The following is a 71,772-nucleotide window of genomic DNA, read 5'->3' as shown; positions in this document are numbered from 1 at the left end:
GGGGGCATATTGGGGAGGGAATGCGGTCCCCTCCAGGTAGGTGTTTGTCCCCCTGTGTGCTGAGGGTGTCATTTCGCTCTGTTGATCATTTCCTTTTGAATTTCTAGCCAAATGTAAAATGTTCCTGTTTTGATTCATTTAATAGAGGTAGTTAGGTCTGCTCTATCCCAAATTAGTATACCCCCTGAGTCCCTTCCCTGTAGTTTGGTGGATGGGACTACCAGCTCTCTGTAACCTGGAGGGAAACCAGTGGGTGCATCTCCTCTATACCATTCTTGTAGGATGACAATGTCTGTATTTCTGATTTCTTTGGTGAAGTCCAGGTTCCTGCTCTTTAGGCCAAAGGCAAATAACCCCAGGCCTTGGATATTCAAGGATGAGATAGTGAAGGCTTTGTGTTTCATAAAGTGACCAATGTTGTTAGTCATGTGGTTTTGCCTCGGAACAGTGAGTGTGAGCAGAGCCTGCTGAGCATCTGATACATGTGTCCCAATCTCTCTCTCTCTCTCTTGCTCTCTCTCTCAGCTCTGGGGCCTTTTATCCAGCTCCATTCTGCTCTTCATCTCGGATCACATCAAAGGGCTGCTCTCCTTTAAGTCTCTCTGAGCCTGAGCCATCACCTGACATCATCTCATCCAGCCCAGCCTTCAACCCTCAGCCTTGAGCACACTGCTCCCCTCGCCTGCAGCTTCGACGCATTACTACCCTGGTTCTCTCTTCCAGAGACCAACCCCTCTCCCTCTGTCTTTCTCTCCCTCTCTCTCTATTGTCCCTCTCTCGATATCTTGTTCTCTCATTCTATCATTCATTAATTCTTTGTCTCTCTGATCTCTCCCTCTCTGTTCTCATTCAGCCAACATCTATCGCTCTTATTCTCTCCCTCCATCCTCTCACCTTCTGTAGACTACAGTAGCCATGATCACGTGTCTCCTTTCATGTTCCCTTCTCTTAAGTCTCCTGTTATATAAACCCTCAACTTCCTTTCCCTCTCTCTTCTTCTTCTTCTTCTCTCTCCAACCTTTCAATGTATCCCTTCCTCCCCACTACACAACTCTCATCCTCTCTCCAATCCACTGCCTCTCTCTTCCACTGCCTGGCTTCGATCCCCCTCTCCTTAGCCCTCTACCACACATGCTCTCCTGCTGTTGCTCCAGATATTAAAACAAATCAGCCGTGAAATAAGCTCCTTCCTCCATCCTTAGTCTAGCTGTCGGAGCTCATTCCCGTCCACATCAGAAACATGTACCCACCCACCTCTCTGGATCAGCCTCCTCCCATCTCCCGCTCCCTCCCTTCCCTGGGCTAACTTTCCCTCACAGTCTCTCCTCCAACAGAGCACAGACTTGTGTGTGCTGCAGCGGCGGGTCAAAGCCTCACCTTTTTCATTATCGGGATTCATCGTTATACGTCAAGTACTGTATGTTATTTGTACACCTGCCTGTTCTGCACATACAGTATAGCTCGGCGTTCACTTCAGAATCGCACAGCTCTGATCTAAACATATTTGAACAGAACATCTTGTCCCACCTGGGCTTATATCCAATTAAGAACCTGTCCATCATTGGACTTGGTATTTAGTAGAAATGAGAGTGTTATGGTCGAGTGTGGAGGGATAAGAGAAGGAAAGAGAAGAGAGGGTGGTGTTGGAGGGGGACATATTTTACTGTGATGGTTGGCTGGATCCGTGTGCAATGGTTGGTACATCCTGGAGTGAATGATTTGTGATGCCAGCAGCGGGTAAATGTCATTCTTTGGAGCACGTCCTTGTGATTTGTTACAGCTCAGTGTACCTCAGGGGATGTACTCTTACACAAAATTTCCATTAAACAAATCCTCCGTAGGGACATCATGGCCTAGCCTGAAGTGTCTGCTCCAATTCTTTTGGATGGGGGAACAACAGCGGCCAGGGGGCTCTGCCTCAGATTTAAATTTTCCTCTAAGGGAATGGAAAAAATACATTGTGAACCATCAGGGTGTATGTAAGTCTTTATTTACTGTGGATTTATTCTGGTCAGTCAGATGTCACAAGCTATGGTAGGTATTGTTGTTTTTACAATACCGTTCAAAAATTTGGGGTCACTTAGAAAGGTCCTTGTTTTTGAAAGAAAATCACTTTATTTTTGTCCATTAAAATAACATCAAATTTCTCAGAAATACAGTGTAGACATTGTTAATGACTATAAATGACTAGCTGGAAACGGCTGATTTTTAATGGAATATCTACATAGGCGTACAGAGGCCCATTATCAGCAACCATCACTCCTGTGTTCCAATGGCACGTTGTGCTAGCTAATCCAAGTTGATAATTTTAAAAGGCTAATTGATCATTAGAAAACCATTTTGCAATTATGTTAGCACAGCTGAAAACTGATGTACTAATTAAAGAAGCAATTAAACTGTCCCTCTTTAGACTAGTTGAGTATCTGGAGCATCAGCATTTGTGGATTCGATTACAGGCTCAAAATGGCGAGAAACAAAGAACTTTCTTCTGAAACTCGTCAGTGTACTACTCCCTTCACTGAACAGCGCAAGGTGGCTCTAACCAGAATAGAAAGAGGAGTGGGAGGCCCCGGTGCACAACTGAGCAAGAGGACAAGTACATTAGAGTGTCTAGTTTGAGAAACAGGACACAAGTCCTCAACTGACAGCTTCATTAAAGAGTACCCGCAAAACTCCGGAACTTTCATTACACACACCTGTCCCCTATTCCCACTGATTAGTACCTGTATAATGTGCCCTTTGGTTTCCATTGGGCTCTCCACATATGTTACAATGTCCGTTGGTGCGTGTGAGTACCTGTGCTGTGTATTTTGGGCTTTCGTGCCCTTGTGGATTGCGCAGATGATTGCAGGTCTCGTGTTAATCATTGTGTGCATGTGTTATATATTCGAGGTACTCCTCGCTCTTTTGTTTGGGTTTCAACCCTGTGTTTTTGTTATGTGTTTGTTTGGTCTTCGTCCCCGTGCCTTTACACGGCAAGCCATCATTTGGGTACAATTTAAAGCCCTATTACGCATTCCTGCGTCTGTCTCCCGAATCATTCATGCCAGCATGAGGACTGCCAGTTGAGGACTTGAGGCGTCTGTTTCTCAAACTAGACACTAATGTACTTGTCCTCTTGCTCAGTTGTGCACCGGGTCCTCCCACTCCTCTTTCTGTTCTGGTTAGAGCCACCATGCAACTTTTCTAAGTGACCCCAAACTTTTGAACGCTAGTGTGTTTTTAAAAAATTGCTGTCTATTTTTCATGATAAGACTATATACAGTACTATTTCAGCTCAAAGCCCCCCCAAAATGTCTCCATTTACCATTTACCTTTCTTTCTTTCTTTCTTTCTTTTAAACATAAGTATTGAAATGATTTTTCTTTCCATCCATGGCTGCCTCCACTCTCCAATCTAGATGCATTGACCCTTTATGTAATAGTCTAATCCTGGGTGCCAAACTGCATGTCTTTCAAATGGCTCCTTAGATGCGTAACAACCACCTCAAGCACCTCTGTCCAAAGCCATTGTCTGAGACTGCCCTATTTAACGAGGGCTTGAGCCACATCCCTGCCCTGCTCTCAATAGGTATGCCTTGGGGGCGGGATTTGGAAACCATGGTGTAGGAGAATGGAGCTGAGTCCCTCCCCATGAACTTTGCCTTCCAGGGGACCCATGGCTGCTCTGGGAATGTGAGGCCTGACAGGGGAACAAAGGCCTCCACTGTCTCCCAGGAGGAGGCTGGCCACTAGGTCCGAGCTACCAGCCAGCCCCTAGCCCTAGACAACAGTCCCGCTGGGCATACTTATGAGAGAGGACTACAACAAGAGAGCTATGCTACTAGGAGTGTGGAGCTGTGAAGGAGCGAGCGCATGGCCCATGGCCGTGGATGGGAAATGCCCGGCTGTCAGAGGAGAAGGAGGAGTCAAAGGACTCCAGGCAAGACGTCAGCTTGATAATAATGGGGAGAGCCTGGGCCTGGTCGTACTGACAAAGCTTGGCTAGCTGTGGTGGGATGGCCATGGGAGGGGATCTAATGATGAAAAATATGAACATTGTAAGATGACAAAAATGAAAGGGATCATGCTAGAGACAAGAATGCTCTCTCTTCTCTTTTCTGGGGGGAAAGTCCAGCCAGGACCGACTCAGTGGCACCGCCAGTCTAGCCTTGAAGAGACAGGGAGCACAGACAGAATGAGACCACTGTGCACAGCAGTAGGGCGAGAAGAAAGCGTGGTGGTAATTGTTGTCTGGTTGAGGTGGAAAGAATATAGTACAGTAAGAAAGAGATAGAAGTGAACATGACCCTTCCTGCAGCAGCCTGTGGCCAATTAAGCAACAAGGCCAGAGGGAGTGTGGTATATGGCCAATATACCACGGCTGTTCTTAAGCACGACGCAAGACGGAGTGCCTGGACACAGCCCTTAGTCGTGGTATATTGGCCATATATCACAAACCCCCAACGTGCCTTATTGCTATTATACACTGGTTACCAATGTAATTAGAGCAGTAAAAATTTATGTTTTGTCATACCCATGGTATACGGTCTAATATACAACGTCTTTCATCTAATCAGCATTCAGGGCTCGAACCAGAACACACAGCAGTTTATAATACCTGACATATGTTGGTTCCAAGAAAACATTTCTAAAATGTATGGCACCTTGCTGACTAGTCATTTCACCATCTACCTCCAGCTACTGTCATTCCTGTGGCTCCCAATCCGAACAGCATGCTTCGCGTTCCCCCCCGTCTCAGGGCTGCAAGGCAGGCAGGGAATGTGCATTTGCATAATATCTTTATTAATCAGAAAATTCCTCCTGCCTCCCCGCATTAAACGTTGTGGCACTGAGACGGAGCAGGGGGAAGGAACATGCCTGGGAGATGAGTGCTCAGACCCGATCGATATGACATCTCATGGCACAACTGTGTCACTCAACCTGGCAAATGTAAGAGGCAGAGGGAACTGGTATGGCGGGTCGTTTCAAAGAAAGAGAAAAGCTATATTAGCTGGATGAGTAATAGTACTTCAATTGAACTACCTCATAATCCGTACAACTGCCAGTATACCAGTCAATCACACAGATAGGGAAAACCTTTTTCTAGGCCTACCACTATTACTACTATTACTACTACTACTAGTACTACTACTACTACTACTAGTAGTAGTAGTTGTAGTAGGACTAGTACTAGTAGTAGTAGTAGTAGTACTAGTAGTAGTTGTAGTAGTACTAGTAGTACTAGTAGTAGTTGTAGTAGTAGTAGTAGTTGTAGTAGTAGTAGTAGTAGTACTAGTAGCAGTTGTAGTAGTAGTACTAGTAGTAGTAGTAGTAGTACTAGTAGTAGTTGTAGTAGTACTAGTAGTAGTTGTAGTAGTAGTAGTACTAGTAGTAGTAGTAGTAGTAGTAGTAGTAGCACTATCACCTCTGCTACTTCTCCTTGAAATAGTGTTGTTTTTAGGGAAGCCATTTTGGAAAATGTTCTGCCTTGTGGGAGAAAGCCTTTCATGTAGGCATATTGAATGAATGCTGGTACTATGCATGATTTCCATAGCCTATTCAACTCTTATCTGTGGATTAAGTTGGGATCTGATTCCTTTTAAAAAGGCAAAAACATTTCATAATTGTCAATACTAATTGCCTTCTTTATGGCCAGGAGAAGGAGCCTGTAGAGACAGCACCACTGCAGTCCTTTGTGACACAAATAAATGGCCACAATGCATACAATTAATGTAAGTTAAACTGAGCAAGGACTAATTTCTGCCCCCCCCCCCCCCCCCCCCAAAACGCTATTTCTGCGAAAAGAGAACTTTCTGGCAATTACCACTCGGTTACCATGGTTATTACAGATAATTCCAGGTTATTTATGCTCAAAGTGCCAATCACGTCAGAGCTTCACCCGTTCATTATCTTAGCCAGGTTATTTTCTCCAACAGCAGAGTGATTTAGCCTTGCATGACTGTAATCACAATTTAGAGCCTGCAGTTCATGGTAACATGGAACTGTCTCTTTTGGGAGGGTAGATAGAAACACTGTCTTATCAGAGCGAGTGACTGGGGCACAACAGCCTCTGTCTGTCTGACATTGTCATCATGGCCATCTAGCCTTATGTGAGCCTATAGCAAAATGATCTGTCTGTCTGTCTGTCATCACCAGTGGATCTGTTGGCTGAGGCAGAGGATACAGGGCAGACATGGAACCCCATTTAGGACAGACAAACACATTTTGGACAGACAAGAGTGGGTGTAGGCCATTTGGACGTCAATCTTCCTCTACTAATATCAAGCTGGCAAGATGGAGGAGCAGAGAACCAATCATGACAGCATAATGAAGCAGTCAATCAGGTTTGCTTGTCTGCAAAGACAATGTGAGATTGCAGGCTTATTGCAGCGCTGCACTGTACAGCTACAGTCTGCCTGCCCAAATGGCACCGCTGCTTGATATTTCAGTCTAATTTCCCAAGCATACAAGTATTTGATTGCGTTGATGTAACTTTCGGCAAGTGAATCTTTCCATTAACTTCAGCACAATATCTACCTTGGAGAGGGCTGCAGTCAAAGCCAACCTGGATTTGACTGCAGCCATCAGTCTTCGGGAGCATTTTGATCAGTCGTAAGAGCTTTTTTCAAGGCCTCCCCCAATGCAGCTTTAGTCTGGCAAATTGATTTTTACAATGTTTACCTTTCCCCATCTTATTAATTAACCCATACATTAGGGATTGCTTGCTTTTAAGTTCCTCTGAGGTGCTGTGGAAATTAGCTGGTTAATTAACTTATTGTGCCTTTGGCTGGGAGCCATGGATTAGGAAAATATTGCTGCAGAGGCTGAGAGAAGACAAACAACTGGTCTGTCTGATTTGTAGGGAACCCCTGGTGACATCTCCAGTGGTCTCTCAGGTATTTATTCCCACAGCGATGAGAGAGATTTATTTCTGATCAACAAGGGTATTGGTGAGCCAGTGATTCATGGAGGTGCTTGGAAGGTTATGATGCAGTGGGAGAACCATAGGGCTGGGTAGACATAAACGTGATGGAAAGGAAGAGAAAGAAAGAGTGGCAAGGCAGGGAAGGTGAGACTGAATTATATACAGTGCCTTGCGAAAGTATTCGGCCCCCTTGAACTTTGCGACCTTTTGCCACATTTCAGGCTTCAAACATAAAGATATAAAACTGTATTTTTTTGTGAAGAATCAACAACAAGTGGGACACAATCATGAAGTGGACATTTATTGGATATTTCAAACTTTTTTAACAAATCAAAAACTGAAAAATTGGGCGTGCAAAAATTATTCAGCCCCTTTACTTTCAGTGCAGAAAACTCTCTCCAGAAGTTCAGTGAGGATCTCTGAATGATCCAATGTTGACCTAAATGACTAATGATGATAAATACAATCCACCTGTGTGTAATCAAGTCTCCGTATAAATGCACCTGCACTGTGATAGTCTCAGAGGTCCGTTAAAAGCGCAGAGAGCATAATGAAGAACAAGGAACACACCAGACAGGTCTGAGATACTGTTGTGAAGAAGTTTAAAGCCGGATTTGGATACAAAAAGATTTCCCAAGCTTTAAACATCCCAAGGAGCACTGTGCAAGCGATAATATTGAAATGAAAGGAGTATCAGACCACTGCAAATCTACCAAGACCTGGCCGTCCCTCTAAACTTTCAGCTCATACAAGGAGAAGACTGATCAGAGATGCAGCCAAGAGGCCCATGATCACTCTGGATGAACTGCAGAGATCTACAGCTGAGGTGGGAGACTCTGTCCATAGGACAACAATCAGTCGTATATTGCACAAATCTGGCCTTTATGGAAGAGTGGCAAGAAGAAAGCCATTTCTTAAAGATATCCATAGAAAGTGTCGTTTAAAGTTTGCCACAAGCCACCTGGGAGACACACCAAACATGTGGAAGAAGGTGCTCTGGTCAGATGAAACCAAAATTTAACTTTTTGGCAACAATGCAAAACGTTATGTTTGGCGTAAAAGCAACACAGATGAACACACCATCCCCACTGTCAAACATGGTGGTGGCAGCATCATGGTTTGGGCCTGCTTTTCTTCAGCAGGGACAGGGAAGATGGTTAAAATTGATGGGAAGATGGATGGAGCCAAATACAGGACCATTCTGGAAGAAAACCTGATGGAGTCTGCAAAAGACCTGAGACTGGGACGGAGATTTGTCTTCCAACAAGACAATGATCCAAAACATAAAGCAAAATCTACAATGGAATGGTTCAAAAATAAACATATCCAGGTGTTAGAATGGCCAAGTCAAAGTCCAGACCTGAATCCTGACCTGACCTGAAAGCTGTTTTGCAAGGAGGAATGGGAAAAAATGTCAGTCTCTCGATGTGCAAAACTGATAGAGACATACCCCAAGCGACTTACAGCTGTAATCGCAGCAAAAGGTGGCGCTACAAAGTATTAACTTAAGGGGGCTGAATAATTTTGCACGCCCAATTTCTCAGTTTTTGATTTCTTAAAAAAGTTTGAAATATCCAATAAATGTTGTTCCACTTCATGATTGTGTCCCACTTGTTGTTGATTCTTCACAAAAAAATACAGTTTTATATCTTTATGTTTGAAGCCTGAAATGTGGCAAAAGGTCGCAAAGTTCAAGGGGGCCGAATACTTTCGCAAGGCACTGTACTGCATCTCTCTCTCTTTCTCTTTGTTGGCCAACAGCATAACAAATTCAAAAGGTTTTAAAGGAGTATTCCTCGATGGGTGCATGGCCGATAGAATGACCATGATTCATTGAGCAGAGCTGCAGAATATGATGATAATTACAGCCCAACAGAGAAACAGAGGGTTGGTATGGTCACACTGACTAGCTCCTGTGTTCGCCTTCCTTCCCAGAGTTCAGCTCACCCCGAGGGGGAACCGGCACCCCCATCCTACCCCCATTCTGCATGCTTGGAAATCTCTAAAATGTTTGAGTCTCCCCCTCTCTCCGAGGCTACATTCTTCAGAGGCCTCCAGATTACAGATCCACCATAGAAGTTGTGACACTGTAGCAACATGATAACATCACTGTGCCGTTCCCGAAACCATTCCTGACATTTCTTCCAAGCCCACAGTAATGCATGACACAGAGACAGACGTGTATAGGTAGCTTTGAGAAAAACAGCAATTTGAGAAGCATGGAGTGCGTCCTAAATGGCACCACATACAGTACCAGTCAAAAGTTTGGACACACCTACTCATTACAGGGTTTTTCTTTATGTTTTACTATTTTCTACATTGTAGAATATCAAAACTATGAAATAACACATATGGAATCATGTAGTATTTGAGATTCTTCAAAGTAGCCACCCGTTGCCTTGATGACAGCTTGGCATTCTCTCAACCAGCTTCATGAGGTAGTCACCTGGAATGCATTTCAATTAACCGGTGTGTCTTGATAAAAGTGAATTTGTGGAATTGATTTCCTTCTTAATGCTTATGAGACAACAGTTTTGTTGTGACAAGGTAGAAGATAGCCCTATTTGGTAAAAGACCAAGCCTTAGAAAATGCAGCCCAAATAAATGTTTCACAGAGTTCAAGTAACAGACACATCTCAACATCAAATGATCAGAGGAGACTCAGGCCTTCAGGGTCAAATTGCTGCAAAGAAACCACTACTAAAGGACACCAATAATAAGAAGGGACTTGCTTGGGCCAAGAAACACGAGCAATGGACATTAGACCGGTGGAAATCTGTCCTTTGATCTGATGAGTCCAAATTTGAGATTTTTGGTTCCAACCGCTGTGTCTTTGTGAGACGCAGATTAGGTGAACGGATGACCCCCGCATGTGTGGTTCCCACTGTGAAGCATGGGAGAGAAGGTGTGGTGCTTTGCTGGTGACACGGTCTGTGATTTATTTAGAATTCATGGCACACTTAAGCAGCATGGCTACCACAGTATTCAGCAGCGATATGACATCCCATCTGGTTTACACTTAGTGGGACTATCATTTGTTTTTCAACAGGACAATGACCCAACATACCTCCAGGCTGTGTAAGAGCTATTTGACCAAGAAGGAGAGGGATGGAGTGCTGCATTAGATGACCTGGCCTCCACAATCACCTGACCTCAACCCAATTGAGGTGGTTTGGGATGAGTTGGATCGCAGAGTGAAGGAAAAGCAGCCAACAAGTGCTCAGCATATGTGGGAACTCCTTCAAGACTGTTGGAAAAGCATTCCAGGTGAAGCTGGTCGAGAGAATACCAAGAGTGTGCCAAGCTGTCATCAGGGCAAAGGGAGGCTATTTTGAATAATCTAAAATATATTTTGATTTGTTCAAACACTTTTTTGATTACTATACGATTCCATATGTGTTATTTCATAGTTTTGATTTATTCACTATTATTCTACAATGTAGAAAATAGTAAAATAAAAAGAACTTGAATGAGGAGGTATGTCCAAACTATAACTGGTACCGTGGTCAAAAGTAGTACACCATATAGGGAACAGGGTGCCATTTGGGACATAGGCATGGTTGTATGGGCAGCAATGAGACACAGAGGGAGGCTTGTGCTGCGGCAATGCATTACAGTCTTTTTCCTCTGACTGGAGACTGTTATTAATGGCTCAGGCCAGATCGTTTTCCATCGCTCCTCCTCCCCATGAAGAAACCCTGTGCTTCCTGTATCCTGCATCTCTCTGCTGGTGTCTAGTGGGGAAAGGTCAGGCTGTGATGCAGTATTTACGTCCCAAATGGCACCTTATTCTCTATATACTGCACTGCTGTTGACCAATGCCCATAGGGCTACGGTCAAAAGTATGCACTATATAGGGAATAGGGAGCCATTTGGGAAGTAGACAGTAATGGTCAGTTGATAGTGTGTCTGTGATGGTCATGCAGCAGAGCAGTACGTACCCCACAGTGTATGTGAGGACAAATGAGGAGACTGGTCTTGGTTGACCAAAACACCCAGCAGGTTCTGTCTTTCTTCTCCTGTCTTGTCTTGAGTGGGTGGAGGGGATGGAGGTTGGAGCCCTCATCCAATCAGCCTGCTACCCGGCCCGCTTCCCTTTCCCCCTTAAGCCGCTACCTGTCCTAAGAAGGATATTTTCTTGTGAAAAAGTAGCTGGAGATGGAAGAAAGATTCTCAAGACAGATTTTATTTTCTTGCGAGCGCATCATAAAAAAGGATTTGCTGGAGAAATTAAAAAGAGCCCTTGATATGCAGATCAGCACCCATTAATCAAAGAAACGAGATTAGTATTCCAAATTGAGATGAAAAAAGGCTCATTATCTTGGTTGAGTGTCATGTTTAATAACGTGGAACGGCTGTGTAATTCACTGGCATGGCAGGCTGAGGAGCGGGCTGAGGAGAACACATTGCGCATAACGGGTCCTTGGCGGAGTTATTTTAAGTGTTAGGTGACCCAGGGAGCAGTGGAACAGGGGGCTAGAGCAAGCAGGGGGCTGGGGGAGAACCACTCAGCAGAGAGTAGAGGGAGAGGGGGAAGAGAATCAAAAGAACGCGGTCCTACGGGAGCCAGGCGACCACGTGTGCTGGCTTTGATGATAAAGTGTCTTGCCGTGTTGTGGGGAGTGGGGTCTCCACAACGCATGAATAATGGTCTGTATAAATGTTGCCACTGCAGTACACTCTGACTGCACTCACGCACCAGCAGACTCTGCTGCCATCTTTCTGTTCTGTTTTGGCCTGGGGATGGAACTGGTAATACAACAGAAACACACACGTAAACAAAGACAAACTTCAACAAAAACACAACAGACTGGAGCATCATATTTTAATAATCCCCCACATATGAGCAAAAGTGCATTTGTGAAATGTAATTCAAAAAATTCTGCTGTTTCTGGGGCGTCTCAGAATTGATTTTGACAATCTCCTTGCCTTTGGGAAAAATACTGAAGTCACTGATGACTACACGGTTGTACTCTCGTGCTCCTTGGGACTCGAGAGCCTACGAAATTATGCTGGCATTAATATTTAATATTACGAGGGGCTGGGGAGAAACACGTGCCAGATCCTTTGTCTTTGTGTCAATGAAATGTGCTTGGATGCAGGCCGAAAATCATTTGAAATGGAAGACATGGGAAATGAGCTGCACCTTGGTGTTGTGTCTCTGAATAATGCAGAGAGAAGGCCAGCCGGAGCTGGGCGGTGGGGTGAGGAGGTAGACAAAGAGGGCCAGTTTAACAATCTGCCCTACAACCACAAAGGCCAACTGAACACTCACTGTTTATGTATGATGAAATATGCAATAACCTTTGGCATGGATTGACGTGACTACATCAAGGGGTGAATTTGCAAAAGCAAAGTAGGCTATGTTCATGTGTAAGCACAAATAGGAAGTTACAACCCGTTTCTCTGTCCATGAATGAAATCCTTATATCTATTCTTAGTATCACTTGAAACATATTAGCAGGTAATCAACAGATCATTTGATGGTTAAATGGTTACTGGATAGTGGAAATATAACTGCCTATTTCAGACGTCCAATCACAACGAATGTCAAGTGGTCAGTGTCAGTTAAGCCTTCTCAGATCTATCACACATAAGAGGGTCAGGGACCTCCACTAACTGACTGTGTGATCCCACTGAAAAGGAAGGTCACAGGGACCAGGCACAGCACTTAGTCCTCTGGGTATGTCATGTTAGGATATCAAGCCTTCAGACTGACCTTAGAATTACCTTGTGATGAAGGACACAGAGATAGTATTCCCCTCAGAGTATGTTGTAAAATAATGATTTGATGTACAATCACAATGTTATGGGTGAGTTCATAGGACTAGTTTATAAGCAGGTATAGACCACTAGTGCCATTCAAATGAGCTTGGTATGGGCTGATCTCACTAGAGGGCAGTGACGAGATGCATTTGACGAACATATCTGAACCACGTCAAGTGTTTATATCAGATAGGGTCCACTGTGTCTGTGGCGTGAGGCTCTGCATCACGGTGGGTGTGACAATAACACCACAAAGGAGCTGTGCCTATTTGGTGGTGATTTGGTAAGGCTACAGGGTACATAAAGGACCACTTTAAGAACTACGTACGTGTGTGTGTGTGTGTATGTATGTGGCGTGTGTTATACAGTACATGTGTGCCTGTGTATGTGTGTTCCTGTTTGCTATGTTTGTGTGTGGGTGTGTATGTGAGTGTGTGTGTATGTGGCAGGCAAGCTGTCTGCACATTGGAATTGAACCTGACAGCACAGCTGCTGATGAAAATTTGAACACAGAGGGATGCCAGGCTGTGGACAGCATTAGAGCACAACTGATAAAGGTCAACTCATCTCTAATTGTCCATCAGACCCCCCCCCATAAAACGTACAACCTGACACCTAAATAGTGTACTAACACAAATGTTGATAAGGAAAAAACAAAACCCATAAATCAAGCTTGTTGGTACTTCCTAGGTTTATAATGGGGTGGGGTGGGGTGGGGTGGGCGGGGGGTGCTTGAAACAGATGATGCTTCTCTTTTTACAAACAAAGGGTCAACCCCAAACACAATTCAAGTGCATGTCCAGTGAGATATAATGCAAGCAATGAATGAGTGATAAGCTTCCAAATGTCACACCATATCAGCTTGAGCCTGACTTAGCAGAACATTCAATTACCAACCCTTCAATAGCAGGGGGAAAGTTTGTGAGTAACATGTTCTATCACAGTCACATCAACCCAAGCCAGAGTAGTGAGAATGATCCACACCTGTTTTAAATTCAGTGTTGTGATTACAAACAGGAAAGAGTTAAGATGGAGCAAATTTGCCTCTCCGGTCTGCCAAGTCTGTCTGTGTGTGTGGGATGTTGTATTCAGACTGGTGCTCTCCTCTCCCAGACACATGAAACATGCCTTAAACGATGACTGCAGCAGCCCCAGTGTGTGCCTTTCAGCTTTCACATACAGAGAGAATGACTCATCCGCACACACATTAATGAGATGTTAACCAGGCCTAGTGTGTGCGCGCGTGTGTGCACGGCCGTATTTGTGTGTGTAGGGATATCCATCTTAAGCCACTTCCATTAGGAACCAAAAGCTCTTGTTTCAACAAAACAATTTCCATCCTTTTCTTCCATGTATATATGGATCTCTTCAGCACGCTCATACATACCTTATGCCCTGTACTGACCCCTTTTATGAGTGCTAGCTGGTTGGCTGGCTGAAACAAGAAGCTGAAATGAATGCACTAGCTAAGATTTCTCACCCTCTTGTTAACCCTCTTTGTCTGAAACCAGTCGCTCACCTCAAGCACCATCATCAGCCGCTCGTTCTCCAGCCCCTCTCACTGACTTTGTGATTACTGGCTGGCCCGGCTAAGGAGGGCTCACCCCCACTTTAAGTGATTACTAATTACAGTGTACAGACAAGATGCTACTTGGTGTTACTGGGGAGACTACCAAACTAACTTACAAGTGCCTCTACATCATCACTTTTCCTTGCTGTCAGTGGTTGTTTTTTCCCCCTCTCATCGCCGTAAGTGGTGTACGTTTGTTGATCTGTGAGTAATTTTATTCAAAAGATAATGTCGCCATGTCTAGATGCGAGAGACTTGTGAATATGAGTTCTTATCTTGTTTGAGATTTAGGCTTTTAGCTTGTACAACAAATACGACTTTTTCGGTGCATGGTGGAATGCATTTTTAGTAAACAAACTTATTTGAGCAAATATAATCAATGTGGTTTTTGAAATGTGAAGCGTAGTTATGTGTGTTTTACAGTATACCTACAGTGCCTTCAGAAAGTATTCATACCCCTAGACTTATTTCACATTTTATTGTGTTACAGTCGGAATTCAAAATGTATTAAATCAATATTTTGGAGTATCATAGCAAAGGGGTGTGAATACTTATGTAAATGAGATATTTCTGTATTTAATTTCATTTTCAATAAATATGCAAAACAAAATTCTAGAAACATGTTCACTTTGTCATTATGGGGGCATTGTGTGTAGATGGATGAGAATTTTTTTTATTTTATGCATTTTGAACTCAGACTGTAACACAACAAAATGTGGAATATGTCAAGGGGTATGAATACTTTCTGAAGGCACTGTACACGTAGACCAGCATAGTGTAGCTGAGGACAGCACACACATTTTTCAAATGACCCCCTTCTCAATCACAAATCATTTGGCACCAGCCACTGAAGGGAAGATGTCTCCCTTAATATGTCACAACCGTCACATGCTAAACTAAAGAAAGGGACAAACAAAGAGAGGGAGAAACAGAGGAGGGAGTTAGGGGAGAGATTCTCATTCCGTCCAACCTCTCTCCATCACAAAGTAATGTGCTTTCATCCGCTTTCAATTCCCCTTATCAATCGGCGGCAGGAGAGGAAGCCGTCGATACTTACAGTGACAGTGGCATTAAAGGATGGCCTTCATCTCCCGTCTCACGGGGAAAGTGACATTTAACTGCACACCCAGGAACCTGTCACTTGTTTATTGCACAAGACAGTCAGTGGATGAACGTTAAGGAGGGGTGGCCTCTGCTGTAAATCACTGCGGCTGTAGACCACTGCATTCTCCCAGACGAGTCACATTAAAAGACAAGTTCCAAAAGGACATCTTGTCAGATAATATGTAAAGGGCTTAGGGAGCCAAGGAGGAGTATCGGCTGTGTCAAACTGATTAAAATGAGAGTGGTGGAAAGCACTAGCTATCATGTATCTACCATTTGCGTCAACACAATGCACAGACAGACAATGTGTTGTAAGGAGACTCAAGGGTTTGTTTTCAGACTGTAAACTCAGTGGCACCAGCACAGCCATGGGCATGTGGTGTTGGATGGCTGGGATTGAAGACCGACAGCAGTATATTGCTCCTCTCAAATATCTCTGGGAGAGGACACATGCCCCCAGAGCAATACTACAGAGCTGCTTCCAGTGACAAAACATGTCCTAATGTGCTTCTGGCAATCAGCTGTGGGGTACGAGATGTGACACTCATACTTGCGGGGAAAACAACGGTCATCTCACCAGCAGCATATGGTCTGTAAATCTACACAGCTGTATCTATGAGAGACATTTACAACTGGCTGCTTTACATGGGGCCACAAAGCCCCTCTGTCCTTGGTCGTGACACGTGTCACAAAGACGTCACAGTGCCTGTGCGATTGTCCTCGCAGTGAATGCTGTTCGAGCTGCTTTTTAAGACATCTGGCATGCAATTCAACACAACAGACTGAGCACTGAGCTACGTCGTTTTCCAGCACCCATGAATGGTGATAGAATGAGAGTTACACACCCAGGTTCAGGGACGGCCTGGGAGTTTTTTGGTGGGTGAGGGTTCAGTCTCAGTTTACTGTTGAGAGTTAGAATAGTAGAACACAAGGTGCAGTTTCGATATGTGGTTGTGCATTAGCAGTTTTCCTATTGTTGTGTCAGTCACTGACAGTCAATTAGCCCACTTCAGCTAACATTTTTTAGATTATAGTCTAGTGTTTCCCAACTCCGGTCCTCCAGTACCCCCAACAGCACTCATTTTTGTTGTAGCCCTGGACAAAAACACCTGATTTGACTTGTCTAGGGCTTGATTTTAATTATATATTTTTTATTTATTTAATTAGGCAAGTCAGTTAAGAACAAATTCTAACAAAAGGCAAAAGGCCACCTGCGAGGACGGGGGATGGGATTAAAAATATAGGACAAAACACACATCACGACAAGAGAGACACCACAACACTACATAAAGAGAGAACTAAGACAACAAGATGGTGAAGCCAATTGATGAGCATGTCACGCCCTGATGTGTTTCACCTGTCCTTGTGATTGTCTCCACCCCCTCCAAGTGTCGCTTATTTCCCCCAGTGTATTTATTCCTGTGTTTCCTGTCTCACTGTGACAGTTCGTCTTGTATGTTTGTCAAGTCAACCAGCGTGTTTTTCTCATTCTCCTTTGCTATTCTCGTTTTGATAGTCTTCCTGGTTTTGACCCCTGCCTGACTAAGGACTACTTTCCCGCCTGCCTGATCACCCTGCCTGCCTTGACCTTGATTCTGCCTGCCCTTTGGTACCTTTTGAACTTTAGCTTGTCCAAGACCATTCTCTTGCCTTATCCTATTGGATTATTAAATATTGTAAGACTCCAACTATCTACCTCCTGTGTCTGCATCTGGGTCTCGCCTTGTGTCATGATAGAGCATCTAATATTGTGTCCCTGGTGTACTGTCGTGAATGTTGGGGGAACAGGAGGGCGGATGGGACAGGGGGTGACGGGTGAGAAGGGGGGGTTACTGGGAATCTTAACAGAACAGAGACCGGGAGGGAGTGGCTCAGGGTGGCAGTTTCAAGCTGCCTGCTGACTGGCGATTGGCTAACCTCCCAGCCAATGACTCCTAAAACAAATTAAGTGCCACAGGAGGCCTGCTCGGGTTTATTTCAATTTGGCAGAGTCACCAGTGAGATTTCATCCCTAATGACCAAAAGGGGGCTGGGAGGGAACGGGAGAGGGCTTGCTCTGGGTGTCTGTGTGTGTTTGTTATCCCACAGGTGGGAGGGAAGGTTGGAACAGAAACATAGGCCAGCAGATAGAGACCTGCTTTACTTGAACATGATTGGTCAATAAATAGATAAATATTTTTACAAAATACAATATTAATGACATAAAATGTGTAACATTTGCCTCTGCATTCCTTCCATGTCTGTTTGCTGTTCTTGGTGAGCTAGCTCTGGTAGAGGTTTCGCAGTCAGTGAACAGGTTGGTGCTGGTGTAGATGGTCACTATGAGGAAGTGGAGCCATGGAGGGTCAACATAACTAGTGTCAATAAGAAGAAAGCTTAGTTGTGGGCTTCTAGTGTGACAACATTGAAACTGTACAGTTGTAGAGCCCATAGAAATAGTACAATAAACCACATCGGGACCAAATCAGGAAACTAACAAGCAAAGTATGAGTTGGCACTAACGCTCAATACATATTATCCTATTGACTTGGCACACCAATAATACACACTGGCCTCGAGATTTCAGCCTGTTTTGGTGGGAAGGAGTTTTGGCCTTCCATTGTGACATCAACATGCTGTAAAATTAGTTAATAGACCAATAAGAAAGAGTTTAAAACCTTATGTTCAGTGTTCCCCACCCAACTCAAACCACTGACAGTCCAAGCAAAACTCTTGCTTGAGAAATTGCTCTTTGCTAAGAAGCAATTTTTTTCTTTTTTACCATTTAATTGAAAACAATCACAGGTAGATACTTAATTGTTGCCCACAAATAATTTGATATTGAGATAAAAATTGAACCTTTAACAGGGCTTCTTCCAGTGACCAGATCATCCACAGGCTAATTAGCCGAGCATCCTGGCAACACTGAAGGTTAATGCACTTAAAGGCGCGGGGAGAGGGTTGGGAAACCCTACTTTTACATGACATACAATAAATGTGAATTAGTATTATCTAGACTGTAGGATGTACTGTATGGGTGCTTCCCAAATAGTACATTATTCCCCTAGGGCAAAATTTGTGCTCTAAAATAGGTTACAGGGTGCCATTTGGGAGGCCATTTTGGAAGCCTAAGATCACCATGCGCAATGCCAAACGTTGGCTGGAGTGGTGTAAAGCTCACTGTCATTGGACTCTTGAGCAGTGGATACGCGTTCTGGAGTGATGAATCATGCTTCACTATCTGGCAGTCCGACAGATAAATCTGGGTTTGGCGGATTCCAGGAGAACTCTACCTGCCAACAGTAAAGTTTGGTGGAGGAGGAATAATGGTCTGGGGCTGATTTTCATGGTTTGGGCGAGGCCCCTTAGTTCCATTGAAGGGAAATCTTAATGCTACAGCATACAATGACATTCTAGACGATTCTGTGCTTTCAACTTTGTGGCAACAGTTTGGGGCAGGGCCTTTCCCCAAACAGCATGACAAAGTGAGGTCCATACAGAAATGGTTTGTCGAGATCGGTGTGGAAGAACCTGACTGGCCTGAATAAAGCCTGACCTCAACCCAATCAAACCCCTTTGGGATGAATTGTAACGGCGACTGTGAGCCAGGCCCAACATCAGTGCCCAATCTCACTAATGCTCTTGTGGCTGAATGGAAGCAAGTCCCCGCAGCAGCCTTCCCAGAAGAGTGGAGGCTGTTATAGCAGCAAAGGGCGGACCAACTCCATATTAATGCCCATGATTTTGGAATGAGATGTTCGACGAACAGGTGTCCACATACTTTTGGCCATGTAGTCTATATCACCACATGCACCAATGAGTTGATAAGGCCTATAAGGAAGCCTGGAGGGAGGAAGACACAAAATACCCAGAGAATTTGCTATTCCTTCCGTGGTATGTTTATAGTTATTCACTGGTCAGTTGTGTTTAACTTGTTTCTAAAGCTGGGATTTAATATTGAATAGCAACGTCTTGATTTAATCTCAAAGTGTGACTAACCGCCCATCTGTCTGTCTTAGGACACGCGATGTGAAATAAAATAGCCAGGCTGTGTTTACTATCTTTAAACCAAAAGGAGGGCAAATGCTGCACCAAGATGCACTGCCAGCTGTTTTCTGCAAACTCACCGCCATTTTAAACAAATTATAGAGCATCTCAGTGCCAAAAGCTTGTCTTAATCTTTGCCATTCTGTTCCAATCCTTGCTAGTCTAGTTTGATCACCGCTGCTTTCACCGTGGCAAATGTCTTTTTCAAATAGCAGGGACAGGAAACAGTTCCAAGGACAATGTGGGTATGGTTGCATGTGTTCCAGACTCATTGAAATGTCAGGTGCATTTCAGTGCGTGGGTGTGTGCACTGGTATATCTCCAGAAGAACAAGTATGAAAAGCTTAATTATTCTTTCAACCAAGACCGAGCAAGAAGCAGATACAAGAAATAGATTGTGCAGTGTCATACTGTTACAGACAGGAGATTATTTTCTGTGTCTATCACCGGGTAAATTAAACACTGCCCCTGCTGTAGTGATGTGAATGGGACGTACTCCTGCCACGTACTTGACCCCAGCCCACCAGTTGAAGATCATGGTGCCGTGGCGATAGACATGTAAGGAAGGTCAAGTGACTGTTCTCCTTCCTCAGGATGAAGAACACCAGGAAGAGACATGTCATATTTGAGTAATTAACATGACAGTTACACAAGAGTATGACAAGAAATACCGAAAACAAATCCTCAGGAGTTAGCTACATTTACAGACATTAGTCACATAGACAGCACATAAAATGTCTTGATAGAAGAGATGTAAATATAGTCCAAGTGGTGCGGCTTACACCGTTTTTGCTTCAACCCGGGATAGTAGAATCCCCAACGTGTACTTACAATATCACTGAGCTCGATGACTTGAGGAGTAAAACCACCAGCAGACCTTGGCCATCTGTTCAGAACACAGAGAGAAGGCATTTCAGCAGTAGTTTTAGGTTCGAAATCATTTAGATATGTCTATCAAGGCAATTGCAATGCATTGCAGTGGATGATATGAGACAGACTTTGTTGCCCACATTACATTTTTTATTTTATTTCACCTTTATTTAACCAGGTAGGCTAGTCGAGAACACCTTTATTTAACCAGGTAGGCTAGTCGAGAACTGAGCTGGTGCTGTAGTCCACAGGCTGACATAATAAACTATAGTTTGCCAACCAGGATGACGCTGTGAACTGAGGAAGAAAGAAAATATGTTTTCCTTTTGAGTTAAAGCCTACGGGTACATGTTTTATAAACAAATCATTTTAATTGGATAATGTACCTGTACCCCCCCCCCCCCCCCCCCAAACCAAAGAATTACTGAACAAATACATATTTTCTCAACAACAACAACACAAATAAAGAAGACTTTTATGTCCTGAGCATCCAGATAAGACTGTTCCCTGGGAAGAGGGTGAGAAATGAACGATCCAAATCAAATCAAATCAAATCAAATTTTATTTGTCACATACACATGGTTAGCAGATGTTAATGCGAGTGTAGCGAAATGCTTGTGCTTCTAGTTCCGACAATGCAGTAATAACAAGTAATCTAACTAACAATTCCAAAACTACTGTCTTGTACACAGTGTAAGGGGATAAAGAATATGTACATAAGGATATATGAATGAGTGATGGTACAGAGCAGCATAGGCAAGATACAGTAGATGGTATCGGGTACAGTATGTACAAATGAGATGAGTATGTAAACAAAGTGGCATAGTATAGTATAAAGTGGCTAGTGATACATGTATTACATAAGGATACCGTCGATGATATAGAGTACAGTATATACGTATGCGTATGAGATGAATAATGTAGGGTAAGTAACATTTATATAAGGTAGCATTGTTTAAAGTGGCTAGTGATATATTTACATCATTTCCCATCAATTCCCATTATTAAAGTGGCTGGAGTTGAGTCAGTGTCAGTGTGTTGGCAGCAGCCACTCAGTGTTAGTGGTGGCTGTTTAACAGTCTGATGGCCTTGAGATAGAAGCTGTTTTTCAGTCTCTCGGTCCCAGCTTTGATGCACCTGTACTGACCTCGCCTTCTGGATGATAGCGGGGTGAACAGGCAGTGGCTCGGGTGGTTGATGTCCTTGATGATCTTTATGGCCTTCCTGTGGCATCGGGTGGTGTAGGTGTCCTGGAGGGCAGGTAGTTTGCCCCCGGTGATGCGTTGTGCAGACCTCACTACCCTCTGGAGAGCCTTACGGTTGAGGGCGGTGCAGTTGCCATACCAGGCGGTGATACAGCCCGCCAGGATGCTCTCGATTGTGCATCTGTAGAAGTTTGTGAGTGCTTTTGGTGACAAGCCGAATTTCTTCAGCCTCCTGAGGTTGAAGAGGCGCTGCTGCGCCTTCTTCACGATGCTGTCTGTGTGAGTGGACCAATTCAGTTTGTCTGTGATGTGTATGCCGAGGAACTTAAAACTTGCTACCCTCTCCACTACTGTTCCATCGATGTGGATAGGGGGGTGTTCCCTCTGCTGTTTCCTGAAGTCCACAATCATCTCCTTAGTTTTGTTGACGTTGAGTGTGAGGTTGTTTTCCTGACACCACACTCCGAGGGCCCTCACCTCCTCCCTGTAGGCCGTCTCATCGTTGTTGGTAATCAAGCCTACCACTGTTGTGTCGTCCGCAAACTTGATGATTGAGTTGGAGGCGTGCGTGGCCACGCAGTCGTGGGTGAACAGGGAGTACAGGAGAGGGCTCAGAACGCAACCTTGTGGGGCCCCAGTGTTGAGGATCAGCGGGGAGGAGATGTTGTTGCCTACCCTCACCACCTGGGGGCGGCCCGTCAGGAAGTCCAGTACCCAGTTGCACAGGGCGGGGTCGAGACCCAGGGTCTCGAGCTTGATGACGAGCTTGGAGGGTACTATGGTGTTGAATGCCGAGCTGTAGTCGATGAACAGCATTCTCACATAGGTATTCCTCTTGTCCAGATGGGTTAGGGCAGTGTGCAGTGTGGTTGAGATTGCATCGTCTGTGGACCTATTTGGGCGGTAAGCAAATTGGAGTGGGTCTAGGGTGTCAGGTAGGGTGGAGGTGATATGGTCCTTGACTAGTCTCTCAAAGCACTTCATGATGACGGATGTGAGTGCTACGGGGCGGTAGTCATTTAGCTCAGTTACCTTAGCTTTCTTGGGAACAGGAACAATGGTGGCCCTCTTGAAGCATGTGGGAACAGCAGACTGGTATAGGGATTGATTGAATATGTCCGTAAACACACCGGCCAGCTGGTCTGCGCATGCTCTGAGGGCGCGGCTGGGGATGCCATCTGGGCCTGCAGCCTTGCGAGGGTTAACACGTTTAAATGTCTTACTCACCTCGGCTGCAGTGAAGGAGAGACCGCATGTTTTCGTTGCAGGCCGTGTCAGTGGCACTGTATTGTCCTCAAAGCGGGCAAAAAAGTTATTTAGTCTGCCTGGGAGCAAGACATCCTGGTCCGTGACTGGGCTGGGTTTCTTCCTGTAGTCCGTGATTGACTGTAGACCCTGCCACATGCCTCTTGTGTCTGAGCCGTTGAATTGAGATTCTACTTTGTCTCTGTACTGGCGCTTAGCTTGTTTGATAGCCTTGCGGAGGGAATAGCTGCACTGTTTGTATTCGGTCATGTTACCAGACACCTTGCCCTGATTAAAAGCAGTGGTTCGCGCTTTCAGTTTCACACGAATGCTGCCATCAATCCACGGTTTCTGGTTAGGGAATGTTTTAATCGTTGCTATGGGAACGACATCTTCAACGCACGTTCTAATGAACTCGCACACCGAATCAGCGTATTCGTCAATGTTGTTATCTGACGCAATACGAAACATCTCCCAGTCCACGTGATGGAAGCAGTCTTGGAGTGTGGAGTCAGCTTGGTCGGACCAGCGTTGGACAGACCTCAGCGTGGGAGCCTCTTGTTTTAGTTTCTGTCTGTAGGCAGGGATCAACAAAATGGTTCTTTGCTTCACGGAAACGTGGCTTACTGGAGAGACGCAATCCGAAGCGGTGCAGCCAACAGGTTTCTCCACGCATCGCGCAGACAGGAAAAAACATCTTTCTGGTAAAAAGAGGGGCGGGGGCGTATGCCTTATGACTAACGTGACATGGTGCGATGAAAGAAACATACAGGAACTCAAATCCTTCTGTTCACCTGATTTAGAATTCCTCACAATCAAATGTAGACCGCATTATCTACCAAGAGAATTCTCTTCGATTATAATCACAGCCGTATATATCCCCCCCCAAGCAGACACATCGATGGCTCTGAACGAACTTTATTTAACTCTCTGCAAACTGGAAACAATTTATCCGGAGGCTGCATTCATTGTAGCTGGGGATTTTAACAAGGCTAATCTGAAAACAAGACTCCCCAAATTTTATATATAGATCCATAGCACAGGTATGATTTCAATTACGCGATTCATTGGCGAAGGGCACAGTACAAAGCTAATTATAGGCTACTTTTCTGAGCAGTTTTGTGGAAAACATTGCCAAAACATTTAAACACCATGCCGTAGGCAGCAATATTAAGTAACCTTGTTGCAACTGTTGAACAATGAGCTATAATATGACTGTTAAACAGCCATCACTAACACAGAGAGGCTGCTGCCTACATAGACTTGAAATCATTGGCCACTTTAATAAATGGATCACTAGTCACTTTAACAATGTTTACATATCTTGCATTACTCATCTCATATGTATATACTGTATTTTATACCATCTACTGCATCTTGCCTATGCCGCTCGGCCATCGCTCATCCATATGTTTATATGTCTATATTCTTATTCCATCCCTTTACTTAGATTTGTGTGTATTAGGTCGTTGTTATGGAATTGTTAGATTACTTGTTAGATATTACAGCACCGTCGGAACTAGAAGCCCCAAGCATTTCACTACACTCGCAAAAACATCTGCTAACCATGTGTATGTGACCATCAAAATGAGATTTGATTTATAATATTATTTGTGAACCTGTGAATAAATAAACAATCCAATTATAAAATAAAAAAAGGAAGAAAAATATGTTAAAATACTATACGTTTACAGGTAGAGAAATAGCTAATCATCACCATATATTTACACATAACAAGGATATAGATAGGTACTGTGTACAATAGATCTAAAGCATCCAAGATGGGTAAAATAGCTACAAGTTGTCCATGCGTTCCCCTGTTTCCATACCTCATAGAACATGCAGGCAGACATGCAGACCATGGCAAAGTTGTAAACGATGAGCACAGGCTGAGGTTGACTGGCTGTCTGAGCCATCAGCTTGGGGCCCACCCCTATGAGGAGCAGGTAGCACATGAAGATGCAGGTGATTGGCACAGGTGAAGGACATAGAGACAGCATTACTATGGTCTAAGAAATTGGTTTTAGAAGCACAGAAGAAGACTTAGTTACCTCTATTCTCTAGCACTCATTGGTAGAACAGTTGGATTTTCTGCCATGTTGTGGCCATACCTAAACGGTGCAAAAATGCATTGTGATTAGTTATATTCAGTTACAAGTTTACATTATATAAAGTCAACCCTGATTAATGAAACTACAATAAATAACTCCTAGAAGTTTACCCCATTTCACCACATATACCATTCCTCATATGGAAATGTCTATGCACAGGACAGTACTGCCATCTAACGTCAGATTGGTAAATTATGGAATGGGACACAATTGTAAAACATGCACATAAATACCCGACAGCTACTTATACCAGATCCACTGAAGCATGGCAGCCGTTTTGTTGATAGTCAACTCAAGTCAGTTGGCCGGCTGGATAAGCTAAAGTAGGTTTAGCTTCTTGCTTCAGGAGGATTTAGAAAATCCCTTACACAACCACACTTATTCAACCTCCAGCCATTTCTGTTTTAATTCCCTGTCTCCTACAAAATATTTAACATACACTTTCTGTGAAGATTTCTTTCACAGAAGAGTAACACAGCCCTATATCAAATAACAAGGTGTTGTTGGCATAAATAGTGGTGATGATGAAGGCATTTCCCTTGGCTATACCACTAGTCTAGACTAGAGGGGCATTCATGCTAAAATGAACACAACTTTAGAAATGACAAAGATTTTGTCATACGACAGTTATTTATAATAGGCTCTAATAGTCTATATTCCGGTGCAAACTGAATAGAACGTACTTCGTAGCCTGCACTCATCGACCGGTTTGCACAAATTGCTGATCTGAAGGTCGCAGACCACCGAACCATGGCATGGAGATTGTTGAATTTGTCTGCCGTCCAGCGCGCCATTCTCCCAGTGTTGACGATGATATCTGACCTGAGTTATCGCGTACCATCACCCCGCACCGCAATAAAGTAATCCATCTGCTGCGCATAGTGTTTTAGCCTATCTATTTAATGCCATGCCCACTTGTGAGCGGTTATTTAAAGTGAAAAAAAAATACGGGTTTTAAAGAATGGTGAATAGATTAGATATAGGCCCAGGCAGTAATATTGTCCTATTATTTGGGGAATTCATTAGTTGACATAAAGGTGAAACACCACTGACAGTGAGATGTAGCCCTGCTGCTAATTTATAATCTATGGCTCACAGATCAGTAGGAGCAAGGTAAGACTCATTCAACCGGGAATGCAGGTCACCAACCTCTCTTCTCTGGCACATCAGTAATAGAGCAGCTGAGTTGTTCCTCAGACTAAACCCATTTTCTCAAACAGCATTTGGAATTCCCTACTTCTGGCTGCCCCCTCCCCACTGTCTGTACTTGGTGCCTGTTTTATGTCACTTTATGCTGGTGATGTGGTCATATTCGGTTTCCTCACTGTATCCACTGACAGTAACTGAAGACAAGCAAAATAAGTTCACCCTTTATGAACATAGGAACATAACACATATTGAACTTATTTTGATTAAATTCATACATCATCATAATCATACTTTTAATTGTGCATTTAGATGAGTTATATAGAACATAGTAGGTTTAGGCTACGTGCTTGTGAATAACCTGTATCTGACCATGGAACAACCAGGAACCTACATTTTGGATGCCTAAGTCTAACCTGAAGTCCAGCACCCTGCCCTGCATTACAGGCCTCTCTCATATTTTTAAGTGGGAGAACTTGCACAATTGGTGGCTGACTAAATACTTTTTTTGCCCCACTGTAGATGCAGCTGTCAGAGCCACTTACCACAAGGGTATCTATGGCAACTGCACCATGAGTGAAAGCACACTTCTAAAGGGAATCACAGACATTTCATTTCTGTTTGGTTCGTCATTAGAAAACGCTACTGTCTGCTGTAGTGCCCCCATTGGAATAGCATGTCTAGAACAGGAACACCCCTTCCTATAATGGGAACCGATTCTGATTGTGAATAATAATTGTGCATTTAGATGAGTTATACAGAACATAGTAGGTTTAGGCTACGTGCTTGTGAATAACCAGTATCTGACCATGGAACAACCAGGAACCTGGAACCTACATTTTGGATGCCTAAGTCTACCCTGAAGTCCAGCACCCTGCCCTGCATGGGTTCAGTGACTGTCAGTCCCGTTTTCCTCAGCACAGCATCTGTCTACAGACACCTCAGTAAGGTTTGCCCTGCAGACTTCATAGCAGAGAGTAGAACATGTCACCCATGTAGGGAAGACATACTGTATTCCAAGGGCCAAATTACTCCAGTTTACTGTACAAGTTTACTTTATCAGATACAATTGACAGGCACAGACAAAATCGAACTGAATTCATACAAAACTATTTATCAGACAGTCAAGTCACTGACACAAGCCCCCACCACCATGCTAACTAACTGTTACTCGTCTCAGCAACGACACAGATTATGTTAATCGGAGTCCTGTTTATCTGTGTCTGACCCAGGGTTGTGGTGCTGATGATGCTGCTGGTGATGTATGTTTGGCATGTTACCGCCCCCCTCAGACAACATCTGGAACTGGGTTGCTGACAGTAGCGACTTCAATCTGACACTGTACTGTATGTCTTGTTAACAGCCATTTCTGCGCTGCTCAGAGACTCGTTTCACTGTCTGCTGTTCCACCCAGCTGAGTAACTCCATTTGGATTCCTGCATAACAATAGAACACACTAAAGTTAACAAAATAGGTACGAGCTAAAAAGACATCACCTGGGAGAGCCACAGAGCGATCTCATTATTATTCAGAATCAGTTCCCATTATAGGAAGGGGTGTTCCAGACATTCTATTCCAATGGGGGCACTACAGCAGACAGTAGCGTTTTCTAATGACGAACCAAACAGAAATTAAATGTCTGCGATTCCCTTTAGAAGTGTGCTTTCACTCATGGTGCAGTTGCCATAGATGCGCTTGTGGTAAGTGGCTCTGACAGCTGCATCTATATAGGGGTAGTGGAGGAAGCTGTAGGGCAGGACTATGTGGCACGTCAGTCTCCCACATCTGTCAGCGAGAGGAGAGAGATCCATGGCTACATGAATGAGGTGTCACACCAATTACAAAGATCTCTGTAGATAGAAAATATCTAATTTAAACCTGACAGATACTTCATGCCATTGAAGTCAAAGAGCAGTGGTAAGCTTTAGATTAGTGCTGACATGTTGCCTTCAATCAATACAAGCCCATTCCTTATTCATGGAACATTTATAATTCTGAGAAATAACATGACAGTACTTGGACTTGGGCTGTCCCACAGAAGGACCCCTCTGTGATGGCTCTTACCTGTCGTATTGAAGTGAAGAGGTTATTCAGCAACTCTTGGAGGACAGTGGAAGTTGATAAATGTGCTTCTTTATTGTTTGAAGTAAAAACCAAGGCATTTCGGCCCTAAGCCTTCATCAGGGTTTTTGCTCCTCAATCCCTGCACCTTGGTTGGAGAGCGATATAGTGGCCGTGTTTCATTCCCTTCTTACCTGTCATATACCAGGAAGTCGTCCTTGTTTCCATATAGTGTATATATATATATATGATGTCCTCCCAGACATCATCCTGTAGCTGGGCCTGTTGGTAGACAGGGATGTCCGGGGGGGCCCTCCTCTTCAGTTCCCAGTACATGGCTCAGGACTGGACCTCCCGTTCATTCACAATGAGGAAAGACGTGTCTGTCAGGTTGCTGCGGAGCAGCTTGTCATGCAGGACTTCTAGTCTACTCAGCGGGACAAAGATAGGGCAAACGTGATACAGATGCCAATATTTACTCCTCCCCATTCTATCATCATTAGGATATTGGATATTTGGGTAGGCAGCTCTTAACAACTTTCTGAAATGGATCACCAGCAGCATTTCATAAACATCAATTTGTTTGAAAATACATTACCGCATCTTTATGATTTCCCCCCAAATCTTTCCACAGTGGTATAATAACAGTATGTTAAATTAGGTCCACAGTAATTATGCCAGGCAGATTCTGAAGACTTCTCTCTTACTTGGAGGCCTGTGTGAGGCAGAAGTGTCAGCAGGCTTTCAGTAGAGCCAGAACAACTACATTTCCAAGCAGCCCCTTCATGGGGGCCCCATGGCCCTTGATCTCACAGCGCGGTGCCGGCTTACAGATCTTGGAGGCATCATTGTCCCCTTCTACTAAGAGGCGATGCCCATAGGAGCCCTGGCAGAGCAGCACACAGCCTCAGAGTAAAGAGACCCTGCATCATCTTCTCCCAACCTCACCTAAAAAGAGTTCCAGGAGAGAGAGGGCAATGTCAGAAGCTCATTTTCAGATTTGATTCTCATTGCAAATCTTCAAATGCATCTCTAGCAAGGAAAATAGCTATAGTCTCTGCTAAGTACAGTATGCAATTAAAATAAACGACTGAATGACATAACTGGACTGACCTAGTTGAGGCTCTCTTCTGCTCGACACAACTAACCGATAGTGTTACACTGCTGTTTTTAAGCTTTCAAGTCTCATAGCAAAGGGTCTGAATACTTGTAAATAAGGTATTTTGATTATTTTTTTATAGATTAGCAAACATTTCTAAAAACCTGTTTTTACTTTGTCATTATGGGGTATTGATGAGGAAAATGTTATATTTTATCCATTTTAGAACAAGGCTGTAACATAACAAAATGTGTAAAAAGTTAAGGAGTCTGAATACTTTCCAAATGCACTGTAGTTCCTGTAACATGAATCAGTTTCATAGAATCTAGTCATCACAGTACTATGAGTAAGGTATTGTCTCCTGTGCAAAATAATGTTTCACCCTTTATTGGAGTGATAAATGTGAATACACCCCAAAAAATTAAAGCCACAAGCAGCCTACTTAAAATATTTATTTATTCTTCTTCTACAGTACCGTTGTTTTGATCAATCAGAGTGTGCTCGTGTGCCCCTTTAGTATGTTGTCTACAAACATCCTCCCACCAAGAGGTTCTGCTTTCTAGCAAATATCCCATTAGTGATTGTAACAAAATAAGCCTCAGGTTATTCAGCCTGAGTTGACGCAGCCAGTATACAATGCAGGCACCACAGTTCTCCAAACTGCAGTTTCCAAATGCAGCTAAACTGATTCCCATGACAAAATACAACCTTCTCCTCCAATTTGTCCACTTAACATAAGTGACAAGGGGGGGGGCAAATAAAAACTCTGCAAACAGTGGTTAGAATTCTGCTCTTCCTTAGTATTTGTCAAAACAGCAAATGATTAGCTTCTTAATTATGGCCCCATATTGAGCACAGAAAGGTGGCTTGATATTACAGCTTAAAAGCATTAGGCAGATGACTGCTGCTCTTTATTGTTTTGATGGAGGTTATGTTTCCTATCCAAAATAAACACCTAATTCTTTAGCAGAAGTAAACCATTCTGAAAACCACTTGTGAAACCAAGTCCAAAACCAAGAATGTCAAAATCCTGAAGTACCCCTTTAAAGCAATGAGGCCCTTTATCTACTTCCCCAGAGTCAGATATACAAATGGTATCCATAAGTTCGTCTGTGTCCTGAAGTATCCCTTCAAAATGTGTTCTTGGTTTTGGACTTGGTTTCTCATTTTGTCCTGGGAGCCACATCCGGTCTTCATCATGGCCTGGTGGGCCGCACTGAAAATTTGATATAGCGTCAAAATTTGCTAACATTGTCCTCAATCCATCATTTTTGGAATTTTCAATGCTCCCTAACTATCTAGCATTCATTTGTTTGTTTTTTATTAGCGAGCTAGACAGTCATAAAACTGTATGAATGTAAAGGTCCTTTATAATAATACAAAATTGGTTTTAGTCATTTTAAAGTATATGGAGTTTGTTCCCCCCAACTATTTTAAAAATATATACTTATTTTTCCTCAAACCCCCGGAGCCGTATGTTTGACACCCCTGCATTAACACACACATCTCCCATTGTGCATACACTTCCACATTTTCTCCACCACATAGGCCTACTAGCTGTCATAGAGTCAGTCTTTGCTCTATTGTCCTGTAATTTTGCATTGCATTCTTCCAAAATGAAACACATTGAAATAAATAAATAAATAAATGTAAAATCTCTCTTTCATGAGATCACTCCAATGAAAGCCTCATCATCCCCATCTCCCTCTGGACTATCACATGTGGATATGATTCCTAGACCTAGCTCTGCCAGCTCATCACACCCCATGGCTGTCGTCACCATGATTTTGTTATCCAGGCGGTTGCATAAAGTTCTATAAGATGGCAGGGGGTAGCCTAACTCCCGGAGGAATTCATAACCCTTGCCACCAACCGCACATCGGATCTTACGGGCCTTCAGCACTGTCTCGTGGGACCACACAGCTCTCCGGGAACGCTTGGTCAGTGTCAGGGCGCGGATCTGGTCTTCATACAGAAATGTCTGGAGGCCCCTCTCTATTCTATCCAGTCTGAACATCCGCTTTTTCATTTCCTCTACCTACACAAAAGAAGAGAACATACATGTTGAAGTGTTGTCTTTTCAAAGATTTTCACAAAACGGTGTTGTTCTTACCTGTAAAATCATTTTTAATAACTAAAAGACTGAAGGGTCCATTACATAATTGCGCATAACAATAACTTCCAATGAAAAAGTTTGAATGGAGAAAGTTGTTTTATATATGAGGCAATAGTTTTAAATTGTTGAGAAAAAGGAGCTACCACCACACCTCTTTCTGTAATCTGGCTGTGTGTTGCATTTCTTGTTCCAGCAGTGTTCTGTAATGTTGACAATGGATGCAGGGACGTTCCTCTGCCTTGTGTAGTTCATCAGCATCATCTTCCTCCATGCCCAGAGTTGTTTGCCGTCGTGCGTAGCCATGATCCCCCACATTGAGATCCCTCTCCACTAGATAGACAGAGCATTAACAACACATTTGACTCAGTCATTTGATCCACTGTTACGATCAGGAATGAACAGTTGTGTGTTAGATCAACAGGACCAACATTTGCATTAGGCTTCTATCTGACAAATTGTGTGCTATCTGGTAATCTATCAATATTTAATTTCACATATGTTAATGTGATTTAGAAATAAATAAAAAGTTCAGTTACCTGGCTCTGGCTTGAGTGGTAGCACTATCTGTGGGGTTACGGGATAAGGTGGATCTCGCACATTGAAAAGAGTGGGGACGGCATTTGGTTTCAGCTTCTTTCCCCCTGCTGGCGACCTGGCGATTTCTTCAAACTGACTCAGCTCAAAATGGTCCTGCGAGAAGACATAGCTGTACGATTAACGTTAGCTGGCTACATACATATCGATGTATTTTCTCTTGGTGCATTATATTGCACTAAAATAAACTAATAACGTTATGATATTAAATGTGTTGGCAAACTTGTCAACATGTTTTGTCCTAATTTGGAGTTAGGGAACTGTTCACTGATGGACCTAGCTAGCTAGCCAGTAATGTTAGCCACCCATAAAAAACTTGCCTGACACAGTCTGGAATGTGGAGTTGGTAAAAAATTACGCCGGCAGTTTACAAGCCATTTCTTCTTACGTATAGGCTCTTTTGGAAAACGAAACAGTTGCTTCCCAATTGTTGTTGAGTTTGAGCAATTTGGAGCGGAGCACCCACCCATATCTAGCGAGCTAACAAGTCAAAACAGCTAAATATAGCTAGCAAGCTAACCATCAGCCAGTGTTGTTGGCAATGCAATCGAACGACACAGCTAACTAGCATGTAGCTTGGTGAGGCTAATGCTACCAGAACGTTACACTTGTCTCATAGGAAACAAAACACCAAATACAGAATGTTGTGAAACATGATCTCATCCCAACCATTAACAAAAAGATTAAGCGATGTTCGCAGCATGCCAAAAATATTACATTGCAAAGAAAGTAAATTCCGACTGTTTGAGCCAAAATGGCGTATTTGCCCCAACGGTTGTTTGTTGGCGTCACTGGTATCCAAGTAACTGCCTGCTTCAAATATTTTTTCAAAAGAAGTAAATACAACATCTCACGCATTAAAATTCGAATTATGGTGACTAAGAAAAAACACCATATATGTTTAGTCGAAATTGTCCCCATATTGAAAATTAAGTGATTACAGAAAGCGTACTGGGGTCCTTTGTGTGTTGACGGAAAATCTGAGAGGGCCTATTCAGACCACGTTAGAATATTTGCAGTTTAAGCTACGCTTCATTTCCCCCATGATTTTGGATCTTTCCAACTGGGATAACGTGAAGAATATCGCATACTAGTGAACAGAACGCTTTCATTGGACAACCGAAAACACCATGCAATGAGCTCCCCGGCCATTCAATAAGTCTAGTCACTCGATCCCACTGTCTTCAGCTAGGTGGCTAACATTAGCTTAGCTATCTAGCTAACGTTAGAATACAGACGTCGAACATTTTGGTTGTGCTCAAATATTTACCTGGTAGCTATGACATCCTCCATGGTAGTCCCTGTTATTGATGTGCAGAATGATAATTTCAAAGAACTGTGGCCTGCTATGGTCCTTGCAATCAAGACGGCCTCCTTCATTGCACTGGATACGGTAAGTGTCGCATCAAGTTAAGTCGAAAAAATAGCTAGCTACGTACATGGTCTTCTATATGTAATTATATGGGCCCAACAACCTTTATGTAGGTCTGTTGACACTAATAATGTAATTCTGTCTGTGCATGTTTTGTTTCAGGAATTGAGTGGCCTTGGAAATAGAAAAGCTTTGCTGGCAGAGTGAGTATGGCTGTTTTATTAATTTAAGTTTAATCTTGATTTTTCTCATTATGTATTGTACTTTCACGATGGTATCTCAATCTCAAGTGTTGCATTGGATCTATCTCTGTTTTAATTTTAAGATGCATAGAGGACCGTTACAAAGCCATATGCAATGCAGCTCGCACACGCTCCATTCTCTCCCTTGGGTTTGCTTGTTATAAGAAACTTGAAAACAAGGTAAAGGTCTCCTTTGCACATTGACATTCAGAAAGCTAAATGTACAGTTTGACATTAATTGATGTCTTATCTCTCTCCAGGATGATGATACGTACCTTGTGCAGGTGTACAACCTGACATTGCTCTGCAGTGAGGAGTACGTAATTGAACCACAGTCCGTGCAGTTCCTGGTGCAACATGGATTTGACTTCAACAAACAATATGCTGAAGGTGTCCCTTATCTCAGGGGCAATGACAGGGTGAGATCAAGATCTTGTTGTTAATCGCTCAGATCCACAGAGACAAATGAAATGCACACGTTTAAACGATACTAGGCCACAGCATTTATTTTGTGGACTATTCCTAATTGTTACCTTTAAGTGGTGAAGTGATCCAGTGTTCTATTCCTTTCTTGTATCCAGAGAGTGGATGCCCATGGAATGAACATGAGGATGCTGTTTGTGGAACTCCTACGGGCTCGCAAGCCTTTGGTGCTGCACAATGGCTTGATTGACATGGTGTTCCTTTATCAGTGCTTCTATGCCCAACTGCCAGATAAACTAGGCACGTTCACTGCTGACTTGTCCCAGATGTTCCCTGCTGGGATCTATGACACCAAGTACGCTACAGAGTATGAGCTGCGCTTTGCTGCCTCTTACCTGGAGTATGCCTACAAGAAGTGGTTAGTATAGTAAATACTAATATATTCAGGGCTCAATTCAATCACATCTGCATAGCGATTGTTTTGACGTGTCGGAAGTGAAAATGCATTGGAGCGCACAAATCCACAAGTGGCTCCCGGCATAATACCTAAAGTGGACACTGCCATTGGCTGCACGTAGTCGCATTAACAAAAATCCCCATGCAGCCTTGTTTACAAGTTTGAACTTGATATGTAATATACACCTAGATTAGGCTGATAGAAATCTGTATTATTTACAGATTTTTCAATTAGATTGTAATTATTTCTATATAGCCTATACTTTCCCGTGCTGAACTTCTAACGGGAGTAGGGCGGGTGTGGCTTTGAGACAATGACTGCAAGAGCAGCTGCTCACTGATTTTGACTGAGCCAATGCAGTTCCACCTCTGACAACGTCAAAACATCCGCTATGCAGGTGTCTGCTATTGCCAGTTAACGCTTGATCCGATAGACTAAGGCCTAAATTCAATCTGACCGTAAATCTGTGGTAATATATCAGTGCTGTTTGCCACAACATTTTGATAAGTACAGTGCATTCTGAAAGTATTCCCGACCCCTTGACTTCTTCCACATTTGTTACGTTACAGCCTTATTCTAGAATGGATTAAATTAAATGTTTTCCTGATCAATCTACACACAATATCCCATAATGACAAAGTGAAAACAGGTTTTTAGAAATGTTTGCAAATGTATTAAGAACAGAACTTATTTCCATAAACATTCAGATCCTTTGCTATGAGACTCGAAATTGAGCTCGTGTGTTTCCATTGATTATTCTTGACACGTTTCTACAACTTGGAGTCTACCTTTTGGTAAATTCAGTTGATTGGACATGATATGGAAAGGCACACACCCGACTATATAAGGTCCCACGGTAAGGTCTACACTGCTTGTATTTGGTACATGTGACAAAATTTGATTTGACAGTGCATGTCAGAGCAAAACCAAGCCATGATGTCAAAGGAATTGTTCATAGAGCTCAGAGACAGGATTGTGTCGAGGCACAGATCTGAGGAAGGGTACCAAAACATTTCTGCAGCATTGAAGGTCCCCAAGAACACAGTGGCCTCCATCATTCTTAAATGGAATGAGTTTGGAAACTCCCAAGACTCTTCCTAGAGCTGGCCGCCCAGCCAAACTGAGCAGAGAAGGGCCTTGTTCTGAGGGGTCGACCATGAACCCGATTGCCACTCTGACGGAGCTCCAGAGTTCCTCTGTGGAGATGGGAAAACCTTCCAGAAGGACAACCATTTCTACAGCACTCCACCAATCAGGCCTTTAAGGTTGACTGGCCAGACGGAAGCCACTCCTCCTTAAAAGGCACATGACAGCCCGCTTAGTTTGCAAAAAGGCACCTGACCATGAGAAACAAGATTCTCTGGTCTGATGAAACCAAGATTGAACTCTGGCCTGAATGACAAGTGTCACATCTGGAGGAACCAGGCACCATCCCTATGGTGAAGCATGGTGGTGGCAGCATCATGCTGTGGGAATGTTTTTCAGTGGCAGGGACTGGGAGACTAGTCAGGATCATGGGTAAAATGAAGAGTAACCTAACAAAATGTGGAAAAAGTCAAGGGGTCTGAATACTTTCCCAATGCACTATATATGCGCCACATTTCAAGAGGTAGTTTAAGTTATTTGTGGTGGTCATTTTTTTCACAGCAAACTGGACAACAGCAAGTCGATTGAGGCTGGTGGTGGGGGACGCCATCTGTTCCTGGAGTTCTGCAAATACTCAGCGCCCCTGAGCAACTATGTGGACTATAGGCCCTGTCTAGCTGGGTTTAGCCCGGATGGACTTCTCAATGTCTGCCAGCGCTTCTCTGTAAGTAGTAATATATCACTTCTCATAAACCAGGTTCTGTTTTAAAGGATCCCTAAAATGCCTGTGCCAGGATAATCAGCACTGGGGTATTTCATATACTATTTTTATAATGGTAATGCAGTAATCAGTACCATGTTTACCACTTAGCTTGTATTTTCTGTATTTGCCAGGCTTATGGTTGGTGCCCCAATGGGTCACAGTGTCCCTTGTCACACGACACTGACCTCATCATCCAGCACGATGAAAAGGAAAAGAAAAAGAAACGGAAAAGGAAAAGAAAGAACTCTTCTCAGGGGAAAGTTGAAGGTGCCCCCAAGAGCAAGCAGCCCCATATGGAGCTAAAGCAGGACCAGGTGATCCCTGACAAAGACACCAAACCTCCCCCTCTCACAGAGCTGGTAGATGGGGCTCAGGCACAGATGCCAGAGAGCGATGAGAAGATGGAGACTAAGGTGGAGGAAGGCAACGGAGTCAGAGAGCCACAGGCTGTGTCTGCAGATGAGGAAATTAAGACAGACAAAGAGGTGGAAAGAAATGGAGTGTCAGAGCCACAGCCTCTGGCCACACCGGATGCAGAGAAGAAAGAAGAGTCCAAGAGGAAGAAGCTGGAGGGAGGTACCCACCGGGCAGGGTTTGACGCATTCATGACGGGCTACATTTTCTCCTATGCTGCCACTTTGACAGAGAGAGTAGGTAAGCCACAGAGCGCAGAGTCCTGGCTCCCAGAGTGCCTGAACAAGGTTTACCTCAGTGGCAAGTCTGTCCCGATGCATATCGTCAAGAGCACATTCTCCAAGTCCTTCAAGGCTCACTTGCACAAGATGGATGTTGTGTGGGGGAAGGGTGTGGTTAGCAAAGTAGAGGGAACGGTATAAAGATTAAATGGAACCAAACCTATTCCTGGTTTATAATAAAGCCTTTTTAGTTAAAGTACTTCGCTGTACATTTTAGTTTAATTTCATGCAGTATTGTTTCAATAAAGGCTTTTCCTTGGTTATGACAGCCATGGTGATTTGTGTCCTGAAAACTACTTGATGTGAGGCAGGCAAGCCCTTATTTCTAACGATGAGTAAAGTGTATGACCTTTATAGGGTCACCAAAAGAAGCAAAATAAACATTTATTTAAGCGATTGGGAACATGTTCCTTAAACAAAGTACAACTCAAACCAGATTTGGATTAAAACAAGCGTTCTGCTAATACATGTTCATAAATCAGCCAAGACTGGAGGGGAATAACAACAAAATAAAGAATTTGAACAATCAATATCACAACATTGCATCCAGACAAACTGCATACAAAGTAGTAAGATGTCAAATTGATCTTTTTATAAATATCAAAATAGATCCTCTATGCAAAACAATCCTGACACAGTTTACATTTATTGCATAGAAATGTAGTGATAAACGAGATTAACATTGTTCTTTTCAAGTGCAATTTCCTATTAAAGTAGTTACTGACTGGAGTATTTCAGTATATCAAAACAGGTGCCAAGGGAGTCATGAACCAAAGCACGAGTGAGTGAGCCATCCACACCAACTAGTGCTGTTTGCACAGCTTATACTCAACGGAGCCGCTGACCAAAAATAGGACCCACTGACAAGTGTGGTGGATCACACATTCAAGCCACACTCGACACATTCCTCTATACATAGAGCTATAAAGTAATCCTTTGGTAGATTCTGAACCAGTTTCTCTCTAAGCAGTCATCTGAAAAACAATCCTTAAAAATGTGCACACCAACATATAGGCCTGCCAAACATTTCAAAATGTTAAAGGTATGTACAAACGATCACATTTCCAGTGCTCGTGGGGGTGTACATTTAAACAAACTTGTTTTACTGGTAAGTTTACTGTTTAAATGCTCTGTAATGTACATTTTTATTAGTCTCCACAAGAGACCTCAGTAGTCTGGTAAACCACTCATTAACTAGCTCTTTAATAAAAATGGTAAGGATCTATTCCCTACACCTTAGCTTGGAATCGTTCATCTGAAACGCACAATCGTCCAGAACAAAAAAATACTACCAGTCACAATGAATCTTAAGGCAGGGATCTCAATGTTGGGAAGGCAGTGAGTATGCCGTTTTTCATTCAGACCACAACCCTTTCTCCATGTTAAGAGTGTTAGATTTGTTACTTTCATATGTATAGTTGAAGTCGGAAGTTTACATACACTTTAGTTGGAGTCATTAAAACTTGTTTTTCAACCACTCTACAAATTTCTTGTTAACTATAGTTTTGGCAAGTCGGTTAGGACATCTACTTTGTGCATGACAAGTAATATTTCCAACAATTGTTTACAGACAGATTATTTCACTGTATCACAATTCCAGTGGGTCAGAAGTTTACATACACTAAGTTGACTGTGCCTTTAAACAGCTTGGAAAATTCCAGAAAATGATGGCATGGCTTTAGAAGCTTCTGATAGCCTAATTGACAACATTTGAGTTAATTGGAAGTGTACCTGTGGATGTATTCCAAGGCCTACCTTCAAACTCAGTGCCTCTTTGCTTGACATCATTGGAAAATCAAAAGAAATCAGCCAAGACCTCAGAAAATAAATTGTAGACCTCCACAAGTCTTGTTCATCCTTGGAGCAATTTCCAAACCCCTGAAGGTACCACGTTCATCTGTACAAACAATGGTACGCAAGTATAAACACCATGGGACCACGCAGCTGTCATACCGCTCAGGAAGGAGACGCGTTCTGTCTCCTAGAGATGAACGTACTTTTATGCGAAATGTGCAAATCAATCCCAGAGCAAAGGACCTTGTGAAGATGCTGGAGGAAACAGGTACAAAAGTATATATATCCACAGTAAAAAAAGTCCTATATCGACATAACCTGAAAGGCCGCTCAGCAAGGAAGAAGCCACTGCTACCAAACCGCCATAAAAAAGCCAGACTATGGTTTGCAACTGCACATGGGGACAAAGATCATACTATTTGGAGAAATGTCCTCTGGTCTGATGAAACAAAAATATAACTGTTGGGCCATAATGACCATTGTAATGTTTGGAGGAAAAAGGGGGATGCTTGCAAGCCGAAGAACACCATCCCAACCGTAGAGCACGGGGTGGCAGCATCATGTTGTGGGGGGGCTTTGCTACAGGAGGGCTTGGTGCACTCAAAATAGATGGCATCATGAGGACAGAAAATTATGTGGATATATTGAAGCAACATCTCAAGACATCAGTCAGGAAGTTAAAGCTTGCTTGCAAATGGGTCTTCCAAATGGACAATGACCCCAAGCATACTTCCAAAGTTGTGGCAAAATAGCTTAAGGACAACAAGGTCAAGGTATTGACGTGGCCATCACAAAGCCCTGACCTCAATCCAATAGAACATTTGTGGGCAGAACTGAAAAGGCTTGCGCGAGCAAGCAGGCCTACAACCTTACTCAGTTACACCAGCTCTGTCAGGAGGAATGGGCCAAAATTCACCCAACGTATTGTGGGAAGCTTGTGGAAGGCTATCCAAAACATTTGACCCAAGTTAAACAATTTAAAGGCCATGCTGCCAAATACTAATTGAGTGTATGTAAACTTCTGACCAACTGGGATTGTGATGAAAGAAATAAAAGCTGAAATAAATAATTATCTGCTTTTAATCTGACATTTCACATTCCTAAAATAAAGTGGTGATCCTAACTCACCTAAGACAGGGAATTCTTACAAGGATTAAATGTCAGGAATTGTGAAAGACTGCGTTTAAATGTATTTGGCTAAGGTGTATGTAAACTTCTGACTTCAACTGTACATGTACTTCCATGCATTTCCCTATGGGGCAGAATATAATCACAATAAAACATCAAGGAGTAGGCAGTGATTTAAAACCAGCATACACACAAATAACATCAAGGAATTAGAAGAACCCTGGTTTAGGGACACCTTTAAGAAAAAAAATAAGCACTTTTCAGTATATTAAATAAAAACAATCTTGAAAAAATAATCTATCTGCAAAGCATCGATAAAGATGATCTGAGGGTCTCTCTGAGGAGTGTCTCTCAAAGCGCCTTTTCTCCATGACCTGTTTTAGTTCTAGATGTCACACTTAAGATGGCAGTTCTGTGGAGGCGTGTATGGCCGTACATGGCACCAGTACGATGGGACTCAGATGGCCTCCGTTTGTGGCTGGGCTGAGGGTGACAGTGGAACAGGAGGTCTGTTGCTGCTGCTGCATGCCCTCCTGGTCCTCAGCCTCCATCTCCTCACACATAGACACCACGCCTCTACTGTCCTCCACTGGTCCTCCATTCTGGCCCTGCATGGGGTAGAAGTGTTTGTCCTTGTCCTCCACTGGGCTCCCTTGGCTGCTAGAGCAGTCCATAGCCTCTGCACTGTCACTGGGCATGGGAGAAGGAAGCCAGCTCTCATCTATTCTGTTCTCCTCCTCTTTCTTTACCTTTTCTTGACCTCCATGGTACGGTGGGATCTCTATCACAGCATATTTCCTGGCCCAGGCGGTGAGCACCTTCTGCCTGACCTCTTGGCCCAGCTGGGCCGGGTCACACTTGTAGACAGTGGCAGAGATGGGACAGGAAGTCGGGGGGCAGGAGCCATCTGAGAGGGCCAGCTGGGGGGAGGCGGGCAGAGAACGGCACTGCCTGCCGGTGAACCAGGTCTCCTGCCACATGCCCGGGTGGACGGGGGCTCCAGAGTGGGTCTGGGTCCCAGAGGAAAACACGCTGTCCTGGATAGAGTGCAAGTCGAACATCAGGGAGAACACGGACTTGCTTGGCACGTCAAAGAACTTGATCTTGCCTCCGCACAGGTCCTCACGGGCATTGAAGGGGTTGATCTTGCGGGCCCCTGGCACAGCCCTGGGGCCTGGGTTGTAGTAAGGGTCATGGACATTGACCTTCCTGCCTGGCTTGCGGGAGAAGATGTCTGACTGGCTGCGGGAGAGCCAGATGTTGCGACGAGGACGTGGTGATTTGGGAGGGATCTTGTCGTCCTGCAGACCCAACGAGTTTAACCTCTTAATCCCCTGGACCTTTTCACCTGGACCTGGAGAGAGAGGGAGAGAGAAGCAACAGTCAAACATCTCTTCCTCACAACACATGGGATTGTTATGAAGTGTAAGTTCCCAATGTAACCACCAGGGGGCAATATAAGCCAAGAACAACAGTACAGGCAAGAGAAACAAACAAGGCACAGACAAATTTTTACATTGAAGTAAATTGCATAGGTGGAAACATATGCAAATTGTTTATAAGATATAATGTAGAAATACTAAATTGGACTGGGAAGCCGAAGGTAGACAAACAGTGAAGAGGGAGTGACTGGCCGAGGAAGGAAAACTAGCTAAAAGTACAGAACCGGTACTCCCATGAACCAAATTAGAAATGAAATAGAATCTGAGAAAAGACGAATGATTTCCAACATACTCTCTGTGTACATGGTGGTTCCCACTTAGCAACATTACTGTAGCTTATTCTTTGTTTCACAAAATCGGGTGTTTGAGAAACACTTAAGAGCTTAGAAATGTACGTCATGTTAAATTGTAGTAAGGCAACTTGAACCTGCAAGCAAACACTATCATAACAGTAGAGGAAAGGACTGGGGAAAGTAAATTACTCTTTGGGACAGAGCTGGGAGGGAAAGGACAGCCCTGGCTTGCCACTGGACCTATTTAGAGTAGACCTGAGGTACATCCAAAATGGCAGCCTATTCCCTATATAGTGTGAGCCCTGGTCAAAAGTAGTACACTATAAAGGGAAAGGGTGTAATTTGGGAGGCAACCCTAGGGGATACGCAACAGGCAGATTACAATGTGGAGCAGCTACTGGCAGCCTCACTGCTGCTTGGTTTACAGCTTCTTCCTGGTTCCAAGAAACTATTTGTCTGCACTGTGCAGTCTTGACACTGTGCAAGAAACTGGGTGTCAAGTGGTGCAGGACTGTAGGCGAACACATGGCAGTCAGGGGGAGTTGCCACTATGAAAATCAATAATGTCAGGCAAACTTTTAATGTCTGTACAAGTGCATCTGCAACACTAGATCACAGACTTGGAGATTCAAAATCATGTGTAGTGGACATTGAAGGGAAAGTGGTAACTGAGGGGCATCTTTACACTGTTGTAACTGTTTTAGGGAGTTCATCTGGTGGTGATGTTTGTGGTTTTGATAATGCTAATGTTATGCTATCCTCATAAAATTCAACTCGAGAATGAATAAAACAGTCCCACTGCCTTGGCAGTCAGTCTTCTGAAGGGGCTTTAGATATGAGGTGATTGAGACATCACCTTTGGGGATGGTCTTCTTGTCATTTTCCCCACTGAGGGGGATCCTCTCTCGTCCAGACTCCTCTGCCTTCAACCGACACAGGATCTCCTCCAGCCTCTTGACGAGCTCCGGGAACGAGGGCCGCAGCTTGGGGTCCATCTGGAGAGAGGGGATAGAGTAGCCAGGTCAAACAAGATAAGGGGGTACTACTAAATCAGATTATGTTACTAGTTTCTTTTCCATACAATCAAATACACATTTTGGAAGCAGTCGTGTGTTTTGGAATAATTAAGAGATCGAGGGCAGACTCACGTTGCAGCAGTTGAAGGCCAGCTGTAGGAAGTCATGAGGACAGTCTCCTACCATGTGCTGGAAGGCATGATAATCCAGGCCAAAGTTCTATCAGGGAGGGAAAGGAGAGAGGGAGTAGGGGGAGAGGTCAGACAGGAAATCCATACTTTGGGATGTTATCCATGTTCATCTATTTTTGGCATCTAACCCAACATATTGAAAGAGCTGTGCTCTTCTAAACCACCCCCGGTGCCAACATCATGTCAACTAGACCAGACATGAGTGTAATGAGTGTTTGTCTTATGTAATGTCAGGATGTATCAAGGCGATAGAGGACAGAGGAAACTGAACAATCCTCACTTCAGTGCGAGGAAGGTAATCGGGGTCGGCCTGTATTCGGGCAATGATCTCACAGAGGACAATACCGTAGGAGAACACATCCGCCTGGAAACGGAAGAAAACAGAGAGACAGACATTCAAGATGAGTTCTTAGCTTGGGTTGGAGGGGGTTGTAGGAGACAAGTGGTCCAGTTTAGTTCAGGGTGAGGTCAAGGTTTAGAGTTCAGAAGTCAGGGACCTACCTTCTCATTGTAGGGTTCATCTCTCAGCACCTCAGGAGCCATCCAGAAGGGAGAGCCCACCACCGCCAGCTTCTCCCCCTCACCACTGCAGGCACAACACAAGTACAGCAAGAAAGACGTTAGACTGGAGGTTATGTCTTTTGGGTGAGAGAATAATGCAATTAATTACTTCATTCAATTTGACAATTTTTATCACAACAATTAGCAGACAAACCAAACATTTGATGTTCCTTCTCCATGACTGTTTTGAGGAACAAGTCTATTCATGATCAGGTACAGTGCCTTGCAAAAAATTATCCAGACCCCTTTGGATTTCTTCACATTTAATTGTCAAAAAAATTACAATTAAATCAATTGTAACACAACAATCCAGACAAAATATGTCAAAGTGGACGAAAAAAAACTTTTTTTAAAGACAAATAAAAATGTAATAACTAAAATATAGTAGTCGTTGCATAAGTATTCAGCTCCCTGAGTCCATATATGTTAGAGTCACCTTTGGCAGCCATTACAGCGAAGAGTCTTCTTGGGTAAGTCTCCAAGAGATTTGCACACCTTGATTGTGCAATATTTGCCTATTATTCTTTTCAGAATTCTTCAAGCTCTGTCATGATGTTGGGGATCATGCTTCGCCAGCAATTTTCAAGTCTTGGCTTGCCATAGTATTTCAAGCTGATTTAAGTCAATACCGTTACTTGGTCACTTAGGAACCGTCACTGTCTTCAACTCCAGCAACTCCAGTGTAGATTTGGTCTTTGGTCGTAAGTTATTGTCCTGCTGAAAGGTGAATTCTTCTCCCAGTCTCTGGAGTAAAGCAGACTGAAGCAGGTTTTCCTCTAGGATGTTGCCAGTGCTTAGCCCTATCCAGTTTATTTTAATCCTGAAAAACTCCCAAGTAATTTCCGATGTCAAGAATACCCATACCATGATGCAGCCACCACCATGCTTGAAAATAAGGAAGCAGTTACTCAGTGATGTGTTGATTTGCCCCAAACATAGGGCTTTGCATTTAAGCCAGAAAGTGTATTCCTTTGCCATGTGTTTTTGCATTATTACTTTAGTGCCTAGTTGCATACAAGATGCAGGTTTTGGAATATTTGTATTCTTCTTTTCACGCTGTCATTATTGTGGAGTCACTACAATGTTGTTGATCCATTTGTTCTCTCTCATCACAGCCAATGAACATTTTAAAATCATCAAATGGCCTCACATGCCGAGTAGACCGGGCATGCACGTGCGTCCACGTGCATATTAATTTTGTCCAGCCACACCAGACGCGATCAGGACGCGCAGGTTGAAATATCAAAGTGAGCTCTGAACCACCTATATTAAATTGGGGACAGGTCGAAACATTCATGGCCATTTAGCCCGCTAGCTTGCTGTTGCTAGCTAATTTGTCCTAGGATAAACATGGGGTTGTTATTTTACCTGAAATGCACAAGGTCCTCTACTCTGACAATTAATCCACAGATAAAAGGGTAAACCTAGTTAGTTTCTAGTAATCTTTCCTCCTTCAGTCTTCTTTGGATTTTATATGGAGGTTGGCAACCAACTTTAAGGTGCATTGCCACCTTAATGCAGACGAGCAGTTTGGATGAAATGATTGAATAACATGTATGTGTAAATATATTTTGCAATGCTCGTGCAAGTAACGGGAGCTGTGTGGTCAGCATGTCATGGTAACATCCCTAAGCAGTTTCATTCCTGTACTGCAGCTCAGAATGATGACTATCTTTGAGCTGTCTAGGTGGTTTAATACATAATGCACAGCATAATTAGTAACTAGACCATTCTTAAAGAGAGTCAATGTCTGATTTGTTATTGTTAACCATCTACCAATCACTGCCCTTCTTGATAAAGATTTTGAAATAATCTGTGTTTGAAATTCAATACTTGACTGAGGGACCTTACAATGTAGATGTATGCATGGGGAACAGAGGTAGTCATAATAATTTTTTATGTCAACCCCTATTATTTCACACAGAGTAAGTCCAGGATTTATTTTGGGGTGATTTGTTAAGCAAAACTTTACTCCTAAACTAATTTAGGCTTGCCTAAACCAAGGGGCTGAATACTTGTAGAAAGGCTATATTGTAGTCGTTTAATTTTGTATTAATAAAATAAAATCCTCCACTTTGACAGAGAATTGTGTATATTGTTGAGTAACAATTGACATAAACACATTTGAATCATCCTACTTTGTAACACAAAATGTGAAGAAATCCAAGGGGTCTGAATACTTTTGCAAGGCATATGTAATAAGTCCTAGCCAGGAGAGAGCGGGGCCTTCTTAACCTGCTCTGGTATTATTAGCCGAGCGCTCCAGTTTATTCCTGACCTGAACAGTACTTCATGTTCCTTCCTAATCAAATGGCCCCCTCCTACTGGCACATGTCCATCCCTTTACCTCCCAGTCCCACATTCATTTCGTACAGAGAGATTTAACTGGACTGACTCAAAAGGAGCAAATCTGAAATAACACACACACACACACACACACACACGTTGAAGTCGGATGTTTACATACACTTAGGTTGGAGTCATTAAAACTCGTTTTTCAACCACTCCACAAATTTCTTGTTAACAAACTAGAGTTTTGGCAAGTTGGTTAAGACATCTACTTTGTGCATGACAAGTACTTTTTCCAACAATTGTTTACAGACAGATTATTTCACTGTATCACAATTCCAGTGGGTCAGAAGTTTACATACACTAAGTTGACTGTGCCTTTAAACAGCTTGGAAAATTCCAGAAAATGATCATGAAAATGGTCATGGCTTTAGAAGCTTCTGATAGGCTAATTGACAACATTTGAGTTAATTGGAGGTGTACCTGTGGATGCATTTCAAGGACTACCTTCAAACTCAGTGCCTCTTTGCTTGACATCATGGGAAAATCAAAAGAAATCAGCCAAGACCTCAGATTTTTTTTTAGACCTAAACAAGTCTGGTTCATCCTTGGAGCAATTTCCAAACGCCTGAAGGTACCACGTTCATCTGTACAAACAATAGTACGCAAGTATAAACACCATGGGACCACGCAGCTGTCATACCGTTCAGGAAGGAGACGCGTTCTGTCTCCTAGAGATGAACGTACTTTGGTGCGAAAAGTGCAAATCAATCCCAGAACACCAGCAAAGGACCTTGTGAAGATGCTGGAGGAAACAGGTACAATATATATCCAGAGTTAAACGAGTCCTATATCGACATAACCTGAAAGGCCGCTCAGCAAGGAAGAAGCCACTGCTCCAAAACCGCCATAAAAAAGCCAGACTACGGTTTGCAACTGCACATGGGGACAAAGATCGCACTTTTCTGAGAAATGTCCTCTGGTCTGATGAAACAAAAATAGAACGGTTTGCCCATAATGACCATCGTTACGTTTGGAGGAAAAAGGGGGGCGCTTGCAAGCCGAAGAACACCATCCCAACCGTGAAGCACATGGGTGGCAACATCATGTTGTGGGGGTGCTTTGCTGCAGGAGGGACTGGTACACTTCACAAATTAGATGGCATCATGAGGACAGACAATTATGTGGATATATTGAAGCAACATCTCAAGACATCAGTCAGGAAGTTAAAGCTTGGTTGCAAATGGGTCTTCCAAATGGACAATAACCCCAAGCATGCTTCCAAAGTTGTGACAAAATGGCTAAAGGACAACAAGGTCAAGGTATTGGAGTGGCCATCACAAAGCCCTGACTTCAATCCTATAGAAAATTTGTGGGCAAAATTTGTGAGCAAGGAGGCCTACAAACCTGACTCAGTTGCACCAGCTCTGTCAGGAGGAATGGGCCAAAATCCACCCAACTTATTGTGGGAAGCTTGTGGAAGGCTACCCGAAACGTTTGACCCAAGTTAAACAATTTAAAGGCAATGCTACCAAATACTAATTGAGTGTATGTAAACTTCTGACCCACTGGGAATGTGATGAAAGAAATAAAAGCTGAAATAAATTATTCATTCTCTCTACTATTAGTTTGACATTTAACATTCTTAAAATAAAGTGGTGATCCTAACTGACCTAAGACAGGGAATTCTTACTAGAATTAAAATGTCAGGAATTGTGAAAAACTGAGTTTAAATGTATTTGGCTAAGGTGTATGTAAACTCCTGACTTCAACTGTGTGTGTGATTACATATACAGTGCCTTGCGAAAGTATTCGGCCCCCTTGAACTTTGCGACCTTTTGACACATTTCAGGCTTCAAACATAAAGATATAAAACTGTATTTTTTTGTGAAGAATCAACAACAAGTGGGACACAATCATGAAGTGGAACGACATTTATTGGATATTTCAAACTTTTTTAACAATTCAAAAACTGAAAAATTGGGCGTGCAAAATTATTCAGCCCCTTTACTTTCAGTGCAGCAAACTCTCTCCAGAAGTTCAGTGAGGATCTCTGAATTATCCAATGTTGACCTAAATGACTAATGATGATAAATATAATCCACCTGTGTGTAATCAAGTCTCCGTATAAATGCACCTGCACTGTGATAGTCTCAGAGGTCCGTTAAAAGCGCAGAGAGCATCATGAAGAACAAGGAACACACCAGGCAGGTCCGAGATACTGTTGTGAAGAAGTTTAAAGCCGGATTTGGATTCAAAAAGATTTCCCAAGCTTTAAACATCCCAAGGAGCACTGTGCAAGCGATAATATTGAAATGGAAGGAGTATCAGACCACTGCAAATCTACCAAGACCTGGCCGTCCCTCTAAACTTTCAGCTCATACAAGGAGAAGACTGATCAGAGATGCAGCCAAGAGGCCCATGATCACTATGGATGAACTGCAGAGATCTACAGCTGAGGTGGGAGACTCTGTCCATAGGACAACAATCAGTCGTATATTGCACAAATCTGGCCTTTATGGAAGAGTGGCAAGAAGAAAGCCATTTCTTAAAGATATCCGTAAAACATGCCGTTTAAAGTTTGCCACAAGCCACCTGGGAGACACACCAAACATGTGGAAGAAGGTGCTCTGGTCAGATGAAACCAAAATTGAACTTTTTGGCAACAATGCAAAACGTTATGTTTGGCGTAAAAGCAACACAGCTGAACACCATCCCCACTGTCAAACATGGTGGTGGCAGCATCATGGTTTGGGCCTGCTTTTCTTCAGCAGGGACAGGGAAGATGGTTAAAATTGATGGGAAGATGGATGGAGCCAAATACAGGACCATTCTGGAAGAAAACCTGATGGAGTCTGCAAAAGACCTGAGACTGGGACGGAGATTTGTCTTCCAACAAGACAATGATCCAAAACATAAAGCAAAATCTACAATGGAATGGTTCAAAAATAAACATATCCAGATGTTAGAATGGCCAAGTCAAAGTCCAGACCTGAATCCAATCGAGAATCTGTGGAAAGAACTGAAAACTGCTGTTCACAAATGCTCTCCATCCAACCTCACTGAGCTCGAGCTGTTTTGCAAGGAGGAATGGGAAAAAATTGCAGTCTCTCGATGTGCAAAATTGATAGAGACATACCCCAAGCGACTTACAGCTGTAATCGCAGCAAAAGGTGGCGCTACAAAGTATTAACTTAAGGGGGCTGAATAATTTTGCACACCCAATTTTTCAGTTTTTGATTTGTTAAAAAAGTTTGAAATATCCAATAAATGTCGTTCCACTTCATGATTGTGTCCCACTTGTTGTTGATTCTTCACAAAAAAATACAGTTTTATATCTTTATGTTTGAAGCCTGAAATGTGGCAAAAGTTCGCAAAGTTCAAGGGGGCCGAATACTTTCGCAAGGCACTGTATGTATATATATTATATATATATATATATATATATATATATATATATATATATTTTTTTTTTACTTTGGGATTCAATTTGAGTCTTGATCATGTCATGACCATGTTTGATAAATAAGCGCTTCCGTGGAAATGACTTACTCTTGGTTGGGAATCTTCTCAGCAAGACCAAAGTCCCCTACCACTGCCGTGTAGACATTCTCCTCAGACTTGATCAGGCAGTTCTGAGGATAAACAGTGAGCATACATTCCATCATCAGCTTCCATCAAAGCCCCCATGCACAAGCCGCCGATTTAGCCAGATAAACACTTCTTACAATAACATTATGTACTCTGCAGAAAACCAGTTTCCAACTCCCAAGGTTTGAAGAACAGAAACTGAAGCGCGTGTTGCTGTATATGAAGGCTGACTAGATCGATGATTCTTATCTCGGTTGTAGAAAGGAGACACAGGTGCATCTGAAATTGCAACCTATTCCCTATATAGTGCACCAGAAAAGTAGTGCACTATGTAGGGAATAGGTTGCCATTTTGGATGCATCCATCCACAGTTAACAGCCACCCACTTTGGAGGTTAGGTCCCGGTGGAAAATGCCTTTGGAGTGCAGGTAGCCCAGGCCATTGGCGATCTCACAGGCCAGCTTGAGCCTGGCAGCCCAGCTCAGAGGCTTGTTGCTGTCCAACAGCTGCTCCAGGTTCCCACCGTTGATGTACTGCAGAAAGGTCGAGAGAGAAAACACAATGCTCCCATTATTAAAATTAGGCTTCCGTACAAAAGTACACATTACTAGTATGGCTTAAATGCACATTATCTTGAATTCAATTTCCATATATAGGCCTACTGTGTGTACCCTATATAAAAAGGAGATAAGAGATAAGAGATAAAAAGAGATAAGGTACTGCACTATAAGTCAAGTCATTGTTACAGCATCCTGTCAGTCATTTGGGGCTACTCTACACACCACTCCATTCCGAAAGACAGGTCAAAGAACTCAATTGAGTTACTCTGAGCACTCTAAACATAGCATCAATCTAATGCCAGGCACATTTGGGGACAATGACAGTGACAGACACAGACGGGACTGTGTGCAGGGAAAGCAAAGTGAAGTGGGAATGTGCTAGAAAGTAGCTCTCTCTTTTACGTTGTGCATGTCAGCTTTAATCGCGACAGGCTTGGCTGTCCCATATACAGAACTACTATGGTGACAATTAATTACAGAGAGAAATGAAAGTGGACAAGAGTAACGAAGAGAGTAAGACAGACTGACTGACCTCATTTCTCTGGGCCTCCCCAGTGGTTCTAGACTGTTGTGTTTTAGTTTTCTTGGCAAACTGTCACAATGACTTCATTGATGGCTTAGGAAAGTTAACATAACTCAAAAGTGTCTGTGTTCACACAGCTGGAACTTGTGAATATCACAATATATGAACACAGCCTATACCGTTTAATGGGATTAGTGAGCAGAATTGGGTCTGCCCAAAGTGAAGAGGTTACAACGTCACTCACTTTTGACTTGTGCTTCAGTCTACCTTTGTTCAGGTAGAATGTTTGAAGTCGGCCTGATAGTAAGTCAACCTAGACAATATACTGTCCAGGTAGGCCTATAGTTTACCACAGGATATGCATGCGATACCAGTGAAACAAATTAACTTCAAGTGTGTTGGATATTCATGTCCATGGGTCTAAGCTTAGGCACTAAAAGCCCCCCATGCTGTAAGGCCCTCTACACTACCTCCTCTGTCTTCCCTCCCCCTGCCCTGCAGACCATTCCCAAACCAATCCCAGACGCAGGAGAGGATTACGTCGGCTTTACCTTACAAATTCCTCTGTAGCCCCCCTGCATCTGTCGTCTGCATGCCTAATGCTCCACTAGGAGCCTCCCCTAAATGGGTGAAGCCCAGACAAATCTTGCTGCCAGTCGGTCAGTGTGGATATGATCCACTCCATGCATCCAGTAGGTTTATAGACGAGACTCTCCAGATCAGAGGAGTGAGCGAAGCAGCGTAGGCCAATGCTAGGCACACAGGGAGGCCTGTTTTAGGTTTTAAGGCCACATCACCCCACCTCCACCCCAAACCCTGTCACCCAGAGAAGGGAGTGTGAGGCCATTGACACGTGATCACAGATCAGAGACAGCAGGAGCAGTGGACAATAGGAGAAGAGGGGCAAAACCCAGGAAGTTGAAATGTCTTAACATGGAGTAACAAATCTACACAGATGCTATTCTTAGAATTTCTCAACTGATATTATTGACCAGCTGAGGAAACTTTCCTCAAACTAAATAAAAGCCGGGGTACTATGGGGGGAAAAAAGCTAAGAAAGATGGAAAGAAAATGGGAATTTCATTGTCTCGTGACCACTGCAAGCATCTTCAAATAATGTTGTAATCCCCAAGTGGGTCATGGATTACCCAGATTATAATGCTCCTAATCTGTATTTGCCTAATGTGTAGCCTAGATCTATCAAGCAGTGGGAAAGCAGTGCGAAGGTTACTGTGCCAACCCAACGGGCCCAAGGAGCTTTATACGGAGGAGTGATTGTATCTAAGCCTGTGGCTGCACAGTAACTTGACTCTTCATTTCCTACCATGGAGGTCCGTCTGGCCCATCGCTAAATTCAGGATCCAGTCAGAGTAAACAGTACTGGTAGCTAGCAGCTAGTTCTTATAACACAGCAGTAGCTACAAAACATAACCACACGATGCAGTGTTTTCAGTATTCACAGCCTGTGGCTTTAGGCTGCTGACATCAAAGCCCAAGAGACTGGGGGTGGGGTGAGCAGAACCGATAAACTGCGAGAGCGGCATCACAGACGTTTCCCTCTCTCCCTCCCTCTTCATCTCCATGGATCCACATATTGGATAACTTCCTGCTATCGCTCACTTGACACGAGTGCTTGGGTGAATGTGATGTGGCAGACAGTCGTAAAGCTTTTTCCCTAACTAATCAACGCTAATCATTAGCAACAAGAGAGCATGGACACACACACACACAGGTTAAAAATAAGATGAGCTTGAAAACAAACCTTAGCCCTAATGGAACCCATCCCCTGGCTGCTCATTGAGAATATCAACACACACAGCTTTATTTGTGCACATGTAAACTGTTCTTTCAGGCGAACACAAGGTTCTTCCAATTACAGGTCCCTGTACTGGGTGATGTGTCAATGTTCACCTGAGAAAACCCCTGGGCACACAGTCAAACACCTTTTCATTATATTCACACCGCTACCTTTTAGAGGGTTCTACTTGTCTGAGACTTACTCATGTAATATAACATCAAACTGACTGTCCTGCAACATGACTCAGAGGGGAATATGACAGTATTAGCTACATTAAAAGCAAAACACATCTCGGCCTATACTGACGCTAGAGGACCCATCACGTTTCTAGAATCACATTCCATTATCGAGTGGACAGAAAACTGAATAAGAAAACAGAGTGTCTCAAGGTTCCAACCTGAAACGTGACAGCCAGCAACAGTCAGCCTACATCGGAGATACCCATCTTATAAGAGGCTCTAAGACACAAAGAAGAACAGTGGTTCCTCTTACCTCAGTCAGAGCATGGAGCTGGCCTTCCTGAACACACACACCCATGAACCTAGAGGAAGACAAAACAAAGAAAAAAAAGACTGGTCATGTTTCCATGTAACTACCACAGTGATACATGTGGTGGAGACATATTTCCTGTTGTGCTTCTCTCACGTTGCCAATTTCTTTTAGAATCCTGATCTATATTGACATGACCAAGCTATTGGCGGTCCAGAAAAAAAACATTTGAGTGGGCTGTGTATAGATGTCTGTGTTTGCACAGGCAGCCCATTCCGAACTAATTGGTCTTTGGACCAATCAGGTCAGGTGTGATTGGGCAAAAGACCAATTAGTGGAAAAAATATCTGACTTGGGCTGCCTGTGTAAATGCAGCCTCAGTTGTACAAAATGTCAATCTGTCCGAAGGACAACAGTCCTTTTTTTATTTTTTTACCCCCTTTTCTCCCCAATTTCGTGGTATCCAATTATTAGTAGTTACTATCTTGTCTCATCGCTACAACTCCCGTACGGGCTTGGGAGAGACGAAGGTCGAAAGCCATGCGTCCTCCGAAACACAACCCAACCAAGCCGCACTGCTTCTTAACACAGCGCGCATCCAACCCGTAAGTCAGCCGCACCAATGTGTCGGAGGAAACACTGTGCACCTGGCGACCTGGTTAGCGTGCACTGTGCCCGGCCCGCCACAGGAGTCGCTAGTGCGCAATGAGACAAGGATATCCCTACCGGCCAAACCCTCCCTAACCCGGACGACACTAGGCCAATTGTGCGTCGCCCCACGGACCTCCCGGTTGCGGCCGGCTGCGACAGAGCGCGAACCCAGAGTCTCTGGTGGCACAGCTACCAGAGACCACTACGCCACCCGGGAGGCCACAACATAGTCCTTTTGAGATAAAAATTACAATGCTCTTGGTGTGGAAATGGTTAAATATTTCTGCACTGGTGGGCTGCAAGACAAGACAAGAGGTGCAAACAAGAATGTCATTTTCAGGGGGAAAACAAGGTTCACTCTCTTGAGCTGCATTCAATCTCTTTTTCCTCTCTTTTCTTGAGATACTGCTTACAAATCTTAACAGGCCGGAGTCACAGTCAAGTCTTTTTTCTCTAAATTACACAAATTGCCTGTATCAATATCCTAACACACGGGCCAGGCCGTATGCACAGCGAGTGTTGGAGCCGCTAGAGTTATGACCCAATAAACGTGAGACTTTGTGGGTCCTCAAAGGGCTCCTCAGACAAAGACCCCCTCATGCTCGTCTGCCCACCCCCACAGAACTGGCTGCAACAAAGCTGTGATTGTAGCACAGCACTTACAGACACTCTCTCTTTCCCACCCACCACCTACAGCAGAATGTGAGCTCTGTAGAATATCATCCAGTACAGAGACACATTGCGTGTTCAGAATGGCAGGAGTCACAGAGAAACTTGAACAACCTCCAGGATCATGCAAAGCCTCGGTCAGCCTAATCCATGAGGTTATTAAATTCACAGATTAGAAATAGCTGGTCATACAATTATGTATCCTAAACATTATGTCCCATCATGATGGGTTTGGTCAAATATTTATGCCCATTTTACAGGCTCACAACGCTATACGAAAATAAAACAGCCTTGGTGAGAAGAAAGTGGAAAAGGAAAGGGCGTACATGTCAATGAAATCCAAACTCAGGATGTCGTTCCAGAAAACCATTGTTAATAGATTTCTGACCTGCTTTCTGCGGAATCAGGGAGATCAAGGTCACCCAACTGATTCCATTAGAAAGGCGAATGTCATTTTGACAAATAGCTACAGATCCAAATCTAAAAAATGACTGATATTTAGTCACATTCTAAAAAAATACATTTAAAAATGACAGATTAGGCTAGAAGTCCATAAGAAAATAAGCCTACTTATGAATATGGCACCATAACTCAACTTTACTATCCCTGTATTTTACACATTTTTTTTATATCCCCTTGAGATATAATTAATTCAACACCATTGCATAATATTGCAGAAGGAATTTTATGTTTCTTCAATGGACAGATCGATATACAAACTATACAAAATATTGATGATGGTGGTGTGCCGAAGAAAAATTATGCTGAATATAGTTAGTGGTAGACATCATTTTGTTTCCTGGAACTCACCGGAGGATATTGGGATGGGACAGTCTGTTCATCAGTTGGACCTCTCTCAGCATGTTGGCTCGATTACTGCTCAGTTTGTTCATCTTCAGAGCCATCACCTGGCCCGACACTCTGTGGCGCACCTGCAACAAACACAACAATCCGGTCATTTAGGCGATATCTAGGAGGTTACACTGAAAATATACACTTCTCTCTATAACCATACAGATCCCTTATCAATATTCCCTTCTAATGAGGACACTACTCTCAAAACATGATCAATATTCCAAGATCATGGAGCATGACTTGCTCTACCCTTGCTCTAACCTTTCATTCCAAATCCAGAAACCATAGCAATAGGCCTGCTGACTCCCTATTTCTACTGTGAACGAGGTCAGTTACTGACCTTCCTTGCAGCATTATCTCTGATGTGATCAAAGATAAGTGGCTGACTGTCATCCACAGTTGTGCACTAGAAGGAACAGTGAGCCGAGGCTAAGAAAATGTAGTCTATGCTTTGGTAGAGAATACATAGCCGAACACCTACAACAATACAGAACTCTCTCTGTATATCGCTAAGCTTAAGTCGGATTGATATGCTTTCTCAGAGGGCCATAACCACAGGAAGTTATGCATTAGGGTGAGAAAATGGTGAGCTTGATCTGCTACTGCTCACTTCCTCCAGCTGAAATATTAAGACATTGAAACCAACAGTCACCAAGAATATACTAAAATCGCTCCACTCAGGTCAAAGTCTGCAGGTACAAAATAAATACAATGCATATAAATGGTTATATACTGTGCATGTTATATTTTTCATAATCACTATGATCACTTTCCTACAGATATGAGTTGTATATCAACACTGTTGGAGAGAGGAGATAAAAGGAAGTTTGAGGTACAGAAAAAGGAAGCAGACCGATCTAGGCCTTATTTATGTAGCATTTGGATGAGTCTCTCCAGTGATAAATGCTTCTTTAGCACTCTTGAAGTTCAAGTACAAAGAAGGAGCTAGCCTTCCTCTTCCCTGGAGTAGAGAAGCAGGCAGCAGATGGCCTCCTCTAGACCCTCCCCACTCACTCTTTCCCCACCAGGAGAGAAAATAGAAGAGTCTGGCTCAAACAAAGACCCATAGGCTGCTCCAGCAAGGCTCTGCACTTCCAATCTGTCTCTCCAGCTAGTCAATACCTAGTCATGCTAACACGACACAGTCTAAGAAACAGATCATTCCATTGATTTCATGCATTTTCAAAGCAATGTAGATCTATTGTCCGTTTGCTTAGACAGATATGGAAACCTCATTACACAGTAAATATTTGGGTCCATTAAGTGAGACGACAAATCAAACTGACAAGCAACGAGGGTAAATATCATTGCACTCATAAAGCCCAAGTCATCACATGAGCCAGAACCATAGTATCTCGAGTGGAAAAGACTGGAAACAGCTAGGGATGCACAATATATCGGAATCTGACGATTTTAGCTAAAAATGCCAACATCGGTATCGGCCCAATGTCTAGTTTAACGCCGATGTGCAAAACCAATGTCAAAGCTGACGTGCATACCTATATAACGTAGGTACATGATGTAATGACTAGAGGTCGACCGATTAATTAGGGACGATTTCAAGTTTTCATAACAAATCGGAAATCGGTATTTTTGGACACCGATTATTTAAAAAACTATTTTTTTTACACCTTTATTTAACTAAGCAAGTCAGTTAACAACACATTCCTATTTTCAATGACGGCCTAGGAACGGTTTTTACCTTGTCAGCACAGGGATTCAATCTTGCAACTTTACGGTTAACTAGTCCAACGCTCTAACCACCTCATTACATTGCACTCCACGAGGAGCCTGCCTGTTATGCAAATGCAGTAAGAAGCCAAGGTAAGTTGCTAGCTAGCATTAAACTTCTTATAAAAAAAACAATCAATCATAATCACTAGTTAACTACACATGGTTGATGATATTACTAGTTTATCTAGCGTGTCCTGCGTTGCATATAATCGATGCTGTGCGTATTCGTAAGAAAAAGGACTGTCGTTGCTCCAATGTGTACCTAACCATAAACATCAATGCCTTTCTTAAAATCAATACACAGAAGTATATATTTTTAAACCTGCATATTTAGCTAAAAGAAATCCAGGTTAGTAGGCAATATTAACCAGGTGAAATTGTGTCACTTCTCTTGCGTTCATTGCACGCAGAGTCAGGGTATATGCAACAGTTTGGGCCGCCTAATTTGCCAGAATTTTACGTAATTAGGACATAACATTGAAGGTTGTGCAATGTAACAGGAATATTTAGACTTATGGATGCCACCCGGAACGGTTCCGTATTTCACTGAAAGAATAAACGTCTTGTTTTTGAGATGATGGTCGAATCCGGAAACTATATTAATGACCACTGAGTTGCAGTGCCTTAAACCGCTATGTGTTATTATGTTATAATTAAGTCTATGATTTGATAGAGCAGTCTGACTGAGCGATGGTAGGTAGCAGCAGGCTCGTATGCATTCATTCAAACAGCACTTTTGTGCGTTTGACAGCAGCACTTCGCAATACTTGAAGCATTGCGCTGTTTATGACTTCAAGCCTATCAACTCCCGAGATTAGGCTGGTGTAACCGATGTGAAATGGCTAGCGAGTTAGCGGGGTGCGCGCTAATAGCATTTCAAACGTCACTCGCTCTGAGACTTGGAGTGGTTGTTCCCCTTGCTCTGCATGGGTAATGCTGCTTCGAGGGTGGCTGTTGTCGATGTGTTCCTGGAAGCTATACTGTTACACTGGCAATACTAAAGTGCCTATAATAACATCCAATAGTCAAAGGTATATGAAACACAAATGGTATAGAGAGAAATAGTCCTATAATTCCTATAATAACAACCTAAAACTTCTTACCTGGGAATATTGACGACTCATGTTAAAAGGAACCACCAGCTTTCATGTTCTCATGTTCTGAGCAAGGAACTAAACGTTAGCTTTTTTTACATGGCACATATTGCACTTTTACTTTCTTCTCCAACACTTTGTTTTTGCATTATTTAAACCAAATTGAACATGTTTCATTATTTATTTGAGGCTAAATTGATTTTATTGATGTATTATATTAAGTTAAAATAAGTGTTCATTCAGTGTTGTTGTAATTGTCATTATTACAAATATATATATATATATTTTATTTATTTAATTTTTATAAAATCGGCCGATTAATCGGTATCGGCTTTTTTTTTGGGGTACTCCAATAATCGGTATCGGTGTTGAAAAATCATAAATCGGTCGACCTCTAGTAATGACACCATGTAAAATTTTGCGCTATATGTGCAACACAGCAGTCCTAACCTAGCCCACAATGTCCATTGTGTGGATCGAGCAGTCAACAATTCAAACAGTCATTGAAAGAGTAAGAACATTTCAGCAAGACAACTCAAAGGCGAAATCCATTGACGCCAAGATAATGGAATTCATTGCCCTTGACAATCAACCGTTCTCTGTCGTGGTCGAGCACCGGTACACAATACCAAGTGCGCTATTTTTCAGATGTTGCCCTACCGGAGTTACACAGTAATAGCGTCACTGCTATTAGCTTCACGACTGACATTTGGACCAGCGATATCAGCCCCATGAGCATGCAGAGTCTAACAGCAGTGGGTCGTCAAGGATTTCGTGCTGGGGAAAGTCGTATTGTATGCTCATGAATGTGCTGGTTGTCATACCGCTGCTGCCATTTCAATGCCATTTGAGAACATGTTTGACACTTGGAAACATGAACACACTAGCTAGCTCCATTCGAACAACTGACTCGAGAAATAAGCTCATCAACTGTGCCTGCAGCAGATGTGATACCCTCGGTCATGGCACTGAAACGCCTGCTCAACAAAACTGCCGACACCGGCTGTGAACAAGCGATTCGGTGGCATTCTCTCTTTACTGGGTCGACACCATGCTCGATGCTATGTAAAAGGACCGCTACGTCGATACAGACAAGAAACAGGGTTTACATGAAATGTTACATACACAGCTGCACAAGATGGAAACGGACACAGTGACAGTGCGCACAGAGGAAGAGAGCTGAAACTTCACTGCTTTAAATGTATGATGAAATCCTGGTTGAGAATGAAACGACTGAACAACGAAACAGCACAGCAAGTAAGTGACAGAAATAGGTTTTGATTATGTTTTACTGGTAATGGGGACATACGTAAATGCCAACGAAATAACATTTGGTCAGTGTGGTGTGTGTGTATTGTGTAACCTTTAACTAGGCAAGTCAGTTAAGAACAAATTCTTATTTATAATGACGGCCTACCCTGGCCAACGCTGGGCCAATTGTTCATCGCCCTATGTGACTCCCAATCACGGCCGGATGTGATACAGCCTGGATTAGAACCAGGGACTGTAGTGACACCTCTTGCACTGAGTTGCAGTGCCTTAAACCGCTATGTCCATGTGTGTGTGTGTTAACTATACTAGAATGCTTAAAAGGCCGGTAAATCGGTATCATTTTTTTGGGCAAGGAAAAGATCAGATATTGGTATCGGCCAAAAAAAGTTAATCGGTGCATCACTGGAAACAGATGATGCTATAACATTATAATGGCCCCAAGGATCAAACAGCGTTTATAACATGGCTGAGCGTTCAGGTTAATAGAGGAAGAAATGTATTTAGCATTTGTTCAACAAGAGGAATACATGTAGGGCAGCAGGCCCCAATCATGTTGAAGTTGGATGGGCATTCCCTCCCTAAAATACATGGTGTAATTACTTCCCCTCAGACAGCCTGGGGCAGGAGCCTACACGCTGCCCTTCCCCCCCACCAAGTCAGTGATCGGTACTGTGTGAGTGGTGTGCATTAACCCTTTGAATTCAATGAGCAGTGAATGAGCGGTCCCAAGGCAGACTGCTGTGACCATGCTCGGAGGCAGGCAATAGCATACACTGTGCCGCATGGCTCCAGACCTAGCAACACCTTCACTTCTTTCAATTAAACTGAGGTTATCATTTACTATTAGATATGTAAACTGCTCAGCATTCTATTTCTGTTCCATCTGTATGTATGACTAAGATGCAAGACATGGGACATGGGTGGGTGCTGACATTATTGTGGTACTTGTGCAATCAAAAACAGAATACTCTGATTTCAGTAGGTAGGGCTGAATTCTAAAGTCTACAACTAATTGCATTGAAAATAAAAATGCAAATAGGCTTAACTTCCAAGAGTGCTGAGGGTGGAGGAAATGAAAACGGGAGTTACAACAAAATTGAATGTAGGCAGTTTACTGATGTTTTGAGGTCAGGTTAAGGACTTGACCTATCAGATGTCAACAGCCATTTCTGTGCGAGTACCAACTCTGTCAGGTTGGGTTAGTGTAATTTACGATACAGCACTTACCCGAGAGCCATTGTAGCCTAACTACCAGTCCCATCACTAAACCTCTTCAGAGGGAGCTCTCCGAGGTGTAACCACATCGACATGGAAATATAGAAGGGCTTTTCGCTCGTCCCAAATCAGTCCATTGTGAGAGAACCGATCAATGAAATAGGGAGAGGCCACATGAGTATCTGCATGCTCTAAGGGCCTGTCTGACCTCAATAGGGGCTGGTCCATAACCTAACATCTCTGGGTGGTTTGGAGGGAGGTGCAGGGTTTTCCTACTCTGCACAGAAGTCAATGTATTAGCTAACTGTATTGCGGACCACTGACATGTTTAATTATAGAATGAGGGCTGAACTCGGTGTATGAGATCATAGGTTTCTTAGTAATCCGGTGTGTGTCCTTATTGTCACACACCGGATAGGTGGAGTGAAATGACACACCATTGCTTTACAGTAGGGATAAGCAACATTGCAGGGAGTGGGGCCACAAAAAAATCGTAACTTATCATGAGGAGCTACAATGGCTCACGGGACTGAGTACCCACATCCATACCCACACACGCAGTCAGAGCCAGCCCTAGCCTTTTGGGGGTCCTAAGGGAAATGTTGTTGCAAGGTTTTAGAGTTGATTTCCTGCAATTCTACAAAATTTTCCAATGGGGCAGAGAGAAATGTTTGCAGTTAATATGATATCTGAGAGAGAGTGACTAACAAAATCAATTTGCCCCCCCCGGGCAATAATTTGACCGTGATTATGACCATGACTACAAGTTTAGATGGCTGGCTAGACTAATTAACCAATCGATTTTTTGTTGTTGTTGTTGCTGCTGACATGGGCTAAGTGACTGACAAAAACTGCTGATGTACAACCAAATCTCAAAATGTCAGCCCAATTATTTTTGACCAAACTTTTGACCAAACACATCAGATCTTCTAACCAATCATGGTCAAAAGGCCAATAAGTGAAAAAATAAATATAAAAATGTGTCTGCCTGTAGAAACAGGCCTATGTACTGTTTGACATTTTTTAGGTACATGATGCAATTTAGGACATGTTGCATTTTTGCAACTGTAGGTCTCACAGGGTTAAGCTTAGATTAATTTAAAGTAGGGATGCCAATAATCTGAGATTTGTTTTGGTACAAAATCTCTTTCTCTGAGCAATCGCATTCATATAAAATAATTTCCAATTTTTTTATCCGATATTTTACCAGTTATGTTTTTTATAGTCTGTTTTTATCATCTTTATCAAGGGTACCAATAACTTGAGGTGACTGTGTGTTGATATGAATTAATTACAACACCTACCAGGCATAAACCTCTTGCATTTCAGGTCAAGCATAACAAACTCACCCTGTAGACCTCTGAGAAGAAGCCAGAGCCGATCCACTCGCAAATGAAGTCATCAAGGCGCGTCAGGCAGGAGAAGGCACTGATGAGGGCACGGTAGGATGAGGGGCACACTCTTCCCACCTGAGATGGGGCCCATTCCCCTCCTCCTCCACCATCCAGGTCATCGAGCCGGTCAGGCCTCATGGAGGGGAATCCGGCGATGGAGTTGCGCTTGTTCCGATCCATCATTGCCTCTTCACTGTGAACTCTGTGGAGGACTCAATGAAAGTTTCACATTTTCGACAACTCCTTTGCAACCCTTTACAGCCCTAAGGGGAAAGAAACACAAAAATCCTATCTCAGCAGGCAGACTGAGGAAATGGTGTGTTTGGGTGGTTTACAGGCTGCAGAAGACCAGCCAGAAAACACAAAAAGATGACCATTTTCAGCTGTTATCCGTAGCATCTGTTTATCTGTAGCATCTGTATGGAAAAAAATGGTGATGCATGTACCCCTGAAGTATTGTAACTCATAAGACTGTGTGGTGTGATCTTATACGCATGTCGTTAATTTAAGATGGAACACGTCGTGTTGCCATGAGGGGCATAATGAGCCTAATCTATTTAACACATTCCTCTAACATTTCCTAAATTTTTTCCCTCAAGACAAAAAACAAGACAAAAAATAAAGACAAAAGCATTACTTTAGATAAGTTCAATCTTCTTAGACACACACGGCAGGGCTCCAACCCCACCGCTCTCAACAAGTTCACAAATAATGGCTCTAATAGGGATTGGTTGTCCAATTATATGAGATTAAGCCAAGATAAAGCTAAAGTACAAGACTGGGATCCAAAACAAACCAGGGAGCCATGAACAGGAATAAAAGGAGACATAAGAACCCCATAGTAATGATCATAGGAAGCACAGGTCTACTGAGTTTACTCAAAGGGCTGGTTGTCCTCCCCTTTTCTTGAGTTAGTGACTTCACTAGAGAGGATCTATTAAACTCTGGGAAAATAATTATATTTAATTCAGCCTCTTGTGAGATTCCCATCCCCCATCCAATCCCAAACTAAATCTTTTTGCTGCTTGAGCCGTATCCTTAAAAATGATGTTATCAAAAAGCACCTTTGCCAATTAGCATTTGTATGATAATGATCAAACACCCACTGCCAAGAATGAGTAAAATAGCCACTTGAAACAAATCAGCTTTTCAGAAGCAGAATGAATGTAGAACATATGAGTTAGTTCTTCCATTTCAATTTCTGCTAGGCCTTGTCTGGGTAAAAAAAAGAAGATACATTTCCCTTCATTCAAAGTAGAAACAACATAAATAACGGATGTCATTTCAAACCTTCCACAGCCACATTGTGGCTACTGCATACAGGCAAAGAGGGATTTCTCCAGTCTAAACACTAACTTCCCTCCCTAGCATCTCAGCAGTAGCTACACGTCATAACTGGTGAAAAACAACAAGGCCAGTGTGGACATAATGCATGCTTCCAAAGTGATACATCGCAGACTCAACTATAAAGGGACTCTGCAAGGAAAAGTGGAGGAATTTTAACAGAGGGCTGGGCCACTAATAAAAAAACAAAAACAGACGGGACATCCCTGTGATCCCCTGAGGCAATGTTTTTTTTAACCTATACAGCTGTGTAAACGGGCTACAATAACATGTGTATATTGTAAATCATCCTAACAGGGGGGTCAGCTGGTTATGAGGAAGTGCAAGATTGATAATCCCCATTAAAAAAAGGATGAGTGGATGAGGGTAGAAAACAGAAAGCATTATGTATAGGCCTATAAATGATAATATTGTTAGGTTTCTGTTGTGAAATAGCTAGTCAACGAATTGCATTCTCCACATATGAGTTATTCTTAGTTTCACTATCTGAGCCTTATCTGTTGTAAATGGTGCGTATCAGGGATGGCAACAGCATACCTGACATTCCTGAGATTTTAAATAATGACCGAGTCTTGTTCATAGGAGGGCCCAATTTCTCCTGATCTGGAATCAACCTATAACCTAGCAACGAATATATCTTGAGCTTGGATACAATATGCTGACCAAATGATTGTCTAGTTAGTTACTAAATGGTCACATTACTGTTAGTTAATTTGAATGGCTGGCTTCGTTAACTAACGAGCTTGCTAAACTAGCTAGCAACCTCGCATGCTGGCAGAAGTGGCAGAGTTATCAAGAGTTCTTACCTTGTCGTGTGTCATTAAAACGATGAGATGATGGACTCTTCAACAACTTGATGAAACAGGCCAAACTTAGTTCCATCTCACTGCAATAATAACTTGCAGGCTATTTGATATACTCCCCATGAACGAGCTGGTAGAGTAACGTTATCTAGCCGGCTAACTTTATTGTGGTTAGTTGGCTAGCTCGCTGGTGTAGCTAGATACCGTTAGCTAGTTTAGTTTGTCAACAGTCCAAGACGAGATGCTAGCTAACGTTAGCCACTCCAGTTCGCTAACAAACTAGAAGTTATGCAGCCAACGCCGAAGTAACTCTAGCTAACTACACGAAGTATAGCTGACCTCAAACCGTAAACTCACAGTCCCCCTTATGTGGCATTTTGTTTTCTCATTAGTAAGACACAATTGCCGTCTGCCGTGGTTAGATATTTCAACCGTTTGACAGCTCTGCTGCGCAGTGTTGTCTGGCTCCTTCAACACTCCCACTGACCTGCCCTCCTCCGCCTTTTCACGTCCAGATTGACAGCTGAAGCTTCCATTCACGGACGAGCCAGCGACATCGTTTTACTTTATGATGGGGTGTAATGTACAGTATTTTATTATCTAATGTGTTAGCTCGAATATTGATAGTAGTGTGAAAGTATATCAGCATTTTACCAGCTGTGAATACCAATTTACCTCTACTACGCATCGATTCTAGTCTACAGTTATTTCACATGTCACTCTACTACCAATCACATAATTTGGTACATCGATTTTGTTCCAATTAAATAAAGCAATAACATAATCAATTGTTATTCCACAGATTGCGTAATGTTGTCAAATAATTCCCATGTTATTCTGAGTGAAATATTAGACTCGTTTTTCTACAGAAGCTTGACAACTCTAATATGGACATTGTCCGCCATCTCACGGAGGAACATGGAACTGAATGTTTCGAGAAGGAAACGCGAACCAATGAACGGACTGCAACCCGTTGATTTACGTAGCGATTGGCGGCGAGTAAACCTGTCAGCACATTAAATTCCAGCTAACACATGTGCCAAATGAATCGTATAGCAAAACTGAAAGAGAGATTATAACCGGCTATAAAATGGCAAATGATGGCGTGGACTACACCATTGTGTTTCCAGATGCATTGGTCTCGGGTGAGCAATTTGTTATCGATAGCCTTGCTAGGCTAGCTAGCTAACGACACGCAAAGTTATCTGTCACCTGAGTGTCACCCAGAGCCATGGCATGAGCTATTTAGTCAACGTTGGCTCTGGCAGGTTTGTCCATAATTCAGTGACAGCTGGATTGGACAAACTCAAAGGCTGCTTGCTAACGTTAGCTATCTAAATTAGTTGTCCTGGTTAGGTAGCTAGCTAACTTACTAATCAGATAACTGTTTTTTTTTTTCTCCTTTCAGATAGACACTGGCATGGAACAAAATAACCAGTTGTCATACTGCTGGGATGGGCTGGATGCAGAGACAAACATCTTGCCAAGTACAGGTCAATTTATAACGAACATGTTGGACTTAAACTATTGTGGTGGTTAATGATTCCTGTAATTTCAATAAATGATTAATCTACTTCATTATTAATGTGTGACTTACCTTTTCCCCCTTTTTATTCCAGGGTTGTCACTATTTGCTACACAGCGGCCTTGAAGACAGTATTCTTCTTTGAATCTTTTGGCTACAAGGAGCTGAGTAACACTGCCCTCAAACTGCTTGAGATATTCTATGATTACGAGGTGGAAAACAGTCCCATATTTTTCCATGTGTTCAGCACCGGGGGATTCATGCTTTACCGCTACATTGTTGAGCTCTTGCACAGTCATAAACAGTTCAGCACCCTCTGTATAGTTGGGGCTGTGGTGGACAGTGCCCCAGGCACTCGAAATGTGAGGGGGGCATTACAGGCTCTTACAGCCACTCTGTGACCCAAACTCAATGTGATGTTGATGTATGTTCTCTTGGCACTGTTTGCTGTAACAGTTTTCCTGCCTAGGGTGGTTATATACCCTGTGACCAAGTACATCCACAAGAACCACTACGATGCCACCCGGGAGAGCCCTCCTACCTGGCCACAGCTGTACCTGTACTCCAGAGCTGATCGAGTGATTCGGTACAGTGACGTTGACCTCATGGTCAAAACCCCTGCCCATGTGAGCCACTTCCGTGACTTTCCAGAGGAGTACTCCAAGCGATGCCTGGCTTTCCTGACCAACTGCATGAAGGATTCAGAAGGGACCCACCAAAAAAGTGATACTTGATCCAGCATTGAAAGCACACTACTGTAACATTTCTCATAAGTCTACGGCACTTCTGTTTTTGTGATTATACTGTAATGTTACACATGTACACTACCGTTCAAAAGTTTGGGGTCATGTAGAAATGTCCTTGTTTTTGAAAGAAAATACATTTTTGGGGGGGGCCATTAAAATAACATAAAATTGATCTGAAACACAATGTAGACATTGTTACTGTTGTAAATGACTATTGTAGCTGGAAACTGCAAATATTTTATGGAAAATATACAGTTGAAGTTGGAAGTTTACATACACTTAGGTTGGAGTCATTAACTTGTTTTTCAACCACTCCACACATTTCTTGTTAACAAACTATAGTTTTGGCAAGTCGGTTAGGACATCTACTTTGCATGACACAAGTCATTTTTCCAACAATTGTTTACATACAGATTATTTCACTTATTATTCACTGTATCACAATTCCAGTGGGTCAGAAGTTTACATACACTAAGTTGACTGCCTTGAAACAGCTTGGAGAATTCCAGAAAATGATGGCATGGCATTAGAAGCTTTGAATAGGCTAATTGACATCATTTGAGTCAATTGGAGGTGTACCTGTGGATGTATTCCAAGGCCTACCTTCAAACTCAGTGCCTCTTTGCTTGACATCATTGGAAAATCAAAAGAAATCAGCCAAGGCCTCAGAAAAACAATTCTAGACCTCCACAAGTCTTGTTCATCCTTGGGAACAATTTCCAAATGCCTGAAGATACCATGTGCATCTGTACAAACAATAGTTCGCAAGTATAAACACCATGGGACCACGCAGCTGTCATATCGCTCAGGAAGGAGATGCGTTCTTTGGTGCAAAAGGTGCAAATCAATCCCAGAACAACATCAAAGGACCTTGTGAAGATGATGGAGGAAACAGGAACAAAAGTATATATATCCACAGTAAAACAAGTCCTACATCGACAACCTGAAAGGCCGCTCAGCAAGGAAGAAGTCACTGCTCCAAAACTGCCATAAAAAAAGCCAGACTACGGTTTCCAACTGCGCATGGGGACAAAGGTCGTACTTTTTGGAGAATTGTCCTCTGGTCTGATGAAACAAAAATAGAACTGTTGGGCCATAATGACCATTGTAATGTTTGGAGGAAAATGGGGAGGCTTGCAAGCAGAAGAACACCATCCCAACCATGAAGCACGGGGGTGGTAGCATCATGTTGTTGGGGTGCTTTGCTGCAGGAGGGACTGGTGCACTTCACAAAATAGATGGCATGAGGACAGAACATTATGTGGATATATTGAAGCAACATCTCAAGACATCAGTCAGGAAGTTAAAGCTTGGTTGCAAATGGGTCTTCCAAATGGACAATGACCCCAAGCATACTTCCAAAGTTGTGGCAAAATGGCTTAAGGACAACAAAGTGAAGGTATTGGAGTGGCCGTCGCAAAGTCCTGACCTCAATCCTATAGAAGATTTATGGGCAGATAAAATAAAACTGAGTTTCTGGAGCATCAGCATTTCTGGGTTTGATTACAGGCTCAAAATGGCCAGAAACAAATAACTTTGATCTGAAACTCTCTTTGATCAGTCTATTCTTGTTCTGAGAAATGAAGGCTATTCCATTTGAGAAATAAGCCGTTTCAAGCAACAATAGTCATTCTGAACATTAACAATGTCTACACTATATTTCGGATCTATTTTATATTTGAATTGACAAAAAATGTGCTTTTCTTTCAAAAACCTGGACATTTCTAAGTGACCCCAAACGTTTGAACGTAGTGTATAAATCTGTACTAGGAAATCTGCAACTCCACTGGACACCTTATTTCAAATGCTTACGTTTTTGGAGTTGAAGACAACAAATCAAAATTATACAGGTGATAACCAAATTGCGAGCGTGGGGAAATTTGATTGGTACTATTTGTGAATCTTTAATCCACTTGTTGATGTTTTCAAGAGAATGTGATTGACTACGAATGACTGTGCTTATTAAACATGTGTTTTTCAATTGTGCCTTCTATAAATAAAATAAAAACATTATGTCATCATTTGCATTTCATTTGGTCTACTTGATTAGAAATGTGGAACAGTAGATTACTTTGGAAAATTGACATTTAAAGTTTGCCCTGGCCCTTACATTATTTTTTTTTTTTAAATGATAGGTTTAAAGGGGCAATCAGTAGTTGCTACATCTGTTTTTCAAATTATAAAAGAATGATATGCACCTATTGATTCTTGAAGAATAGAACTTATAAATGCCTCATGAGCTTGTGAACTCAAGAGCTGTCATACCCCATCAGAACCCAAAATGTAAGCTTGTTTTACTCCAATGTGTGTAAACAAAGTAAATGCAACAAAAACTCTGTATAGCCTCAAAACATGGTTGAAACTATGTTCATCATGATTGGTCAGTCCTTGCATCCTTAGCTCTGTCTATGAATTTGATAGTGGTTACATTTCTTCAGCCTCATCCCTCTGCTTTTTATCTAAATGGGTGGAGAGGCGCTTTGTTATTGTTTCAACTGCTGATTGCCGCTTTAAACACTTGATTACAATTAAATAACATGTCTCAGTTGTTGTAATGCAGTGTTGCATTCATATTTACTTAATGCTGAAATAGTAAATATTGCATCACACTAAAGGTCATTTGTAGGTATTATTTCGGACTTTCTGAATTTTTATACTTCCACTCAACCTAGCACTGCAGATTGTGCGTGGCTACCTTTGGCCTTGTCTAAAGAGAGATATGTTACCTCAAGGCAGACAAACTCAGTCTTTGCCTCACCAGACATCAGCAATAGTTTGAAGAGCAGGGCTCTGAGTTGGTCAGGCAGATATGATTATTGAATGTCTCTGACTGTCATGTTTGACATTTTGGAGCGAGTCATTGGCATTTGTCTCTCCGGAAGGCTCACCCTGGCACTTCATACATCATTTAGAGCCACTCGAAGGAAAATGAGAAGGGAAAAGTTTATATATCTGCAGAGACAGATGAACATCGCTTATTGGAGTGCATACTCAATCCTTTTTGTTCCCTTGGCTTGGGTTGGGTGGCTGCATGGCTCATGTTGCCAAATGGTTGTTTGACAGCGATGCAGACACTTCCTGCTGACCTGATTTAAACCTAACTGACTCTCTGGGTTTAAGGTTTGAACTTTTCATTCAACAGAAAGAAATATGTAAATGTACTGTTAGAATGCTGGAGGTGGTTAACAACGCAAGGAGACAACATGTCTGGACAAAAATAATGAGATGAAGAGCAAGCATGAATAACCATTTGGATTGTGTTCCCAATCAATGAAAGTCTGAATTGCAATATTACAAAAGACATTAAATAATTCCTGAGGGGATTTGTGGATAAACTATGGCCAAGCCTGTGACAGTACAGACACACACAGCGGCTCCTAGTTGGAATGGTTTGCCAAATATACAAACCTTAAAGGTGTGTGTGTGTGTGTGTGTGTGTGTGTGTGTGTGTGTGTGTGTGTGTGTGTGTGTGTGTGTGTGTGTGTGTGTGTGTGTGTGTGTGTGTGTGTGTGTGTGTGTGTACGTGTGTGTGTGTGTGTGTGTGTGTGTGTGTGTGTGTTCTTTGTCTTTGTATACATTTATTTTCTTTAACTTGGACAACCTTTATATTCCCGCCTTATTTTCTCAAAATGTTGATATGGGGCATAAATGGGGGGATTTGTTCTAATTACACAAAAAACAAATGTTGATGACATGCTTTGTTTAAATGGTTTTGCATATAGCCTCAATCAGCTGCCCCGAATGAGGTAAAGTAGACACTTTAAAAAACGTTGAAATAGAGATACAGTGTAGGATTGGTTGAAATTGGAGCAAAAAATGTCAGGTGACAATTGAAATGTCAGCTGAAGTCGTCACAAATACACTAGTCATCTGTAATTGAAACCCTCCTCATCTGGTGTTGTGTTTCTAGTTTATTCATTATTTTGTTAACTTAAAAAAGAGTAATCAATAACCAAATACATTTTTCTTTGTTTTTAGCAGTACATGAAAGGGACTATTCAGAGATTTTCTGTTGGTCAATATTCTATTTGGGTGATTCACCAACATTTGTCTACGAGCAAAAATAAATGGGCTAATATCTGACAAAAACCTGTCACAAACCTCCCAAAAACTGTCAAACAATTATTCATATACTCATCCAAGTATAAATCTATTCAATCTGTTCACTAGCAGGCAAGGTCTATAGGCACTATAATAGCGGCATTGTTGTGAGTCAAAATCTGGAAAACTAGGCAGGGCAAATCAATGTGTTCACATAGGCCTATAGTAGTTGTTGAGCTGTATTGTGGCCACACTGAACCACAGTAACATTCCTATGCCTGTGGAGGGCAGCATTTAACCATTATTTTCAACAACAGTATTTATTCAACGTCTCACCACAATACATACAAAGACTACACAACATATTATTTTTTATTTAAGTGTGTATAATTACTGTAATCGTTCTCATTGCTATTGAAATATAGAAAAGGTAATTGTTCACATTTAGTTATGTATTTTACAGTATATTATTTTACACAATTTTACCATCCAATGGCCTTCAAAACATAATGCCTTTATGATAGACTTTCATTGAGGTAACACTAGTCAGGCTGTTACTGACAGTCGAAGCTCTAAGGAGGTTCCTCTGATCTGAAAATGCACTGAAATTGACCCAGAAGTTAAAGAAGTCTCTCGTCACAATGAGGGAACATTGTGGTGAAGAGGGGTCAATGGACCTCTTTAGCCTCCTCTTCCATGGAAAATGGCCACTGTCAAGCTCCTTAAATTAGCAGATGCTCAGCGTTCATACAGCAAACAAGGCAAGCACCAAGATGAATGGTGCTAGGTGGTAGAATTTGGCAATAAAGCAACATTTTCTCAGTTTAGTCTCATATACAGTACCAGTCAAAAATTTGGACCCACCAACTTATTCAAGTTAATTTGTGTAATTTCTGTCGTTCTTAATGCGTTTGAACCAACCAGTTGTGTTGTGACAAGTTAAGGGTGGTATACAGGAGATAGCCCTATTTGGTGAAAGACCAAGTCCATATTATGGAAAGAACAGCTCAAATAAGTAAAGAAAAACGATTGTCCATCATTACCGTTAGACATGAAGGTCAGTCAATACGGAAAATTTCAAGAACTTTCAAAGTTTCTTTAAGTGCAGTCGCAAAAACCATGAAGCGCTGTGATGAAACTGGTTCTCAGGAGGACCGCCACAGGAAAGGAAGACCCAGACTTACCTCTGCTGCAGAGGATAAGTTAGAGTTACCAGCCTCAGATTGGAGACCAAATAAATGCTTCACAGAGTTCAAGTAACAGACACATCTCAACATGCACTCTTCAGAGGAGACTGCGTGAGTCAGGCCTTCATGGTCAAATTGTTGCAAATAAATCACAACTAAAGGACACCAATAAGGAGAAGAGACTTGCTTGTGCCAAGAAACACGAGCAATGGACATTAGAGAGGTGGAAATCTGTCCTTAAGTCTGATGAGTTCAAATTTGAGATTTTTGGTTCCAACCGCCGTGTCTTTGTGAGATGCCCGTGATTTATTTAGAATTCAAGCCACACTTAACCACCATTGGCTATATGCCATGCCATCTGGTTTGCGATTTGCGCTTGTTTTTCAACAGGACAATGGCCCAACACACCTCCAGGCGGTGTAAGGGCTATTTGATCAAGAAGGAGAGTGATGGCGCTGCATCTGATGTTCTGGCCTCCACAATCCCCTAACCTCAACCCAATTGAGATGGTTTGGGATGAGTTGGATTGCAGAGTGAAGGAAAAGCAGGCAATAAGTGCTCAGCATATGTGGGAAGTCTTTCAAGACTGTTGGAAAAGCATTCCTCATGAAGCTGGTTGAGAGAATGCCAATGGTGTGTAAAACTGTCATTAAGGCAAAGGATGTTTACTTTGAAGAATATAAAATATGAAATATATTTTGATTTGTTGA

General features: G+C 42.7%; 3 protein-coding genes, 1 long non-coding RNA gene and 1 pseudogene across 6 annotated transcripts; 2 read left to right on the top strand and 3 right to left on the bottom strand.

Annotated features, from left to right (window-relative positions):
* Positions 1-16,394: 16,394 nt before the first annotated feature.
* On the bottom strand, positions 16,395-25,839 carry LOC139377329 (uncharacterized). The gene is made up of 4 exons (XR_011627997.1): positions 24,744-25,839; positions 24,522-24,625; positions 20,440-20,539; positions 16,395-20,258 (listed from the first exon to the last, which is right to left on the bottom strand). It is a non-coding gene; the product is annotated as an uncharacterized lncRNA (long non-coding RNA).
* A 2,867-nt stretch (positions 25,840-28,706) lies between these two features.
* Positions 28,707-32,475, bottom strand: LOC139376091 (THAP domain-containing protein 1 A-like). 2 transcript variants are annotated; one of them, XM_071118270.1, is made up of 5 exons: positions 32,140-32,474; positions 31,762-31,915; positions 31,377-31,555; positions 31,000-31,147; positions 28,707-28,958 (listed from the first exon to the last, which is right to left on the bottom strand). In XM_071118270.1, exons 1-5 carry the CDS (start codon positions 32,287-32,289, stop codon positions 28,939-28,941), a joined length of 651 nt encoding a protein of 216 aa, XP_070974371.1. In that variant the 5' UTR covers positions 32,290-32,474; the 3' UTR covers positions 28,707-28,938. The 2 variants fall into 2 exon arrangements, with proteins under 2 accessions (XP_070974371.1, XP_070974370.1); XM_071118269.1 differs by lacking the exon at positions 28,707-28,958 and having other exon boundaries at positions 30,584-31,147; positions 32,140-32,475.
* Positions 31,883-37,123, top strand: LOC139376090 (target of EGR1 protein 1-like). The gene is made up of 7 exons (XM_071118268.1): positions 31,883-33,212; positions 33,354-33,394; positions 33,517-33,613; positions 33,694-33,852; positions 34,015-34,274; positions 35,961-36,123; positions 36,294-37,123. The coding sequence occupies exons 1-7, from the start codon at positions 33,099-33,101 to the stop codon at positions 36,996-36,998; spliced, it is 1,539 nt and encodes a 512-aa protein (XP_070974369.1). The 5' UTR covers positions 31,883-33,098; the 3' UTR covers positions 36,999-37,123.
* Positions 37,124-37,207: 84 nt separating this feature from the next.
* Positions 37,208-64,062, bottom strand: LOC139376089 (dual specificity testis-specific protein kinase 2-like). Of its 2 annotated transcripts, none has more exons than XM_071118266.1 (11): positions 63,567-64,062; positions 61,372-61,679; positions 54,663-54,784; positions 52,536-52,584; positions 49,549-49,695; positions 49,124-49,206; positions 43,223-43,307; positions 43,002-43,085; positions 42,663-42,749; positions 42,371-42,509; positions 37,208-41,133 (listed from the first exon to the last, which is right to left on the bottom strand). In XM_071118266.1, exons 2-11 carry the CDS (start codon positions 61,597-61,599, stop codon positions 40,178-40,180), a joined length of 1,980 nt encoding a protein of 659 aa, XP_070974367.1. In that variant the 5' UTR covers positions 61,600-61,679; positions 63,567-64,062; the 3' UTR covers positions 37,208-40,177. The 2 variants fall into 2 exon arrangements, with proteins under 2 accessions (XP_070974367.1, XP_070974368.1); XM_071118267.1 differs by having other exon boundaries at positions 61,372-61,618; positions 63,567-64,052.
* Positions 64,063-64,653: 591 nt separating this feature from the next.
* LOC139377031 (transmembrane protein 53-like) lies at positions 64,654-65,997 on the top strand (annotated as a pseudogene).
* Positions 65,998-71,772: the final 5,775 nt, after the last annotated feature.

This window comes from Oncorhynchus clarkii, chromosome 20 (assembly GCF_045791955.1).
Source record: "Oncorhynchus clarkii lewisi isolate Uvic-CL-2024 chromosome 20, UVic_Ocla_1.0, whole genome shotgun sequence".
Taxonomy (NCBI): domain Eukaryota; kingdom Metazoa; phylum Chordata; class Actinopteri; order Salmoniformes; family Salmonidae; genus Oncorhynchus; species Oncorhynchus clarkii.
The sequence above is the reverse complement of the archived record's forward strand: the minus strand, read 5'-3'. Positions and strand labels throughout refer to the sequence as shown.

Excerpts from the sequence above, each read along its gene's own strand:
- LOC139376091 (XM_071118269.1), bottom strand. The coding sequence starts at position 32,289 with ATGGGTGGGTGCTCCGCTCCAAATTGCTCAAACTCAACAACAATTGGG. Across the intron at positions 31,916-32,139 it reads CACATTCCAGACTGTGTCAG|GACCATTTTGAGCTGAGTCA; the intron begins GCAAGTTTTTTA and ends GTCTTCTCGCAG. Across the intron at positions 31,556-31,761 it reads ACCACTCAAGCCAGAGCCAG|TGGAGAGGGATCTCAATGTG; the intron begins GTAACTGAACTT and ends CTGTCTATCTAG.
- LOC139376090 (XM_071118268.1), top strand. The coding sequence starts at position 33,099 with ATGACATCCTCCATGGTAGTCCCTGTTATTGATGTGCAGAATGATAAT. Across the intron at positions 33,395-33,516 it reads AGAAAAGCTTTGCTGGCAGA|ATGCATAGAGGACCGTTACA; the intron begins GTGAGTATGGCT and ends TTTAATTTTAAG. Across the intron at positions 34,275-35,960 it reads GAGTATGCCTACAAGAAGTG|CAAACTGGACAACAGCAAGT; the intron begins GTTAGTATAGTA and ends TTTTTTTCACAG.
- LOC139376089 (XM_071118266.1), bottom strand. The coding sequence starts at position 61,599 with ATGATGGATCGGAACAAGCGCAACTCCATCGCCGGATTCCCCTCCATG. Across the intron at positions 54,785-61,371 it reads TCTTCTCAGAGGTCTACAGG|GTGCGCCACAGAGTGTCGGG; the intron begins GTGAGTTTGTTA and ends TGTTTGTTGCAG. Across the intron at positions 49,207-49,548 it reads ACCGGGACCTAACCTCCAAA|AACTGCCTGATCAAGTCTGA; the intron begins GTGGGTGGCTGT and ends GTTTATCCTCAG.